Raw genomic sequence first — 72,089 nt, forward strand, 5'->3', positions numbered from 1 at the left:
TGTAGGTGGTGATTCAGACGCAGTACTGTGCAGCGTGGCACAGTAAATCACGACTAAAATTGCCAGGAACTCTAGAGAGCTAAGTGGTTCATTTGCAGGCCATGGTAGCTCGATTGAGAAGTTTATTAAGATGAATCCTCCAGCTTTCTCAGAAGGAACTGATCTTGTTATCGTTGAAAACTGGATGCAGGAGATTGAGAAAGTGTTTGCAGTGCTATAGTGTACTGACCAGCAGAGGGTGCTATTCGCTACGTATAAACTGACTGGAGAGGCTGAGAGATGGTGGACGGCAGTGAAACTCTAAAGCAGTAGAGGACAGTGCCTACAGAGATGACATAGGAGCGATTTAAGGAGATATTTTTCGACATGTATTTTCCAGTCTCGTACAGGGAAGTCAAGATTGAGGAATTCCTGAATTTGAAACAGGGACAGCAGATAGTGCAGCGGCATACGGCGAGGTTCATTGAACTATCTCGCTTCACCCCATACATTTTTCCAGATGAGAAGAAGAAGGTAAGACAGTTTGAAAGAGGTATGAGGAGAGAAATATATGAGCAGGTGTCGATACTGAAATTGCAAGATTTTGCTGAACTGGTAGATAGGGCAACTATAGCAGAAGCTGGAGAGCAATTGGAGGCTGAGGAGCAGAGACAGAAGAAGAGATCCACACCTTCTAGTTCCCAGCAGGGGGTTGGTCGTGGTTCATGGAAGAGAGGTGGCTACTACAGGGACCGTAGGTAGGAGACAGGGAATCGTGGTTTTCAAGGTATGCAGCCACTTCCAGTTTGCCAGACTTGTGGGAAGAGACACTGAGGTGAGTGTCATGTCGGGCGAGGTGTTTACTATCGATGTGGGGAGCCAGGATATGTGATGAGAGATTGTCAGGCTCAAGTTGGTGCTGCTCCCGCTCCTAGACCTGCTCAGGGAGGTTATCAGGCGCCACGTGGAGGCCAGCAGAGGAATATGGCTCCAGCTAGGGTTTTTGCTTTGATGCCAGATGATGTTGAGACAGCTGCCAATGTGGTGACAGGTATGGTTAGCATGTTTTCGTTTAAAGTTATTGTCTTATTTGATTCATGTGCCACACACTCGTTCGTGTCTATGGGATGTATTAAATTGTGTGGGGTAGAAACATAGTTATTAGACATCAAACTATTAGTGACTACACTGATCGGGTCAGCAGTGAGGTGTAGTAGGGTGCTCTGTGGCTGTCTAGTTGATATTCAGGGGAAAGTTTTATCTACTGATTTGATAGTGCTGGACATGCATGGGTTTGATGTCATATTCAGCATGGATTGGCTAGCAGTTAACTTTGCTAGTATAGATTGACGTTCAAGAGAAGTGATATTCAGACCCCTAGGAAGACCAGAATTCGTATTTATAGGGTCGCAAGTGCAATCTCTACCTCAGTTGGTTTCAGCTATTCTCGCAAGGAGACTCCTCCTGAGTTGTTGTTAGGGATTCATGGCCTTTGTGAAGGAAATGACAGGGAATGAATTGAAGCTCATTAATACACCAGTAGTAAAAGAATTCACGGATGTGTTTCCTGGTGAATTACCAAGTTTGCTAGCTGATCGTGAGGTGGATTTTCCTATTGATTTGCTTCCAGGTACAGTGCCGATTTCTAAAGCAACTTACCGAATGGCGCCAACAGAATTGGTAGAATTAAAAGATCAGTTAGAAGATTTGCTTGATAAGGGTTTTATACGACCTAGTGTATCTCCGTAGGGAGCTCCAGTATTATTTGTGAAGAAGAAAGACTGGACTATGAGGATGTGTATAGATTATAAGGAAATTAATAAGGTGACAATCAAGAACAAATATCTTCTACCCCGTATAGATGATTTATTTGAACAGCTCCAGGGTACACGAGTATATTCTAAAATTGACCTCAAATCAGGTTATCATCAAGTAAAGGTAAGAGCAGAAGATGTATCAAAGACGGCCTTCAAGACCAGATATGAGCATTATGAATTTCTTGTTATGCCTTTTGGTCTGACAAATTCTCTTGCGATATTCATGGATTTGATGAATAGGATCTTCCACCAATATTTAGAATAGTTTGTTGTTATTTTTATTGATGATGTACTAGTCTATTTAAGGAGCTGTGAGGAGCATGAGATGCACTTGAGGTAGGTTTTACAGACGCTCAGGGAAAAGACGTTGTACGCTAAGTTCAGTAAATGTGAATTCTGGCTCGAGAAGGTTGTGTTTTTGGGACATGTCATATGAAGGGATGGAATTTCTCTAGATCATAGTAAGATTGATGCGGTAGTGAATTGGGCTAGATCGAGGAACGTCCAGGAGATTAGGAGTTTTTTGGGGTTAGTTGGTTATTATTGTTGTTTTTTTTTTAGGGATTCTCAGCGTTATCAGGGCCTCTGACACGACTGACTAGAAAAAACATCATATTTGCATGGGATGACAGCTATGAGCAGAGTTTTCAGGAATTGAAGAAAAGGCTTGTCACGACACCAATGCTGATCATCCCGTCAGGAGGTAAAGGTTATGTTATATATAGTAATGCATCCTTGAAGGGACTTGGTTATGTATTGATGCAGCGTATGCTCCGAGGCAGTTGAAAGAATATGAAGAGAACTACCCTACCCATGATCTTGAATTGGTTGCAGTAGTACATGCATTGAAGATTTTGAGGCATTACGTGTATGGCGAGTGATGTGAAATCTTCTCCGACCATAAGAGTATAAAGTGCTTCTTCACCCAGAAGGAATTGAACATGAAATAGAGAAGGTGGTTGGAGTTTATTAAAGATTTTGACTGTACTATCAGTTACCACCTAGGAAAAGCAAACATGGTAGCTAATGCGTTGAGCAGGAAGTCTGTGGGACCAATATTAGCAACTATGGAGATCCAGTATCCAATCATGATGGACCTGGAGAGGCTCGGCATAAAGTTGATCGAGAGTGATCCTCAGGCATGTATTTCCAGTTTAGTGGGGTAGCCTACTCTTCAGGAAAGCATTAAAGCTGCTCAAAAGGAAGATCCAAAATTGGCAGAGGTAATGGTCAGAGTACAGAATAGTTAGGGAAAGGAATTATGTATTACAGATGATGGAGCTTTACGATTCCATTCTAGATTGTGTGTTCCTGCTGATGCTAACATCAGAAAGACCATTATAAAGGAAGCTTATAGATCTTTATACACAGTTTATCCTGGCAATACGAAAATGTATAGGGATCTGCGAGAGTCATATTGGTGGAGTGGTATGAAGAAGGAGATTGCCGAGTATGTAGCACAGTGTTTGACATGCCAGTGGGTAAAAACTGAGCACCAGAGGTCGGCAGGTCAGTTGCAGCCACTTTTTATCCAAGAGTGGAAATGGGATCACATATCTGTGGATTTTGTTTTAGGGCTGCCGACAGCATTGTATGGCCAGAATGCGATTTAGGTGATCATAGACCATTTGACTAAGACCGCCCATTTCCTTCCTATTAAGATCAGCTATTCCCTTAACCATTTGGTATGAATTTATATTTAGGAGATAGTCCATTCTCATGGAGTGCCAGTGTCAATAGTGTCGAATTAAGACCCGCATTTCACATCACGATTTTGGAGGAGCTTGTAGGAGGCTCTAGGATCTCAATTATCTTTTAGCACGACATCCATCCTCAGTCAGACGGGCAGACCGAGAGGACGATACAGATATTAGAAGATATGCTTCAAGCATGCGTGCTAGATTTTGGGGGTAATTGGACCCAATTTATGCCGCAGGTAGAGTTTGCGTATAATAACAATTATCAGGCCAACATTGGCATGGTACTGTTTTAGGCACTTTATGGTAGGAGATGTCGTTATCCTTTATATTGGGATGAGATGGGTGAGCGACGAGTTGTGGGACCAGAACTAGTACAGCAAGCGTATGATAAGGTTCGACTCATCAGAGATAGAATCAGTGCAGCTCAGAGCCGACAGAAGAGTTATGCTGATAACCATCGCAGGAAGTTGGAGTTTGATATTGGTAATCATGTGTTTTTGAAAATATCTCTGTTAAAAGGAGTTATGAGATTTGGAAAGAAGGGTAAACTTAGCCCTAGGTTTATTAGCCTGTTTGAGGTTCTAGAGAAAGTGGGGCCAGTTGCCTACAGGTTAGCTTTACCACCTGTGTTGTCCAGGATACACAATGTATTCCACGTTTCCATGTTGAGGAAATACATTTCAAATCCTTCTCATATAATCAGTTATGGTGAATTAGAGCTCAGTGATTCACTAGTTTATGAGGAGGTACCAGTGCAGATTCTGGATAGAAAAGAGCAGGAATTACGTAATAAGAAAATTTCTCTAGTAAAGGATCTGTGGAGAAATCATGCAATAGAAGAAGCTTCTTGGGAGCTCGGGGAACAGATAAAGCAGAAATACCCACAATTGTTCCAAGAAGTTCAGTTATAACCAGGGAAAGTGTAAGTGATTGTGTAATGTTTCTTTTGCAGGTACATGTAGTAGTTTAGTTAGTAAGTAGTCTTTTAGTTTTGGGGGAATTTTAATTTATATATGTAGTCTCCCAGAACTTGGAATGTAACCCTTTTATACTTTTAACTCCCATCTAAGATGTTGTATAAGGTTAGTGATAAATGCTTCAAATTCTACCAGTTGTTGGTTGCTTTAAAGTTGAGCTTCAATATGCATCTCGCTTCTACTCTATTAGGGGAGGTTACATCATTGCCTACTCCACTCTTTAGGCATTTGAAAAATGTCAACAAACATGATCCATTCCTCATGCACCTCTTGTTCACCTATTAGTTCGGCTCTAAAATCTAATAAGACTTGTGCTTTCAAAAGCTTGGGCTTGTATTAGATGTCAAAATTGCTCAATTCTATTGACCACTTTATAAGTTTACTCAATACCTCAGGCTCATACAAAAATTTCCTTAAAAGCTAATTAGCGTGTGAATGACAACCCTATGTGCTTGGACATAAGGGCACATAATGATCAGTGCGATGACCATTTTATTTGATAAAGGATAATTTTGCTTGACCAATGTTAAGCTCTTGCTAGTATAGTAGACAAGCTTTTGGTGACTTGAAACTTCCCTTATTAATATTAAGTTGATGACTACTCTTATGTGACCAAATACAACAAGAACTGTTCCCCTCACATAGGTTTCGACCAAAGGAGTGATTGAAAAAATATTCCTTGAGATCTCATACTCTGTTATCCTAAGACCCTTAAGCAAACTACCCTGCACTACACAATTTTTTTAAAAGGAAATGAATCTTTGTAAACCTTGACACAAATTGGTTCAAGGTGACTATCCTTCTCCCCATAAGTCGTTGCACATCCTTTTTGCTTTTGGGAGCATGCGTACTGACCAATTCTTCAATCTTCTTCAAGGTATTCCTCGCTAGGCGTCCATAAAGTCCATAATTTATCTGAGGATACTTCAAAGACACACTGGGTAGGATAGAGCTTCATTTGATATCTCCTCAAATTTTAAAAGTTTCGTTTAAGTTAACTACATGGTCACTAGTTAGCTTGCTCTTTCTACCACCATGTCATCTACATAAGCTTTCATTATTCTGCATGGTTGCTTATTGAGCATTATGTTAACCTGTGATGCCCCAATTTTCGTACCATTTTTTTCCAATAGAGAAAAGATATTAATCAAACATCGACCACATCAAATACTCTGATACCACTTCAACACAACTCGGCCCGAAGTGGGTATCGGGTAAATCGTAAATATCATATACACAAACCTAACAGCGAAAGTCAATATATACAAACCATCTAGAATACAAATAACCAAAGTTTTAACCATCTATATATATACATATCTAAACACATTCCCAAAAACCCACAATATACACTAGGAATCATATATCCCTAAAATAAACACTCACCCTGTCTATCAGGGTACCAGCTCCCCTCTGTCACGGAGCTCTATCACCTAGTCTATCACGGTTTCCTGAAATATTAGATATTTGGGTCAAACACCTCTCAGTAAGTGAGAATAAATTATTATCAGTGTGGCAGTGAGTTTCAGTGTATCATATCATGTTTATAAAAATATTAATTTAACTGAGGTATCATAGGAATCTGTACTCATATCTATAACATATATGTATATTTGTAACAATATATTTTTTTTTTGAAAATATAATCATGCTCAATAAATATTTTAGTATACAAAGTATCATATATGTCGAAGTACTATCATATGAGTGTATCGCATCTGTAGTGAGGAGACCCATTCATATCATGGTCATGTAATAACCCCACATGACTGGGTTGTACAGCCAGAAGGCAAGACTTAATCCTGGTTGGCCTACCAATATAAGTCAAAATACCTCGTCTATAGTACAATTGACCCACCACAACCTGGTCCGGACCCAAGGGTAGTCAAAATGTGACACCCAGATTTTTCATACCATTTTTTTTTACATCATATTTATCGGATTTGTCAACACCCCGATACCATACATATCACCTGACCTGCATTAGGCACCGGTATACCGGTCACATTATATTTCAAATACTTATCATCGAAAGACAATATATACATACATACGCCACAGCAAATATGCATACCAGAGTATAGTCCATCCAAAAATACATACATCAACAAACAAGAAAAATTAACAAAACTCTAGGGAAAATATCCATCCCTAGAACAAACACTCACCCTATATATCAGGGTCCCTGCTCCACTTTATTTGGGAGCTCTTTTACCAACTCGATCTCGGTTTCCTGAAATATTTAATACTTGGGTGAGACACATCTCAATAAGACGGAACAAGTCATTGACAGTGTGTGGCAATATGAGTGCGATTACATCAATATATATATATATATATATATATATATATAATATATATGTATGTATGTATGTATATATTCGGTCAAAACATTATCCAACTGATATGATATCTGATATGTGCAAATAGCTATATAAATATAAAACACAACTATTATAAACTTTATATCCCATTTCCTAGTTTCATTTATTTTTCTCATCTTTCTTTCATTTCAGTTTATTTTCATTATATCATTCTTTTCTCAGTTATTTAGCCCATGAGTATCCTCAGTAACCTTTCCTTATCGTGTCTGTAACTCATGGCCATTTCCAGTTTGCTATCCAGCCCATGGGTATTCTCTGCAACCATAACATGTCGTGTCTGTAACCTATGGTTGCTTGAGGATTTTTCTTCACTCCATGCTTCCCCCCATGATCAAGGTTAGGCAACCCGAAGGCAGGATTTAACGGTGGTTTGCTGACCCGGTTATATCAAATAATACCATATACATGTCTGTAGTAACGAATGGCCTACCACATACCCTGGTCCGGAATCCAGGGGCAATAAATAACTCTACTCTAGCCCATTCGCACTGCCACGCCACACACTCCACGAATCCGTGTGGTTGCCCTTTTCAACTGCTATTATCAGTACCGTGCTCAATATCATAACCCATCGTCGGGGTTTACATATCCATCCATCAGGGTTTTCATTTCCACTATTTCGCTTTTCTCATGTCAACGTTTCCCATATCAATACATATAATCATTGCAGTTGTTACGCTGCAATGTTCACAATTCCAGTATTCACATTTCATTTCCAATATTCACATTTCATTTCCAGTATTCATACTTCATCATTCACAAATCAATTCCCATATTTCATTATTCATATTGCAGAATTTCACATTGCAATATTTCCATATTCATATATTAAAATTCACATATCCAGTATTTTCATTCAATATTCATAAAACAATATTTCCAGTAGATTTCTAATTTTCTACTGTTTCATTCTCAGCATTTCAATTTCATAATTCATCTCATAATAATATATAAGCAAATATGGGAGTATATCACTTTTCATATATTTCATCATTTGCAGTATGCACATATCAATATCTTTTTTTTTTTTTTTCCCATTTCATAGAAAATCATTTCCATATTTCCCATATTCTACATTTCTCAATATTCACATATATCAGTGTTTCATATTTCCATTATTCCCATAAAATCATTTCCGTATATACATTTATCCCTTTTCAATATTTTGCAGAAAAGCATATAACATCTCCACATTTAATTTCATTTTCTCATGATATATTCATCATCATATCACTTTCTCATATTTCCCATTTCAAATCACATTTTACACAATACATTTCATAATTTTCATGAAATCATATGCCACACAATTTCTCATCTATTATTTATATCATCATAATAATAATTTCAGGGACAATACCATAATTCATTTCACATATATTTTAACCAGTATTTCATAAAAATATCTGCTATAACTTATTCTCCTTACCTGTCTTACTAAGATACCCAACAGTTCAATCTTGAGCCCATGGCATTTCCAGCACAAAACCCTACAATTTCCATTTTCCCAGAACATTCAACAGAATTTCAACATAATTTCCATAAAACATTTCCTAGGCTCCCAATAACCTAAATAAATTGTTAAACCCCAAGATAATCAACTTACCTAGGTTTTCCTAAACTATGCCCACAGGGTTCCGAAATTACACCCGCGGCGCTTACTCAAGCCCTAAATTCAATAACCCTAATTCAACCTCAGAATGCCCAATATTTAACATTTCCAAATCTACAATAATTAAATAATAATTATCCCCTTAATAACCCCTTTAGCCTAATTTTGGGGTTATGTCTACGACGACCCCACGCCACGAGAAATCCGCTCTACTAGACTTGTAGAGAATCATCCCTAGATTCTTATGGTAGTATTTGATCGTCAATTGGACTTAAGATTTACAAGAAATTGAGGTAAAAGTGAGAATTGAGCTTACCCCAAGAGATATGCCTACGCCGCTCCCATGACAAATCCGCTCCAGTAAGAATGCCAATGGCGGAGATAGGAACCCAACGGTACTTTTTGTTTTCCAATCGACCGAATATCCGCCAAGAAAATGAGAAGAGAGAGGAGAGAGACGAAGGAGTGAGAGAGAATGGGAAGCGTGAACTGAAGGGGGGGGCGCAACAACTGAATTGAAATTCAGTTCAATCCTTCCTAAAGAATCGAGAAGGATTGATTACTTATATATATATATATATATATATATAATATTATATTATATTATTATATTAATATAATATATTATATTATTTAATTAATAGTAATAATTTAATTAATTAATTATTTAAATTTATATATATAATATAATATTATATTATATTATTATATTAATATAATATATTATATTATTTAATTAATAGTAATAATTTAATTAATTATTTATTAAAATTTTTAATTTTAATTATTATTATTTTATTTTATTTTTAAATCACTGCCTCTAAATATTTTTGGAGTTGTTACATTCTCCCCTCCTTACAAAAATTTGGTCCTTGAAATTTGTTGAATACAACCCTACGTAAAATTCATTATTAACCTAACAAGTTCTAAGTTAATCTTGTAAACAACTCTATTAGGACTAGTAACTAACATAAATCGTTGGATCATACATCTTGTCCTAATACACCTCACTTCAGTACCAACACTCAACAACTTCAATTTTCATCTCCAGTCTTCCAAAGATCTAAAACCAATATAACCTTAGAATAATCAATAGATAACTATCCTTTGATTATGATATGACCCAAAATTTCCGTATTAGTTGTCCAGAAAGCACATTTCCTATTTAGCATGTAACTAATGCTCTCATGGTGTTTGTAAAATTAATCACAAATGTTGTTCATGCTCTTCTTGAGTCTTTGAATACCCCAAAAATCATCCATAAAAATTACAATGCACTTATCCAAGTATGGTTGAATGACTTGATTCATTATATCTATGAAAATGTAAGGTGCCTTGATAACCCTCAATTGGCAACACTAGAAACTTATAGTGATCTTACTGTGAACTCAATTCTTTCTTTGGGGTATATAATTTCCAATTCTTAATTAGTGATAATTTAATTACAAATCGATATTCAAAAATTTTGGGATTTATCAATTATTCCAATATTCTCCCAATCCCTTGAAGTCGATACCGATTCCTACTATAACCTGATTCAACTTCCAATGATTAATGCATAACCTCAAAGCCCCATTATGTCTCTTAGTGAATAACACAGGTGCAACCTATAATGATATACTAGGTCAAACAGATTCCTTATTAAGGAAATCTTCTAGTTGCACCTTAAGTTGTCTTAGTTTAGTTGATGTCATTCTATAGGAAGCAATAGACATAGGCTCCGCTCCTAGCACCAAATCAATATTAAATTCAATCTCCTCTTGAAAGTAGCCCCGATAAGTTATCTAGAAAGAATATCTAAAAACTCATCACCTATGGGTAAAGAAGTTTGGGATTCGTTAACTCATATGTTTCTTCCATCACTACTATAACCCCAAACATATGCCCAAATTCTATCTTTTCCCAAGCACTCAAGATGTCAAGTATGAGAGCTTATTAGTTAGAAAGAAAACCCTCACTCTATTTGGATCTCTGAATACTATTTTCTTTTAAAAACAATCAACTAGGTGTATAATAAATAGTTAACCCTCAATGGTTAGCCTCATCTTTAAACAAAAAACTTACAATGATGATTCACACTCATCAAGGACCATACCTGTTGAGATATCTTAGATCAAGATTTATAATCATTTGTTTGTCAAATCAAATGTATAAAAGCACTTCAAAACTCTCATCATAACTTTATAATTCATTTGAGTAAAAATTATATAAACTTACAAACATTCCCTGGAATTTTAATCACTCAATTCCTTTTCAATGCCAATCTAATGCACAGGCTTACACTTTTAAATCAAGATAAAGTATCATTTTCATACCAAATTGGTTCTTAGATTTTTTTTTTTTTTTTTCCTTGCTTTAAACAATTTTTAAGACTCAACTTCTAACTTATGGTGACACACATTGAATATCAAAATATAGTTTGAAAATATCCTCAATAAAAAACAAGGATTGCAATTATGGCAAGTCTAAGTTCTGGTATACTGACTCAAGCCAACCCTGATCTTGCTCCAGTAACTGGCTAAATATGTAATAAACACATGTCTTAGTTTTTGATACAAAATACAATACTAATGAAGTTGTTTAGTTAGCTATGATCAGTCATTGAATATTTTCTGGCAGCACAAATCTTGTGTGGAATGGACCAAGAAGGAAAGGATGACATTTATTTGTACTAGAGAGTTGCTAATGGTAAGAAAATCAGATTCTGAGGATGGCTTCAAAAGTCACAATCAATTATAGACAATAACAGAAGACTCCACATAAGGCTGTATACAAATCAAATCCCAATTGAGCCAATGCCTAAGCTATTAAATTGGTATCCCATTGCCAAGTAAGATTCGCATAGGATAGAATGAAAAGATAAAGCTCCTGGTCCTAGCATGTATGGTTTCTTTCTGGATAGCAAATTGCTAAAGGTCCAAGTATCATTATGATTTTTCTTCTAAGCAAGTTGATAAAGATGATTCTGTTAGGTGTTATTTAATTCACAGAATCCTTCAGGATACTTGGCAATGTGATGCCTATGACATCTTATTCTCAGGTTTTTTTTTAGGTTATGGTGACAGAACACTTCCTAGAGAATAAAGAATTTCCACAGAACATAGAAGTCAAATTGTTGTTCACTTTAGTATCTTACATTTTTATAGGCATCTTAATTTTAGGATTACACGGACCCTATTATTTTGGCCAACTTATGGAAATATGAAAATATTTAGTCAATACACACTCTCATCGACCCATCTTCCTTCCTCATAAACAATACTAGCGCTCCCTAGGGCGACACATTGGGCCCGATAAACCCCTTATTTAACAGTTTCTGCAACTTTTCTTTCATTTTTTTTCCAGCTCTGCCGGTTTCATTTTGTACTTAATTTTACCTCACATTTAGGAGGTAGTCCCTAAAAATCCTCGGGAAATATATTAGGAAAATCCCTCACTACCAAAATATCCTCAACCCTCAACTCCCTTTCTAATACTTTCTTCACACAGGCCAAAAATCCCTGACAATCTTCCAAAAACAACCCCCTCTCCTGAATGGCGAATAACAATTGTGGTGGGGCGTGCAAACATGGCCCCATAAATCTATACTCCTGTCTTATTGGAGGCCCAAACACTACCTCTTTCTGATAATAGTTAATACTGGCCTAACTGACAGCTAACTAGTCCATTGTCAAGATCAAAGTAAAACAGTGCCTATAAAGCACTACAAGACCAGCAGACAATATCCTTCCTTGAATATCCGCTGGACAATCCTTAAAAACCCTTCTTTATTTTACCATTGTCTCTATTGGTGTGGCTACAAATAATTTGATGCCTGACAATTAAGTTTCCATCTTATACAATATGATATATTCCCAAGAAATAAACGAACACATTGCTTCTAAATCACATAAAACAATAACTTTAACTGAAATTATAACTTTACTACCTGTCACCATGTCTCCTCTCGCTTCAGTATCTCCCGGCGTCAATGCATAAACTTGCGTTGGAGCAGTATTCATCTGTTGTCCATCTCGAGGTGCCTCATAGCCTCCTCTATATAGTTAAGGAGCAGCCACTATAGCTGGAGGTGCCTAACAGTTTCTCAAAATATGTCCAGGCTGATAGCACCAGTAACAGACAACCTCCCTCATTTGGCACTCTCCCGGGTGTCTCCTGTAACATTTGGGACAAGGAAGAGGCATTTTTCTACCCTGTACTACTCATTCTCCTCCTCCTTGTCATCGTCCCCCTCTGTTATCATATCTCCTCAACGGCCCTCAACTGGACCCTGCCTGAAAATTGGGAGGCACATGCCTCTTTCCTTGGCTCTGTCCTACACTGCCACCATGTCTTCTCCAAGTCCCCTGACTAGTACCTACTTGAAATTCAGGAGGCATAGATCTCTTCCTCTAGTCAGGTTCATTAACTCTTCTTCCTAGGAATTTCTAGTAGAAGAGTAAATGTACTGATCATAGAAAATTTCTTTAAAACAGTTCCATGTCAGGGTTGCTGGTTTTAGCCTTTGTTCTTCAAGTAGCTTTACCAACATCCACCAATACTTGGCCTCCCCAGTCATTTTCAAAACAACATACAAAACTTTCTACTCATCTGCACAGTGGAAACTTGATAATATATCTTCCATCTCTTGGATTCATTCCTTTGCAATGATTTGATCGACTCTCTCCGTAAAAGTCAGTGGATTCGTGTCGATAAATTGATCGACAGTGCAGCCCGAGTTAGCTGGTAGGCAGTTCTGTCCCCCATAGTTCCACACAATCCCAGCCATGACCTGTTGGTTTGCACTACATAGCACCTATTCAAGGTCACTGCCACCTATGCTAGAAGCCCTCTCGTTACCACTACTTTCAATGTTTACGTTGTTATTCTCGGGGTCTATCCAGAAAAGGGAACAATTAGTCTCAGTATACAATTACTATCACACAACCAATACACTGCTATAACTCATAAATTACTCTTCTATGACCCTTTATCTCCACATCCTCAATCCCTATTTAATATTCAGTCCTACTACTCAGAAACAAGACCCAGCGATAGTATCCATGGTTTTCCTAAAATCGTCACCCCAAGAAAAACACAGAAACAACCCTGGTACTCTTGTCTTTAAGCCGCAAGACAGAACCCTAAATTCTCACCTCATCCTTCACAATAACTGACTCACATTTCAATCTACCCATCTCCTATTTTCCTGAAAATCCATTCCTATACTCTGGTATTGTATTCCACTGTTTACTAAAGTCTGCAAAACTTAACAACCAAAGCTCTGATACCAAATTGTGACGCCCTGATTTTTCATACCATTTTTTTTTACATCATATTTATCTAATACGTCAACACCCCGATACCATACATATCACTTGACCCGCATTGGGCACCGGTATACCGATCACATTATATTTTAAATACTTATCAGTGGAAGATAATATATACATACACCACAGTGAAAATACATACCAGAGTATAATCCATCCAAAAATACATACATCAACAAACACCCCAAAATAACAAAACTCTAGGGGAAATATACATCCCTAGATTAAACACTCACCCTGTATATCAAGGTCCCTACTCCACTCTATCTGGGAACCTTTTACCAACTTGATCTTGGTTTCCTGAAATATTTAATATTTGGGTGAGACACATCTCCGTAAGAAGAAATAAGTTATTGACAGTGTGTGGCAATATGAGTGTGATTACATCAATATATATATATACCCTACTCCACTCTATCTGGGAGCTCTTTTACCAACTCGATCTTGGTTTCCTGAAATATTTAATATTTGGGTGAGACACATCTCCGTAAGAAGAAATAAGTTATTGACAGTGTGTGGCAATATGAGTGTGATTACATCAATATATATATATATATATGGTCAAAACATTATTCAACTGATATGATATTTGATATGTGCAAATAGCTATATAAATATAAAACACAAATGTTATAAACTTTATATCCCATTTCCTAGTTTCATTAATTTTTCTCATATTTCTTTCATTTCAGTTTATTTCCATTATATCATTCTTTTCTCATTTATTCGGCCCATGAGTATCCTCAGTAACCTTTCCATATCATGTTTGTAACTCATGGTCATTTCCAGTCTGCTATCCAGCCCATGGGTATCCTTTGTAACCATAACATCTGTGTCTGTAACCCATGGCTGCCTTGAGGATTTTTCTTCACGTCATGCTTCCCCCCATGGTCAAGGTTAGGCGACCTGAAGGCTAGATCTAATCGCGATTAACCGACCCGGTTAGATCAAATAATACCATATACCTGTCTATAGTAATGAATGGCCTACCACATACCCTGGTCAAGAACCCAGGGGGCAATAAACAACTCTACTCTGACCCATTCGCACTGCCACGCCACATGCTCCATGAGTCCGTGTGGTTGCCCTTTTCAATCGCTAGCATCGGTACCGTGCTCGATATCATTATCCATCGCTTGGGTTTACATATCCATCCATCAGGGTTTTCATTTCCACTATTTCACTTTTCTCATATCAATGTTTGCCATATCAATACATATAATCGTTGCAGTTGTTACGCTGCAATGTTCACAATTCTAGTATTCACATTTCATTTCCAATATTCACACTTCATCATTCACTAATCAATTCCCATATTTCATTATTCATATTGCAGAATTTCACGTTGCAATATTTCCATATTCATATATTAAAATTCACATATCCAGTATTTTCATTCAATATTCATAAAAAAATATTCCCAGTAGATTTCTAATTTTCTACTGTTTCATTCTCAACATTTCAATTTCACAATTCATCTCATAATAATATATAAGCAAATATGGGAATATATCACTTTTCTAATATTTCATCATTTGCAGTATGCACATATCAGTATCTCATTTTTTTCCATTTCATAGAAAATCATTTCCATATTTCCTATATTATACATTTCTCAATATTCACATATATCCGTGTTTCATATTTCCACTATTCCCATAACATCATTTCTGTATATACATTTATCCCTTTTCAATATTTTCCAGAAAAGTGTATAACATCTCCACATTTAATTTCATTTTCTTAGAGATATTCATCATCATATCAATTTCCCAGATTTCCCATTTCAAATCACATTTTACACAATACATGTCATAATTTTCATAAAATCATATGCCACACAATTTCTCATCTATTATTTATATCATCATAATAATAATTTCAGGGAAAATACCATAATTCATTTCACATATATTTCAACCAGTATTTCATAAAAATACCTACTATAATTTATTCCCCTTACCTATCTTACTGAGACGCCCACATAGTTCAATCCTGAGCCCGTGTCATTTCTAGCACAAAAACCTACAATTTCCATTTCCCCAAAACATTCAATAGAATTCCAACATAATTTCCATAAAACATTTCCTAGGCTCCCAATAACCTAATAAATTGTTAAACTCCAAGATAATCAACTTACCTTGGTTTTCCTAAACTATGCCCGTAGGGTTCCGAAATTACACCCGCGGTGCTTACCCATGCCCTAAATTCAATAGCCCTAATTCAACCTCAAAATGTCCAATATTTAACATTTCCCAATCTACGATAATTAAATAATAATTAGCCCCTTAATAACCCCCTTAACCTAATTTTGGGGTTATGCTTACGACGACCCCATGAGAAATTCGCTCCGCTAAACTTGTAGAGAATCATTCCTAGATTCTCGTGGTGGTGTCTTATCATCAATTGGGTTTAAGATTTACGAGAAATTAAGGTAAAAGTGAGAATTGAGCTTACCCCAAGAGATATACCTACACTGCTCCCACGACAAATCCGCTCCAATAGGAATGTCGATGGCGGAGATAGGAACCCAACGGTACTTTTCGTTTTCCAATCGACCGAATATCCGCCGAGAAAATTAGAAGAGAGAGGAGAGAGATGGAGGAGTGAGAGAATGGGAAACGTGAAATGAAGGGGGCGCAGCAACTGAATTGAAATTCAGTTCAATCCTTCCTGATTGATTACTTATATATATATATATATATATATATATATATGTATTATAATATTATATTATATTATTATATTAATATAATATAATATAATATATTATTTAATTATTAGTTATTATTTAATTATTTAAATTTTTAATTTAATAATAATAATAATAATTATTATTATTATTATTATTATTTTTAAATCACTACCTCTAAATATTTTTGGGGTTGTTACACAACATCTCTTTGAAGGTCCAAACGACTTCCAATACCTACACGCTCCCCGAGCTGTGTGGTTGCACTAATTTAATCACTAGCAACAGTATCGTGCTCTCATATCATTAACCAACCGAGTCCTCATTTCCATCACTCATTATACATAAAAATCTATTTCCCAAAAACTTTCAATTCTCATAAACATGTTCATGCTCATAAGTATCCATGTGTAACACATCTTATATGTAACTCATGGCGCTCAAGCTCATAAGTATCCATGTGTAGGTAACACATCTTATCTGTAACTTATGGTTATTCATCATATTAGTAATTATAAAACTATCGCATCTGTGTATATCTCAAATCATCATATTCTATCTGATAAAAATCATGTTTGTTTAAATCCCATATCAACATAGCTTTTTAAAACATATTTGTTCATATCTCATCATAAACCTCATTCATCATATAAAATATTCACAGATTCATTTTTCAGTAATCACAATCATTTCTCATACCATACAGAGTTTCAATAATATTTAACCATATCATAATTTATCCAGTAATACGTTGGATATTTCCAAAACTATCATTTCATATATATATTTATACCTGATAAGTCAGAAAATTCATATATATATATATATATATATATATATTATATTCATATCATACTTTAATTTAATCAATTAATTTATAGAAATACCTAACATAATTTAAATTCCCCTTACTTGACTTACTGAGAGACCTGCTAAAATACCCAATCCCATGCCCGTGGCGTTCGAAACTCAAAACCCTGAAATTCACATTTGCCCCAAACCAATCAATTCAATTATCTAGAATAATAATTATTTTAATATTTTCTAGGCCCACACACTCCCAATATTAATTAAACTTCAAAAATAATTAATGGATATATTTCCACTATCCTCACCCTAGCCTAAGAGTGATGCTTAGGAAATCCAAATTAAAAATTTGCTCTAGCCAACATGATGAGGATCGAACCTAAGACCTTGTGGTGGTGTCTGATCGTCAATTTGGCTGGAGATTTAAGGAGAAATTAAGAATAGAGAGAGAGAGAGAGGGTATACCTTACCCCAGGAGTGGTGCCTACATCGCTCCTACGACAAATCCACTCTTGTAAAAATATCAGTGATGGAGATAGGATCCTAGTGTTATTTTCTATTTTTTGATTGGCCAAGTATTGGAGAAGAAATTGAGGAGAGAGGGAAGGAGGAACAGAGGAGAGAGAGAACGTTGGTGAGAGAGAGAGAGAGAGAGAGAGAGAGAGAGGAGACTGGCGAGTCTGGGAAGCTCTCAACTTCTCATATGGAAATTTTGATTTTGATCCTGAAGCTTCTAAGGATCTTTATACTTATATGTATAAACCCTTATCTAATAATTCTTGTAACTATTTCTTTAACTTTAAAAAAAAAAATTGTTGGTGCCATTCTGTTCAGCGCTTTAGAAATTGGCGTTGTCCCCTAAACTAGATCAATAGCAAATGCTACCTCATGATCAAGAGGCAGTCCCGACAAATTCTTCGAAAACACATCAAAAAAGTCTCTCACTATCGAGTATCCCCTCACTTTAACTCCCCTTCTGTTACTTCCTTCACATAGGCTAAATATTCCTGGCGACCCTCTAACAACAACCTCCTCATCTGAATAGTGGATAACAACTGTGGTGGGGGCATGCACACATGACCCCACAAATTTGTACTTCTATCCTCCTAGAGGACTAAATATTACCTCTCTCTGATAACAGTCTATATTGGCGTAGTTAGCAGCTAACTAGTCCATCCCCAAAATTACTTCAAACCCATGCATATCTAAAATTACTAAGTCAACTGGTAAAGACTTCCCCTAAATACAAGCTGGACAGTTCTTAGTACCTTTCTACACGACACTACAGCCCAGTTGGCGTAGAAACTGACAAACTATTGTCTAGCGGCTGAGTTTCTATCCCACAAAATTTAACAAATTTTCGGGCGATAAAAGAATGTGTCGCCCCTAAATCAAACAAGACAGTAGCTTTATATGACAATATTGAAACAATACCTGTCACGACATCTCCTGCTACCCCACCATCTCCTAGCGTCAAAGCATAGACTCGTGCTGGGGCAGTATTCCTCTTCTGACCACCTCGGGGTGCCTTGTGACCTCCTCTATATGGTCTAGGAGCAGGCGCAATTGCTGGGGGTGTTCGACAATCTCTCACCATGTGGCCAGGCTGATAGCACCGGTAACATATCACCTCCCTGACCCGACACTCTCCTGGGTGTCTTCTGTAGCATTTGGAACAGAGAGGGGGCATCGGTCTGTCCTGTACCACTCAACCTCCCATCCCCTATCTCTGGCCTCCTCTAAGGCCCTCGACTGGACCCTGCTAGAAAATCTGGAGGCACGGCCCTCTTCCTCTAAGTCTATGCCACAGCGCCTCTCTATAGGCCACTCTCAATCATGGTGGCTTTATCAACTATCTCTAAAAAAATTCTAGGCACAAAAGCTTACAACCTGCTCAAACAAACTCTGTCTCAAGCCCTTCTTTAATTTTCTTGCCTTCTTTTCTTCATCCAGCACCAAATACAAGGAAAATCAGGATGGCTCGATAAATCTTGCTACATACTGTTGTACCGTCATATGTCCCTGCGACAAGTGTAAAAACTCTGCTACCTCCGCGCTTCTAACAGTAGCGGGGAAGTACTGCTCAAAGAAAAACTCCCTGAAGCGGCTCCAGGTCACCGCTACAGGCTTAGGTCTCTGCTCCTAAAATAATCTCGCTGATCTCCATCAGCGTTTTGCCTCTCCAGTCAACTTGAATGCAGTAAAGGACACTTTCTACTCCTCAATACAAGGGAGCACCACCAACATGTCCTCAATATATCTTGAACCCAATTCTCAGCCACTAATGGGTTAACCCCTCCAGAAAACAACAGGGCTTCATACGCGTGAACTACTCAATAGTGCAACTCCGCTCCCCTGAACTCCTAGTCATCTTTACCATCACTTGTAGGGTGACGCTACATAATACCACCAATACACTTAACAAACTAGGATCCATAAAATAATCTTTTATTACCTTTCATTTTATCATCCTCAATTCCAATTTTGGATTCAGTCCTACTACACAGAAAGAAGACCCAATGAAAGTTCAATATGGTTTTCCTGAAATCGTCACCCTAAGAAAATCACAGAAACAACCACAGAACTCTTGCCTCCAGGCTACAAGTTAGAATCCTAAATTCTCAATCTCATCCTCTAACAATAACTGACTCATATCTCAATATACCCATCTCTTATTCTCCTAACAACCCATTCCAATACTTTGGTATTGTATTCCGTTGTTTACTAAAGTCTACAAAACCTAGCAACCTAGGCTCTAATACCAAATTGTGACGCCCCGATTTTCGTATCATTTTTTTTCCAATAAATAAAAGATATTAATCAAACATTGGCCATGTCAAATAATCTGATACCACTTCAACATAACCTGACCTGAAGTACGTACTGGGTCATTAGTAAATCTCATATACACAAACCTAACAGCGGAAGTCAATATATACAAACCATCCATAATACAAATAACCAAAGTTTTAACCATCTATATATATATACATACATACACATTCCCAAAAACCCACAATATACACTAGGAATCATATATCCCTAAACAAAACACTCACCCTGTCTATTAGGGTGCCAGCTCCCCTTTATCACCTAGTCTATCACGGTTTCTTGAAATATTAGACATTTGGGTCAGACACCTCTCAGTAAGTAAGAATAAATTATTATCAATGTGTGGCAATGAGTTTCAATGTATCATATCATGTTTATAAAAATATTAATTTAACTGAGGTATCATAGGAATCTGTACTCGTATCCATAACATATATGTATATTTGTAACCATATATTTTTTCGAAAATATAATCATGCTCAATAAATATTTCAGTTTATAAAGTATTATATATGTCAAAGTACTGTCATATGAGTGTATCGCCTCTATAGTGAGGAGACCCATTCATATCATCGTCATGTAATAACCCCACATGACTGGGTTGTGCGGCCCGAAGGCGGGACTTAACCCTGGTTGGCTTACAGGCTAAGTCAAAATACCTCATATGTAGTAGAATTGGCCTACCACAGTCTGGTCTGACCCCAGGAGCAGTCAACATCTCTCCAAAGGCCCAATCGACTTCCAATACCTACACACTCCCCGACCTGTGTGGTTGCACTAATTTAATCACTAACAACGGTACCGTGCTTTCATATCATTAACCAACTAGGTTCTCATTTCCATCACTCATTATACATAAAAATCTATTTCCCAAAAACTTTCAATTCTCATAAACATGTTCATGCTCATAAGTATCTATGTGTAACACATCTCATCTATAACTCATGGTGCCCAAGCTCATGAGTATCCATGTGTAGGTAACACATCTCGTCTGTAACTCATGACTGTTCATCATATCAATAATTATAAAACTATCACATCTGTGTATATCTCAAATCATCATATCATATCTGATAAAAATCATGTTTGTTTAAATCTCATATCAACATAACTTTTTAAAACATATCTATTCATATCTCATCATAAACCTAATTCATCATATAAAATATTCATAGATTCATTTTTCAATAACCAAAATTTCTCATGTCACACAAATTTTCAATAATATACCATATAATAATTTATCCAGTAATACATTGGATATTTCCAAAACTACCATTTCATATATATTTATACCTAATAAACCATAAAATTCACACACACACACACACACACACACACACACACACATATATATATATATATATATATATTATATTCATATCATACTTTAATTTAATCAATTAATTTCTTAAAATTTCTAACATAATTTAATCCCCCTTACTTGACTTACTGAGAGGCCTGCTAAAATATCCAATCCCACGCCCGCGGCGTTCGAAACTCAAAATCTTGAAATTCACATTACCCCCAAACCAATCAATTCAACTCTCCAAAATAATAATTATTTTGATATTTCCTAGGCCCACACACTCCCAATACTAATTAAACTTTAAAAATAATTAACGAATATATTTCCACTATCCTCACCCTAGTCTAAGAGTGGTGCCTAAAAAATCCAAATTAAAAATCTGCTCCAGCCAACATGATGAGGATCGAACCTAGGACCCTGTGGTGGTGTCCGATTGCCAATTTGGTTAGAGATTTAAGGAGAAAGAGAGAGTATACCTTACCCCAGGAGTGGTGCCTACATCACTCCTACGATAAATCCAATCTGGTAAAAATGGTAGTGATGGAGATAGGATCCCAGTTGTATTTTCTATTTTTCGATCGGTTGAGTATTAGAGAAGAAATTGAGGAGAGAGGGAAGGAGGAATGGAGGAGATAGAGAACGTTGGCGAGAGAGAGAGAGAGAGAGAGAGAGAGAGAGAGAGGAGGCTGGCGAGTCTAGGAAGCTCTCAGCTTCTTAGATTGAAAATTTGATTAAGCTTTAGGATCTTTATACTTATATATATATATATATATATATATATATATATATATATATAATATCATATTACATTATATTATATTAATATATTAATATATTATTTTATTAAATTAATTATAATTATTATTTAATCAATTAATTATTTTTAATTTTTTAATTTTTAATTTTTAATTTTTTTAAATTTCCACGCATACAATTTTTTTTGGGATCATTACATAACCAACCTTTGATATACATTATTCCAACATCCATTAACCCAAAGGGCACATCTCAATAACAATAAAGCCCTCTTTTGGTTATGAAGGTACATAGAGATCTAGTTATAGCCTAAGAAGACATAGATGAAATCAAGTAATTTGTACCATGAGGTAGAGACCATGAGCCTATCAATTCTTGGTAGAGGAAAGTTGTGGTTAGGGAAAGCTCAGTTTATACTAATGCAATTAATACAAGTATGCCACTTCCATGAGTTTTTCTAACCCAAACAAAATAGTATCGTAATGAAACTGCCTCATCTTTTTTTTTTTTCTTTTTTCATTCGAATAGGATTTATGTTGGCTTCATTGCAAGGATCAACATAGTTTGTTATGCCAACTCCAAAAGGATAAGTTGCATTATAATCAAGAAAGTTCTTTGCTATAGATACAACTATGTATAACAAGAGGTAACTATGCCCACTAGGGGTGTACTCAGTTATGATTAGTCTATTTAACAAAAATTGACAATCAAACCGAGCTCTACAGTTTGTAGGTTTGCAATTGACCAAAATGCAAACTGATGGTTTGGCTAATAAACAAACCCTAATTTATCGATTCAATTCGACTTATTAATTGAATTTTAAACTTCTTAACTATTTACTTTAGCGTACTATTCATTTGAACCATCATTGTTTATGAAATAGTACACAGAAGGCCTATTAAGACCAAGCCCAAGTTCAAGATGCAAGCTTGACTTTAGCCCATGAGTGAGATGGAAGTGTGTAAATTGGTCTAGTGAGTTTTTATAAAGGACAAAGGACACCCAATCTTTTATGCAACCAATGTGAGATAAATCCACAACTTATAGATGCTGGACTATTGTAACAGTTTGAAATCCTTCCTACTTTCCCTCAACATTTAGGAGAAGTTGGTGCATCAATCTTCCCTCTGCATAGAAGGCTTCCATCACGATGTAAAAATTATGTTTACTCCTTCTAAGTCGTGACACTATTTATTTATTTATGCGAACACTTTAATTTAAAAAAAATAAAATTTTTAAATGATTTAACAAAGAAATGTAGGCGTAATATCAATAATTTAGATAAAAGGAACATATTCATTAAGTCAATTTTATCAGCTTGGTATATTTCTAAAACTAAAATCGAAAATTGAAAACCAATATTGAATTATATGACAAACCGAAACCGAAAACCACGACTGAAAAATCCAAATTTAAACATGAAATAGTTTGACTTTGATCCAATTTTCAATTTTTTGGTAATTTTGTACATCCCTAAATTGCCCATTGTGGAAAAGGCTCCGTGAAGATCATCCAATACTTAGTATCCAATTTGGGTACCTAACCGCCCTAACAAACCTTATTTAGAATCAATTTTTGCACTTCACATCAATGGCTTGGTTGAGAAGATCCCATTTTTTTGGTGCACCTATTTGCTCATTGTTTCCATATTGAGCTAATGTTGATCACCTCTGAGTGTATGCACAACATGTTTGTTGTTGTCCACGTGAGCACATCAAGGTGCTTATGAAGTCCTTCGAGGGTGCAATTACCCCCAACTCCTCCACAGAGAAATCTCCTAAGAGTACTTAGGTGGTCTCGAACATTCAAATCTTCTACCATTAATGCTTTTATTGCCATGATTTTTTTTCATTTCAACACTAACATATAACATTGGCTAGTCATGATTTCTCCCCTAATCTAGATCACTCCTTGGTTGGCTAGAAACTTTTCTAGATGACGATAGGTCAAGATGATCAACAAGATTGCATTTAAAATGTGTTGGCCAATGATGGCACTATATCCTAAAGGCTTGTGCACTCGAAAAAAGAAAAAAGAAAAAAGGGGGGTCTATCATCATGATCACTTGCTGAGGCTTCACTTCGATCATCATTGGCAAGTAGATTGTACCTTGTGGTTGAATTGCCTCTCCCTTAAAACCATCCAACAAAGACCTTGTTGGTCAATCAATCTTTTTCTATGCTCATTCCCTCCAACACTGACAAAAAAGGGAAAAAATGTCAATTGAACTACCATTGTCTACTAAGACCCATAAACTTTGAAGTTTGTAATGACCATATTGATTACCAAGGTCTAATCGTGTGGTACGCAAACCCCCTTTAGGTATACTTTGTGATGATAGTCTCTTGTTCCCCTTACCTCTCTTAGGTGGCGCTTCCCTTTCCTTCTACACTTGGAGTACTTGTCACACATACCTCTTTATCCCAATATTACTTTCTTCCCCACTAAGTCATCAAAGATGATGACTATCTTTCCTACTAATGGCTCATCTCCCTACGGTTTTGGTGTTGGCCTATCAAGCCTCTAACATGTACTTCCCAAGGTGGCCCCATTGGATCAAACTTTCTATCTTGTTTTTGGGTGAATACACTCCTCCGTATCATAACCATGGTCGCTATGGAATCAACAATAATTTGATCGATCTCTTTGGTGAAAGAGCAATCTCAAAGAAACAGACTATTGTAGGTAGTTCTTATCTTGGCTTTGTGCTAGTATCTGAGCTTGGGCCATGTTCAGGGGGGGTTACTATGCATGCAACCCTCTTGACATTGTCCTTTGTTCAGCATTTTGTTTCACAATTCTCCTCCCCATATTTTTTTGTTGCTGGTTCCTGCCTCTTGGTTATCACCCTTTCTCTTGGGTCCTCTCTTCCTCCAAGCTACCATCATTGCCCTCAAGATTAATGTACTTCTAGGCCTTTGCCATTAGCTCTCCCATATTAGCTCAAGCTTGCTTACCAAGGACTATAGAAAGCAACTTGATTTAAGCACATTCTTTTAAGGCGATAAGAGTCATCCCAAAGCGTAGATTTCGTAACTTCAATGTCGTATATGTGAACCTCTTCATGAACCCATTCAAAGACTCCACACACTCCTAAACCCAACTCACAAGGCCAAACAAGGTCATGAGCATCCTCTTGCTACTAATAAAGCCCCCAACTAGTAAGCAACTGAGCTAAGCTGAACTCCCCACTGAGTTGGGCCTTAGAGTGTCATATTAAGACCAAGAAACCCCTTTAACATTGTCATGAAAGCCCCACATCTTATCTCATTATGACATCTTTGCACCAAAATCAACAACTTGAAAGTATCCAAGAGGTCAATCACCTTCAAATTGAAGGGTGAATCAAAATAGCAAACCTAGTAACCACTTCTTACTTCCTTGTACTTCTTTCAACACATGTTCAAACTTAATGCGATCATCCTAAACTTTTCTTGAATTATGGAAGACTAACCTACAACTACGCCCGCCTCCACGAGCTCTTAATCCATAGGATCATCTCAAAGGAGCTGGTGGTCTACTGGTTGATGCGACATCTAACTTTGTCATAGGTAAGGTGGTATGGATCACTTCTATGTAAAGATTCAAGGATGGATCTCCCATTGCTAGCTTCCTAAGGAATCCACTTCGGTGGAGGCCAACATAGGTTTTTCCTCCTAAGAAGTAGCATATTGGACTATAGGAGCAGTGGTGAATGCCCATCCTCCACAGTGAAGTTGTGAATTATATTTTCTCATAGTTTACTTCAATGCCTAGGGTGGTTCAAATCTATAACGAAAGGAGGAGAAAAGTGACTTGGAAAGTCTCTGAAATTTGAGAAATTATCCGATGCTTAAGTTAGCAAGAAGTTTTTTCAAGATGGAATATGAAAGAATGAACTGACATCCTTGTGAAGTGTAGGCTCCCCTTTATACTTTGTCCTAGGTGCTCACGTAACACATAGTGGGCATTAGTTGGTTGTCTCTTAATCACCTCTAGTTTGGAAGGATAAACCATGCAGCAAATGTTCCGTATCTACACCCCAATCGCTTTAATTCTATGTTTTCCAAGTAAAAACCTCAAGTCACACAATAGGCATGCAACCCACTAATATGCCTCATTAAGTGCACCTCCAAGTCGCGTGGTAAGTGGTATGTGGGGCGAACCTAACCTCCTTGGGTGCGCCTCTAGGTTATGTGACAATCACGTGACAAATCCAACCTTGGATATGGCTCAACCTCATAATATGCGCATACAACTTGACCTGACATAATATCACAATTCCATATTGAATGTGTACTAAAAACTCTAGAGCTTATGAGAATGATTTGACCTCCATGTAAGACACCTTTTATAGGACAACCCTATGAGACCAACAAGCCAAAAAACAATATCTCATTGGAGTTGGGCCAAGACTGACATTTAGTATCAAAGTCATCCTAGGGTACTATCATATACCCTACAGAGAAGTATTCTAATGAAAATGTGAGAGACTGGATGGGAAAGAATGTCAATCTCACATCATGTGTGCGCTAGAAAATACTTAAATTTACAAGGTTACTTTGAAATCCAACTATGTTAATCTTCTCTTATGAGAGAAACCTGTGAAACCTATGAATCAAAACAGACAATACGACACCAAAATTAAGCCTAGAGTATGGCGCAACCACCCACCCAATTTTGGTTATTTTCCTTCTTAAAAAATAACTTGTGTCTTCTGCCTCTACAACACCAGAAAGAGAAAACGAAGTCAACAACCGCTAGAACGCAGTGCATCAGCCAAACCCATTTGACGTTAGGCTCCTTTTGCTGGTTTAGAGGGCCTTTTTCGCTAGTTCACCCCAACAATTGTGTCTTGCCATTTAATTCATAGAACTATGGAGAAGAATTTTGTACAAAGGAGATAAATAATGCAAGGGGCAATCATAAGCTAATCCAACCATCCTCCAGTCAAAGAACTGCCAAAATTGCATTCATGCTCAGGCTTTGTGAATGATCCCAATTTGCATTAGTTGGCTAACGTTTTGCATTTAATTATAAAGCATGAACCTTCTACACTATCAGCTCATGGTTTTTGTATGTTCTCTTTAGGTCTAGGGTTGATTACAATGCACAAAACCGAAGTCACTAATCACACAAGACATCAAATAGATCAGATCATATCCAACTGATGTATCATTCGAATTGAAAGTTTAAAAAAAAAAAAAAATCAAATGAGGAAATGAAATAACAAAAAGGGAGCAACCATAACCTTGAAAACCAATAGTTATTAAGAGTACAACCACTGAGAGTTGACAAGGATAACCACCCTGCAGATGAATCTGCACTAAAACATTTAAACACCTCCCATCTCAGAGGTCAAAACAAATGGGTCACACCTGCCCATATAAGCACATTAAACCCCTACAAGAACATCCCAGAATTTTCCTCAATACATACCCCCCAAAGGCTCATCACCTGATTGCATCAAAATCATTTACCAAAATCAGTTTCGTTGAGGGGAAGGATCCTACCATCAAAACAAGATGCAGCTCACAACCCCCATCGACAATTTATTTCACAATTGCAGTAGACCTGGATCCTGCACCATGGAAATATGTCTGCTTTAGTAGGCAGCAGCAAAGAGACTAAAAAGGGTATTGGGCAAAATACACATGACATGCCAAAAATATGCCAATAAGAACTACTTGGATAAAACAACAATGAAATTGGGAAAGCGAAATACTCCTCTAAGCGCAGCGCAGTGCATAAAGGTGCACACGATTAAGGAAAATCACTTGTACCTCAATTTATTTTACTTGTTTGCTTTGTAGTGTTTTGTTTTATTGCATCTTATTTTTAACATACAACATAAAACCTACACCTTGGTAGAAGGCAAGAAGCCAATTAAATCAACAATGAAGACCCTCTACGATGTCATGAAGTGATACCACACACATACCCCTTTCTCCCTCCTTGGCTTATAACACTACTACAAGGGTAGCACACAAGTGGCCCATGCAGTCACGACACTTATCTTTTGCTTGATAGCACAAATTAAAAACACGGTTCATTGTACAAAAGGTTTGAAATACCAAACATTTTTATTATCAAATCACTACCCAATATTTTTTAATTCAAAAATTACTATTTTGCCCTTGAATGTGAATTCACAGCGAGCACAACAAACAGGGAACTTCTGGCTGAAAGAAGCAGTACAAATGAAGGGGGAAAGCTTCCACTTCTAGAATGCAAGTGACTGTTTGAACACTCAGAATATGTAATTACCAGGAATATACGATTCCACCATTTGGTTTAGAAAACAATTATTGCTAGATTCTCAGAATTTTTCCTGGGAATAATGACAATGTTTTTTTTTCCCAGAACATCCTTAAGTTGGACATATCACCAAATAAGATACATCACAAAACGAGATGCTGATACAAAACAATTAAATTGGCTAAACACTTCTCCCAACAAGATAGTAACGAGGGAAATCATTGCTTTTTTTTCCCCCCTTATTCACTAGCACGGAACAATATAATCTCCAGCAAACCAGAAAGATCAAGGGATTAAGACTTCACGTTTTTTCCAAAAAAAATAACCAAAAGAATTTTTTTTCAAGGTAGGGAACAAACTCACGTGTTCTCCAAATGGAGTTCTCACTGGGTAATGGATGAAGATGAATGGATGCCAAAGACAAGTGGAGGGCGCAGGGGAGACAGCAAGTGTGAAGTATGTATTATTATCATTCTTTAAATTAAGGATACTTTTGGGTTACTGAAATTATGGTGAAGGCACCCTTACATTACATGCTTCATTGGTGGTTCCCTCGTGCTAGGAATTAGCATACTCTCCTATCTAAACGGGAATGGAATGCCAATGCTCTAATAGCATTGTATGAATATTGGAATATGTATTATCCTTGAAAAGGGATTCCTGGTTCTAATATGTGAACCAAATGTTAGAATGCTTAGGGGCTGTTTGGTACCTCTGTTAAAAACTATAAAGGAAAATTAAAATCCAAAAACAAAAACTAAAAATCAAAAACTATACTATTTGGTTAATATTTGTAAAACAAAAACAAATTAAAAACTTGATTTGAACACATCAGGATCATTTTGAATAAAATAAAATAAAATATTATAACAAAAATTGAAATTACTAGAATAATTTTAATTATTATATTTCAGAACTCACTTTTTAGCACTACAACAATCTTATTGTGTATGACAATTTAAAAAATAAATAATTTTTTGTAAAAAATAGAAATTTATGGATAATTTTATTTTTTTACATTTTAAATTCATGTGTTCGTTTTATTTCAATTTTAAAATTATGCATAAAATAAATAATTTAATCCAAAAAAATTAATTTTGGATATAAAGCATTGTATTGCCCAAAAAAATGAAAACCATAAAATCTTATTTTCGGTTTTTTTCAAAACCAAAAATCAACAATAGAAACAAAAAACTAGCAATGAAAATAAATGCATTATCATAATCTATTTCATCACCATAAAGCAACGAAAACAAAAAACAGAAACAATACCAAACAGCCCCTTTTGAATCAAAAAAGATTCCCATGAATTTCCCAATAGATGCAGCAAACCAAACACTTAAAAGTATTTCATTCCAAAATGAGGCCTTTTTTCTTTCTACTGGTTCAGCTCTTCAATATTGCGTACCTACTGATTTTTCATACCTATTTATTTTCAGCTTCATTGTTGGGGCTTCTCATTCAGAACTCTAACCTTAAAATTCAGGTTAGGCAAATTACTAGTGAAAACAAAGTTTACATATATTCACATGGCCCCAAAACAGATCAGATTCAATTTAACCAAGACTGAAACCTTATATTTTTGGCTTACATGTGTCTAAGACCACAATATCTTTGAAGGCAAAGGCCCAAATGGATTCCTGATTAACAAAGACAGGATATCTCATTTTGATAATTAGGTGTTCACCTTACTATTGTAATTAGTTCAAATTTATAAAAGCTCAAATTCCAACAGTAACCCCATTATGGGTTATTCAAAAATGTTACAGGTAGAAAACACAAATATCATTCGATATTTAATAAGACTTGCTTTCACTTTCTTTTTTCTGTTTGTATTTTAAGATATCTCTATGATTCCACCTTATGCACATTCATACGAATTCATCAATCATCACCAAATGTTTGTTATAAGATGGTGGGACAAGTTTATTGCAGAAGATTTAACGACATACAACTGATCAAAATTATGTCTCTAAATATTGCTTATATATCTATAGCTTCTCAATTATGTACTTTAAAAAAAAAAAAAGTTGGAGCTCCATTCCTGTTGACTGCCATTATTTGGAACATATAGAAAGCTAGTAAAAATGCATGGCACATTTACAAGAAAGAAACAAGAAAATTTCTGTAATTGCCATTTGCCCAAAAAAAAAAACACACACACAAACACACATATCTATATATAAATAAATTGTTTGCCTCAAAATAAAGAAGACTGGAGTAGATTACTTACTATTTGTACGATTCATGCTCCGACAAAACTTACTACCGCATAGGCAGCGAAATGCCTTGATAGGATGGTCATGGTCATCAAAGTCAACACCATAGTCCTGTAGACACATCATGCATGGATACTTAATAATCAATAAATAAAGATATCAGAAGTTCATTCCAAATTTAGATTAAGTTCTCATGTTCAGTGCTAATTAATTGTTTTATAACAAAATCATTTAACCTGCTAAACACTGCTACTGTAGAACTAATGTAATGCTGGGGTGTTGAGGCAGCGATGAGACAGAAGGAAGAAATGCAATTAGTTGAAAGCAAAATGGGAAAAAGTCAGACCATAATGCATGTTGATATGCATGCATTCAAATTGAAGAAACTTGCAGACTACAAAAATTGGCAACATGGAAAATGCTACTCATGATGCAACAATCTTTAACTCCACAATTACATGCATCATTGATTTCTTGTGCACACTTTATAAAAGCATAAACTCCTGCGCTTATGACCAAAGGTACCTAGTGTCCATACCCCACTCAAACTTGTTCACCCTAAAATATTTAAGGAGGCATTACGTTTAACATTATATCTCACAAAAGTTTACCTAAATGTTATCAACCAGGCCAAATGGTAAGTGCACTTCCACAAGCTTCCACCTGCATGTTCAGGTGGAAACTCCTTTTTATAGGGCTCAAGCATCATATATGATTTCTACAGAGGCAGTCATGGTCTGCCTGATGGTACCAAGATTATATATTTATATCCAAGCAGGAAGTAGGCAAAAAAAAAATGATAGTGACAATCTTTTTAGCAGGTGCTTTTAAATACATAGTGGTGCTGAACCTTCCAAACTCAATCTAATCAATCACTCCCCAAATTCATTGAATTTAAGTATGTATTTCCATAACAGATACCAATGACCAATAACTGTTGAATATGCCAAGTGTGCATGCACATATTAAGAAAAATTATTAAAAATTAATTTTCCTTGAAAAATAAAAGCCTCAATCTAATATAAAGTTATTGTCCCACCAATAAAAAATATTTGATATACTGTTCTGACATCTCTAATTTATTTGACACTATTAACCAAGGGAAAATCTTACATTAGAAAAACTCTGGTTTACTAAGAGTACTTTACCTAAAATTTCAGACTACAAAGATGATAATGATGGGTAGGTGTACCCCAAGCATTTGGGCATCAGTTCTGCATTCAAGTGAAAGTATGCTCTTTTGAACATAAATTGTTGCAAACTTACCAGACACCAACCAAGTTTTGTTCCATTAGTAACCCATTCCAGTTTCCCTAAAGTCTTAAGAGCATAATTTAATTTCAATACTTATCCTAATTTGAAATGAGCAACAAAGACAGCATTGAACCACAGCAAACATGCAAAGAAGTTCAAAACAGAATATGATAGAACCAGATCAACCCACCCAAGTTAGCTCCTCCAAGGCATTAACTTTTCTAGCCGTGAAGAAGGCAAGCTGCTTGAGAGAAACACAAAGAAACAATTAGGTTCACTACTTGTCCAGAACCACCCATAGAAGACCAAAGGAAATGATGCAAATGAAGTATATGAGATTCCATACACGATAGTAGTGATGATCGGGGGTCTCCACTTCAACAGGGATCTGTATCAAATTTGCATCTAAACATCTAACAGAACAAAAAGCAAAATTAATAGGTTTCAAAACCCAAACGAAATTAAATTAAAAAAAAAAAAAAAAACAGAAATGACAAAGATGCTACCCTCACAAAACACTACAATGTAAAAAATGAGGGCACATGTTTGTGTGTGTGAGAGAGAGAGAGAGAGAGAAAATGGACCATTAACCAGTACATGTCACACCAGCAAAAGTGAGGGATAGAACAATAATATAACAACTATGCTAAATTAAAAATAAAAAAATAAAAAATAATCTAAGCATGTCATGATAACCTCAAAATTTTGATAACTGCAATTAAAAAATAATAACATTAATAGACAATCGTGCTACTAGCCAATTATTGTTCGAAATTCATCTTTTTTCCCCTCTTACCATCTCTTCTCTTTTTTTGGCCCTCAGACAGGAGGGACATGGAGCATTAAAAAGGGGATTGTGTCAAGTTGCTCAGGCGTACGATAAAAAGCTCAAGCTTGGTCGTCACCTTTGATAAAAAAAAGAATTCAATCTCAAAATTCAACCTACAATGGTGTGTTTGGGAGCATGTTTGTTTAGTTCTTTTAACACTTTGACTTTTTACAATTTGACCACACAAAACAAGATCAGCAACATTTGTTGATTCTAAAATATCTATTAAAAAAATATTCTTAAAATGTTTTCCAAATTGTGGAAGCTATCAAACATGTGTCATGTCATCAAATTTTTAAAAAGTCAAAATGGAGACAAAAACAACACAAAATCAACACATTTTCAAATGATAGTAAACAATATTTCAAAAGGTGAAGGAATAAGGCAAGGCATTTTAACCCTTAAGAGGCAAGGCATAAGCCTTAAGGCATTGGAGCATAAACCTTTTGGAAATTTTATTTTTAGATTAAAAAATGTAAAATAAATTGCATATATTTTTAAAGTAAAGAAAAAATAAGAAAATAAAAAAATATATAATGAAAAAAATAAATAAATATACCCTGAGAACTACTTGTTGGCCATTCAAAAATTGCTAACTTCAATTTTCATGACGTAAATCATGACAAGAGATAGCTATATTATTACGTGGTTCAAATTATTTCCATGATCTAAGATATAACTCTCAATTAATTTTGGAAAGGTTGAGGTTCAAGAGTTTTAGAAATCAACTCATATTATAAAAGGAATGATAGTAAGGATTAAGCCTTTTAAAACATTGAGAGTAAGGATTGTTTGCAGATATCAGACACTATGGAAGAAAAAACACAGCCAAGTGAATTCGAACAACTGTAAGGTAGGGTTTAGGAGCACAGATTTCAAGTCTTGGGTCTGGATTTGTGTGAATTTAGAAGAAATTCAAAACTATTTTAAATTATATTTTGTCCAAATCCACACAACCAAATCCAAGGCTTCAAATCCATCCTCCCAAACACAGGGAAAAGAAATTTGGATTAGATCCATTGTTGTAGGTTTTCCTTGTCATGATTAGCTTCTTGTTCCTTTTCTTTCCTTAAATTTCTTCTTGAAGGCTGTCTTGTTTACATGCTGTATTCCTTTCTCTTTCTTTAAACATAAAATTTAGATTTTACAAGAAACTAAATAAGCACATAAAATAAAAGCAGCGGAAGAATTCTTTAGGAAATGAGATTAAAAAGAAATTAACAAAAAAATAAACACAATGCAATGCATGTGTGAAACAATGTTAAAATTATTGAGATTAATTCCATTAGCTAGGGTCATTTTTATGTAAAAAGAAGCAAGAATTAGAGGTTGTCATACTACTTGCCAGGCTTTGCACTTGACCATAGTTTTGAAAGCTGGACCAGACCGGACTGGTTCGGTCCACTTGGACCGGAATCAGTCAACCCACTGGTATGGATAAGAGGGCAAAATCGTCAATCCAGCCAAACAAGTGTGTCAGTCCAACCCGGCTAGACCTAGTGAGCCAGCCAAGTTGACCAACCACTCATTGCAAAATAAAATGCTGCAACTTAGCTGCCGCAACCTCAGATGCATAAATGAAGAACATTCCAAGGTGCCCACCATTGTTGCGTTTACAAACTAAATACAACACACACATAGGCGCACAAATATATGTTTGTATGAAATGCATCTAAGATTTATAGATGTGTGTATATAGAATTTATCAAATTATGAACTCTTTTAGTTTAAGGCCTTGTTCGAGACTTGAAAAACATTGGAAAGGAAAGGAAAACATGAACGAATTCAAATTTTCCGTACTTAGTTATCAAGGAAACAAAGAAAGAAAAGAAAACATATAGCAAATCAATAAACAAAATTTTGATTTTTTCAAATCATTAAGATTTAATTTTCTCAATCTTGAATCAAAATATGAACAATTTTTCAATATAATTTGACCTAGGAAGAAAATATATTAGAAAATGAATTTTCTTCTTATTTTCCTTTACTGGACCAAAATCCTTGATTCAATAATCGTAAATAATTTTAACAAAATAAAAAGTCGATCTTATAATTATTAATATTTATTTTAACTTTTAATGATAATAACGCTCTTCGTAACACACAAAAACAACAAACAAACAAACAAACAAACAAAGTCTTATGTCCTATTAGGTGGAGTCAAGTACATGAATCCTTTTCCGTCAATTTGCATGATCATTGGCAATTTTCTACCACAATTTTAGGGCTATTAAATCCTTATTCACTATCTCATTCCAAGTGATTTTAAGTCTACTCCCTCCCCTTCTACTACCCTGCAAAGTAACTAGCTTACTCCTCACTAGTGTACTACTTGGCCTATATTGAAAATACTCAAACCATCTAAGTTGTCTTACCCTTATCATCTACAAGAGCTATGCCCAACTTACTGCAAATATGTTCATTCTTTTTTTTTTTATAGAAAAACAAATTTCATTAATGTACAAAAGAGATAATTACAAATAGAGGACACAGAATCTTCTTAATGCAAAAATAATGCAAAAATAAATAGAATAAAACAATTGCATCAAAGCCCCTTTCCAATCCCTTTGAAGATTTGATAGCAACATTCGTGAAAGAATACTAAAGAAAGAGCCCAAAAAGAAGCCCTGAGAGTAACTCTATTCCAAAGAAAATGCACAAAATTTATTTTGCCGTTGAATATCCTTGCATTCCTTTCAATCTCGCAAAGTCCAAAAAACGCCAAAAACTACACGTCTCCATTAAATTTTCCCCCTCTTACTCCTCCCAAAACCTTTTACCATATCATAAAGAAATTATAACCAATCTTGGGAAGCACTAGAGCCCCCCAAGAATGGAGGAAAGAGAACTCAAAGCTGTCTAGCCACCTTATAGGGTAGAAACAAATGGTCTCTTGTCTCGCTAGCTTCCAAACACATCACATAAATACTAGGACTTACGGCCTTGTAAGGTCTCTTCAGTTGCAGCAACACATTAGTATTAAGCCTATTAAAAGTCAAAGTCCACATAAAATCCTTGATCTTACAAGGAACCTTGGCCTTCCAATAAAATGATTCCAGGAAAAACAAGACAGATTTGGCCTTTTCAATAACTAGGCAAGAAAAGATTTTGTGGAAAACAAACCAAAAGAATCCCACAGCCAAATCCTTGAATCGCCACCCATTCAAGGAGCAAAAGAATCCAGCTTGAGCAATGACAAAGTCTTATCCACAACCTCTCTCTCATTGAGATTGCTGAAGAAATGAAAATCCCAAGAAAGAGATCCCCATTGAAGGAACCAAAAACATTTATCAGAGCATTATGTAAGATGGACAATCTACACAGACAAGGGAATAAATATTTCAAAGATACCTAATCCACCCAAATATCTTCCCAAAAACAAATAAGATTCCCATTCCCTACACAAAAACAAGTACAAGGGGAAAAAACTGAACTACCAGAGAAATAAATTTCCAAGGGCCAGCATAGGAAACTGTACCTCTATCCCTAGTATCCCATCCATTCCTATGCAAACCATACTTGCTTTTATAAGCCATGTGGAATAAAGAGTCAACCACCTAGGGAAACCTCTAGAGCCATTTACCCACTATGGAGATAACTTTAGGCACCAGATTCCCAAGGTCCACCCTCCCCCCCCCCCAAAAAAACCCGCTAAGACTTAGGTCTTTTCACCTTCTCCCAAGTAATAAGATGATCTCTCTTCTTATCCCAACCCCAAACCACAAAAATCTCTCATAATTCTCTCCAAAGCCATAGCCACCCCAATTGGAACTCTAAAGAAGGAAGAAAACAAATGGGAATGTTGAAGAGATCAGCACTAATAAGAGTAATACGATTTCCTAAAGACAAGTAGGTTCTCTTCCACCCTTCCAATCTTCTACCCACTCTCTCCACTAACGGTTCCCTAAAAAAAAGAGTTAGGATTGCCATCTCGAGATAGACCCAAGGAAGTTAAAGGCCAATCCAAAGCACTAAATAAATCTTGCTAAATTAGTAAAAGTCTCTAAAATGCCCTCACTCAAATTAATACCCCCAACCCCACTCTTGGACATATTGATATTTAATCCTAACATTTTCTCAAAAATTTTAACCAAAGTTAAAATCTTTCGAAATTTCACAACATTGTCCTCCAGAAATAAAAGGGTATCACCCATAAAATTGAAAATGAGAAACGACAATCTACTCCTTAACAACCTTAAGCCCCTAAATCACATCAAGACCTCAAGCATGTCTTAGCATACAACTCAGAACATCTAAAATAAGAGTAAGATGGTCGTGGATATATACGTTAATTAATTTATATTTTAATGTTTTATGACTCATCCACTTTAGCATTCTCATTCAGAAACTTTTACCTTTTTGAATATGTTGTTTCTTGGTTGCTCAACATTGTCATCTATAAAGCATAGCTGATCTTATAGTCATACTAGAAAACTTTCCCTTTAATTTTAAGAACATTTTACAATCACATGACACCCTCGAAACACTTCTCCCTTTTATCAATTTCTCCTTTAGCTTGCATGATAGATCCAAGGTATCAAAATCTACCAATGTTATTAGTTTCTTGACCATCAAGTTTAATCTTTCTCCAATATTCCTCCTATTATGACTGAAATTACATTTCATATATTCTTTTTTATTTTTACTTATCCTAAAGCCTCTAGATTCTAAAGTTTATCTCCATCATTCTAAATCAGACTCTACTCCACTCTAGTTTCATCAATCAATAAAATATCATCAACAAACAACATACACCATGGAACTTCATTTGGATACTCCCTACTAAGTTCATCCATCACTACTGCAAAAAAAAAAATGAAAAAGAAAAAGAGGCTCAAAGCAGATCCTTGATATAAACCAATTATGATTGGAAATTCCCTAGACTCTCATCTTATAGTCCTAACGCTCTTTACTCCATCATACATATCCTTAATGATATTGGTATAACTACTGCATACTCCCTTCTGCTAAAAAATCCACCATAGAACTTACCTAGGTATCCTGTCAAGCTTTCTCTAAGTCAAGAAAAAATAGTATACAAGGCCCTCTTTTTTTTCCTAAGCTTTTTCATTAATCTTCATAAAAGTATATAGCTTTTGTAGTAAATTTCCTATGCATAAAACCAATTGACTTTCTAAAACCCTCATTTCTAACCTCAAAATACTAGTTCAATTACCCTTTCCCACAGTTTCATTGTATGACTCGTAGAAGTTTAATTCTGCGATAGTTATTACAATTTTGGATATCTCCTTTATTAGTGTATATAGGTATTTTTTAACAGAAATAATTCAGGCAATTAGGCTGTAAATAATGTTGATTAGGCTGTAAATAATGCTGAAAATCTGGCAGCATTTAAGTGCTGAAAATTAGGCAATTAGGCTGTAAATAATGCTGAAAATCTGACAGCATTTAAGTGCTGAAAATCAGGCAACAACTATGTAAATCTCTTCTATATAATGAAAGCAAACCTGATGGAAAGGGCATTCAGACCAAAATTAACATGGTATCAGAGCTGGTTAACAAGAAGCCTTGGGTTATAGTCTCGTCACCCACGTTTATTCTATGATGTTTAGAAACAAATTGGATTCCCTATCATGGGTGTTAGTTATCACGTTTTTATATCTCCACGTGTAGTTGGATTGTACGTGCGGGGGAGCGTTAAAGCTTGATATACATTGTTGGTCCACAACCCAACAGCTTAAGCTTTTAGGTAGCTATTCAAATCGCCACTAATCCTGTCTTCCATGAGTGTACGAAACATATCAAAGTCGATTGCCATTCCATAGTGAATCCTTTAACAAACGAGTGATTACTCTTCCTCACATTTCCACCGAACAACTGCAGACATATTCACTAAAGCTCTTTCTCGGCACCGGAATCAATTCTTGGTTGACAAATTGATGCTTCTTAATTTACCAGCATCAATTTGAGGAGGCATGTTAACGGAGATAATTCATCCAATTAGGCAGTAAATAATGCTGATTAGGCTGTAAATAATGCTGAAAATCTGGCAGCATTTAAGTGCTGAAAATCAGGCAACAACTATGTAAATCTCTTCTATATAATGAAAGCAAACCTGATGGAAAGGGCATTCAGACCAAAATTAACAGTACAAAGGTGATTATCCTTCATTCATCTAGCATTTTCTTAGTTTTTATACTTAGTCTTAAATAAATTATTTAACCATATAAATCTATTATCACACAGGCATTTCCAAACTTCAATTGGGATGTCATTTGATCATATTTACTTTTTTTTTTTTTCATTTTTCATCTTTTTTAAAGAAAAATTAACTTCATTAATTTGCCAATAAATCTCATATTTTTAGCCTTTTCCTCATTAGTCAATTCTAAATTTAAGTTTAATACTTTTTTTTCATTAAACATCTTATTAAAGTAACTTCGTCATCTTTCTTTTATGTCTTCTTCCTTCACTAAGACAATATCATCCTCATTTTTATACATTTTACATGACCTAAATCCTTGCTCCTTATTTCTCTAACTCTAGCAAGTTTAAAGGTGTCTCTTTCCTCATCTTTTGTATCTAATCTAGCATAGAAATTACTATATAATTTCAATTTAACTTCAACTTTTTTTTTTTTTGGCATCTTTTCTTGCTTTTAAAAGTTTTCCAAATTCTACATTTTTGTCATGTTTTATACCAATTTTTTTGTCTTTACAGCTATTACATCATCCTGATCCCACCACCAACTTTCTTTATTATCTGAGAATCTCATCCTAGATTCACTTAAAATCTCTTTTGATATCTTTTTAAAAGATCTAGCTATCCTAATTCAGAGAGTGTTTGTGTCTACACTATCCCCTATTGTTCAATCGCCATATTTTATTATTTTATCTTTAAATTTTCTTATATTTATCCCTTTAGGTTCCATCACCTAGTTCTCTTGCACCAATTGATATTTCCCTTTCTTTTCCATTTTCCAATACATATATCTAACATTAGAACTCTATGTTGTGTAGTTAATCTTTCACTTGGGATAACTTCACAGTCTTTACATGATAAACAATGTACCCTCCTAGTTAAGGAAAAATCAGGTTGACTTTTATTTTGTCCACTCTTTAAGCTTATTAAGTGCTCTTTCTCTTTTTTTTAAAGCAAGTATTGTATGTATGTGTGTATGTGTGTATCTGTGTGTGTATATATATAAAAATTATTATAATATCACGGTTTGGTCGAACCAAGTAGGACTGACCCAATGACTTCACAGGGTTGGTAACTGGTCTGGGTTTTAAAACCATGCGTTTTACAGCTTTGCAGGAAGAGATCAGTTCAAAACAACGAGAAGAATGAAAGTAAACTTGAAAAGAAGCACAGGATATTTGCATCATCATATTCGAGCAAAAGCCGCTCTAAAAATCAAGAGTAGACAGTTGAGACAAGATATCCAACAAAGCAAATTAAGTTACTAAAATGACCAACAAGATTACTAGCAGATTAATGCAAATAAAAGATCAAATATAAATGCAAAGAACAACAAACAAATATATAACTCAAACCGAAAATTTCATTAGCTTAGGTCAATTATTCTCAATTCTCAAATACCAAAAAAAAAAAAGTATATGTTGCTCAGTAATGAGACTAAATATATTTAATGACATAGGATTTGCAAGTCGAGTATCAACATGTCCAAAAATAAACCATACTTTGTAGTGCTAGTTAGTCAGACTACTTAAGACTGCTAAATTGGATAAAAGTAAGAACGCATGCATAATCAATTAAGAGATGCATGTTCAGATGACTGGTGACAGAACCAAGAAGGTATGCTTAAGCACAGATGGAAAAAACAAAGCTACCAAGAACCTGAAGAAAGATATGATGAACTAAAGACAATGTTGACCACATTTAGCACAAAATGTGCAGTGGCAAGGGTCTTTTGTTGATGAGAGCCTTAACGGCATATAGATGATGACTGCAACACAGAAGCAACCTTACTTTCAACTACAGATGTAACACACTTAAGCAGATTAGGTTTCAGCTAAATATCTAGTGACCTGGGTTCAAAGTTATAAACCTAAAACTTTCTAGCAAGTTCAAGAATAGGAAATACATCAATATTGCATAGTCCCAAGGGGAGAACAAGACAATGCCATAAAAGTGAAAGACACTAAGAATCAAAATAATAATTTATACAATTTCATGACCACATGTTACAATTGTAAACGTCCCTCGTAGATCAAAGCAATCTCATCAATTTTGTCACAGATCCTATTTCGCCCTGGTCAAATTCAGTCCAGTTCAAGCATATTCCAAATTTGATCAATTCTAGACCTGCTGATTTGTTATAGTTCATTCCACATGTGCACACACACAAGCATCACTTCAGATTGTTGATGGCAGTTGGCATAACAGTATCAGCCATGAACCTTAAATAATGGATAATGGATAATGGATACTTCATCCATGAATTCATTTTTTAGCTTATCAAACCCATCAAAAGAAATCTACATATTCACATGTTCTGACCCGAAACCTTAAATACTAATGTTGCAGCTCACATGCTCTGACCCCAAAACCTTAGATACTAATGATTGGTGAGAAAATACCTGCTTTTTTTTTTTTGCTACTTTTCACTTAGTTCACAAACATTGCACGCTTCTGAAGTTGTGAATAGAAAAAACCCAGCTTGAAATTTTTTAGCCTCTATCATTTTTCAACACAAAAGTGGGTATCAAGGCTAGAACAGTTGTTATAAAGCCTATCCAAGTGGAAATCAAAGATAAAAATGGACGGCCATACAAATATTACATGTTCCATAATACTAGTGTTTTAAACTCAGTCCTTCTTTTAGACTTCAAATCCTTCTGTTTCTACTTGAAATCTTAAATCTAGTGAACAAGTCTTAAAAATTGAGTTCCTAGGCTTTAGGAAATCAAAATGTAGAAGTAAAAAAAGAAAAAAAGGAAAAAAATACAATTAGTTTGATTCTCAATTTGACGACCTATAGAGTCCGACACCTGTAATGGGCATCATGGAGGTGTAATGGTCCATATCAACAATTATGGGAGCATAGAAGACCGGAACAGCTGTTATGGTTATGAATGGGAAGTTGAGGACCAGAAATCACTCCATTACATGCCCCCTCCAATGGCAAGCTTTTAATACTATACTTTAACTCTTCAAGTAGCCTTTCTGTCAACCATATAGATGTGTTACACGAAGCCCATTTCTCTAGGGAAAGGAAGGGGTTGAATGTTGTCAAGGAATCAAGGTCTCTTTAAGGTGGCCAGATCCCCCCAATATCCTGAGGTGCTAGGCACTTAGGCACTAGTGAAGTGCTAGTTTTTTAGAGGAAATGATATTATCAAACATGATATCTAAAATGAATGGTGTCAACTAAACCTTAGCAGTTCCCTCGTCCCTCATTCAATCAATACAGGCTATTGGATGAAATATAAAAATATGATGAAAGCATGTAGTAATTGTTTTTGAAATTCACACTTTACCCCTTAATTAATATTAATGTTTGTTTTGCTAAATCTACACAGAAAAACTAAAAAGAAAGCAATTAAAAGGAAGTGCTGGACTGATGCCTGCTGTTAAATCTCATAGGAATGATGCAATGGACGTGCAAATGTTGTCACAACTACAAAGAATTTCCTTGAATTTTATACTAACCATAAGCCAACTATTATTTAGGCTATTGGTAACATGAGCTCAACCACTTTGTCAATAGCTTATCAATGCAACTCCAAACCCTCCATCAGTCTATCTCCTCTCTCAAAGGTCCCACCTAAGCCTCCCATCTCTCTCTCTCTCTCTCTCTCTCTCTCTCTCACAGAGCACAAACAAGCATGCATGCAAGCTTGGACACATGCACAATCCCACCATAGATCAAGGCTTTTATTTGGAAGGTCAAAGTTCCCTCAAAGATCAAAGGCTTTTATTTGGTGGGTTGTTCTTAATAGAGTTAAAACCAACAATCTGTTGCAGAGTAGGAGACCTTCAAAGGCACTTCCTCATTTTGGTCTTTTGGGAGAAAGTTGGTTTGTCCAATGTCAGTGGAGGATTTGCTGGCCACTTCTTTTGCTGGTTTTGGTAAAAGGAAGGATTCTCATGCTTCATGGAAGTGCATAGTTTTTGCAGTTCTGTGGGGTTTATGGATTGAAAGAAATGCTCATACATTTATGGAAAAAATGCTGACCGAATCTTTGTTATGGGAGAAGATTCATTATTAGGCCTCACTTTGGTGTGCTTCTGCTGGTTGTTTTAAAGGAGTGAGGTTTTTGGATATCGACGGGATTGGTTGGCTTTGTTAGTCTGATTGTTTGAGTTTTGTTTTATTTTATTTTCTCTTTAATCTTTCTCCTGTTTTGGAGGATTTCTTGTTCTCCTTTTTGTAAATCTTCTTTGTCTAATAAAATCATCTTCTTTTGCTATCAAAACTAAATAAATAAATAACACCACTAAATTTGAGGGTAACCCACAAAAATTCCATAAGGGAATGGCTCTCTCTGATTTTTGTAATTTAAGTCCTCTTCCAAGAGCTTAATACCCACTATTTCTTTAATTTGCTGAGAATTTTACGAACTGATATCAGAATTTGATTCCCTTGATAGGAATGTCCTGCAAGTGGCATAAACAAAAGAGATGGCAACAAACAACAATCACACATTAGGATACGAAATGGCAATGGGGCCTGATTTCACGTTTTGAAGGTAGAGGATGTGGCAACAGAAATCACTGTACCAGATGTGAAAATTTAAATTGGTAGCTGTGTAGATTTTTGTTGAAGATGAAGATGACAGCCACAAAGATGTTGCAGCCATGTGGCTGAAATGGCGATCATGCTGATGGGGAGAGGACCAACTATGGAAGGTGGTAAGGTAGTGATCGTGGTGGTGGGCTGTACTGCAATATTTTGTGGTGGTTAAGATTAGGGCATCTTACAAGGTCAGCTGGGGTGGCTATGGTGAGGAAGGATAATAGTTTTTTATTTTTCTTTTATTCACTTTTTATCTGAGAATATATATATATATATCTAACATAAATCTGAGAACATATATCCAGCCTAAACAAGGAATTTTGGCACTACCAAGTCTTCTATAGAGACAATGCCAACAACTTTTTACAAGGGGCGTAAATCTTCAAAAGAGGAAGATACCTTTAATTATGACTAACCTCAGGGGGTAAGTAAAAGAACTATCATTAAAAAGCATCAAAATAGGAGTGTAACCTGTGTGCATAAACAGTATGCCTCAAGCTATACATAAGTTCCCCAAAAATAAATCTAAACCAATGTTTCTATCCTCCATTAGACAATAGCCACAAGAACAATAGTCTCATTGATTTTTTTATGAACTATGAGAAAAACAGCCATCATAAAAAGGCACCAAAGTCAAAAATTGACAGCATAGGGATGGAATATTACCTACTCCGTTGGAGGAAATTCCCAAGGAGGATTTAGAAGCTCGAGATCTTTCAGATAAGTTTGCTTTAAAGTAGAGTGATATTGGAGGAAATGAGGTTCTCTTGGATGGTGGCAAAAGTCATAAATTGAAGGATGAAAGAGAATTAACGAATTTGAAGAGTTCTGTAAATTATGACGGAAAATATCTGAAAAGGGATTTTCTTGGTTAATTTTATCTAGTTTCATGATGTGATCCTTGGTTTTTTTTCTTTTTTCCTTTTTTTTCTGTTTTTTTGGTGGACTCCTTGTCCCCACACTTTGAACCTTCTTTCTCCCAAACTAATATACTTTTTTATTATCAAAAAAAAAAGGCACCAAAGCGTGGGGACGTGACCCATGTAAACAAACAGTATGCATCAAAAAGAAAAAAGATGAGGCTATAGAAAAATTTCCCATAAAATCAACCAAAATAATATATATATCAATGCTAGTGTCTCCCCATCACATTCAAAACAGAAGACTCAAAATCAGTTTCTTCAATGATCCTACAGTACTGCCATCTCTATTTCTTCTCATCAAGGATTCATTAATTCCTACTTCTCAAGGCTCCCGAAAAACAAGGGGCAAGCCTCCCAGTCTCCTTAGCACTGTGCTCACTTCCCCTATACCAGCAATAAAACAGTTCAATAATCTTCTCTGATATGACACACCACATCCCTAACAGGGAAAAACACATAGCACACTCCTTCCCTGCCACTTTAAAAAAAATAAAAAATAAATAAATTCACATGTCTCTTCTTCCTGTTTGCACACACAGCACATGCCAATCTGACACCTCTCTTCCTTTAATTATAATGTGTTAAGATTGTACTCCCACCTGCCAAGCTAAAAATGGCCTCTCTTCAGGAAGTGCCTAATTTTCCAAATGCCTTCCGATGGGAACTTCCACCAGAACAAACGGGAAAAGAATAGTATTAGGAGCATACAGAAGAAATTCCTCTCTCCTACCCCTCACAAATCACCAACAACAACCTTTTGCTCAACTCTAACCTCTCTAGGACAACTGAAAAAATATACACCTTTTCAACCTCTCTGTCTTGTAAATGTTGCCTAAAACTGGGATCCTGAACCCCCTATTTATCTCCATATAATATTCCTATCAAAGCCTCCAGATCAGGTAAAAAAGTAAAAAATATTAAGCAAATCAAACAAGGTTCAGAAAACAGACACTGAGAATAACTATTCATCCTAAAGAACATGCAACCCAGAAAAAAACAAGAAAGAAACAGCAGAATCCTTACTATACTTAATCAATGGAGTATAGGGAACAACGGAACTCTCAAACAAAATCATTGCAAAGTGACACAACCATCAGATAAACCTGAAAATAATGCAGAAGTGTCCAAAGATTTACCTGTGATTAATAAACCTAGCGACATTTCCATAAGCTCCAGCATCTAAGCATAGAGCTTCTTCATCCTTTATTACACCTGATTGCCATCCCGCATCAAGGACTACTGCATATCTGTGTTTTTCATTGTTGCTGCTTCTATTTCTCTCATGCAACTCAGTATTGGTTAATATTTCCCCAACATATTCACAGACGAAAGCTCCTTTGGGCAGGTCCTCCAGTGTTCGCAAACCCCATCCCTTTCCATCAGGTGTAAAAAACACCTGCAAATAGAAGGCATAGAGCGGATTGGTAAAAGAAAATAAATATACACTAGCCAGAAAAATTACATTAGCACTCCAATGCAAACTCCACATCCACCAATATGGTAAGAAGCAAGGACAAACTCTAACCTGCAAATCGCAAGTAATGCCACGCTGCACCAGCCGATTGCCGCACTGTTTACGGCAACCACATTTGCTCCAACATTCTTTAATGAACTTCCTCATAAGATGACCTTTGCATGGTTCTGCAATATCATCACTTTTGAATTTTTCTAGTGGGCAGTCTTTACAATAAAACAGGCAGTGTTGTTGAGGGTCGATGTTCACAGATACAGATTCCTCTAAAAATTCTTCCTTAACAAGGCCTCCTAATGTGTATGCAAATTCACCCCCAAATTTACAGGCACATGCACAAGGTGCATTTGATGATAAACAATCACCAAAACAAGTCGAACAACATTCCCCATCCCCAATCCGAACAAGACAGATATTCAAATAAGCATTTTGAAAAACTAAGTTCTGGGGTATATAGTGAAAGTAAGGCAGAGGCTCATTGTTGATTTCATTTACCCATGAAACTTTGACTCTTTCCTCTCCTTTGGTTATGTCATTGACATCATGAAGAGACCTTATATCATCAGGATTTAGCTGATGGTGCTGAACAACCACCAAAGTACGTGAACTTGCAGATTCGATGTTGGTATGTTCCTTTTCCTTACTCTTTGCACCACAACCATTGTCAGTAATTTTCTTACCAAGCTGCATTGCATCAGCAGTCCCATTCAAAGGTGGTGCAAGTCTTAGAACTTGAGGTACAGCAATTACAGCAGGGGATATATTGACTGATCCATTTACTGGACAAAATGGCATGCTAAAGTTTTCTTTATCACATCTGGTACTACGAGCGTCCCGTGCAGCAGATTTTTTCAATAAATCAACACTTGGTGCTATGTTTACTGATCTTTCCTGTGATTCATCAATCGAGTCAGTTACTAGTTCCAAAAAGCAATCACACACATCTTTCATCAGTTTCCTCAAAGAAAAGCTTGGTTCAATGTCTTTGAATGGTCTGAGACATTTATCCTCTACCATTTTTACAACTGCATCAAGACTGGGCATATGAAATTTAGGCCTTCCAAGGGCATTGCAACTTAGAGAAATTTTTACCTCTCCCAAGGATGAAGAAGCAATCTCTAAGTTAGTAGGAGATCCTTCTGAGGCATCTGCAATTTTACTACTGGTTCTCATCTCATCGGATGAAGCTGGAATACCATCACCTCTATCTTGTCCATCCACACATTCTGTTTCCTGGGGTTCTGGACCATCTTCTCTTTCATTAGAATCATTTCCAATGGGTGCACCATTGCTTAATGGTTCTGTAACAATTGAGCAAGAGAGAACGGAACCATCAAAAAAGCATTGAGTACAGTTAATATTTAAATACCCTATCAGCCAAAGGCAACATGGATTAGTTAAGCTCCCTGCTATTTTCTAGTAGAAAATAAATAAAGAAATATATGACAAAGGATGGTTAGAACTGGATCCATATTGTTAAATTTAAATGAAATGAACCACAACTGTTGTTTTTACCCAAAAGGAATTCAAGTGACACAAATCTCCAACACATCCATGCATTTGAACAGACTGCACAAAGCCACAAACACATACATCCGAATCTGGTTGTACATGCACAAACATGAATCAAATTGATACATACATAATCTCAAGCATTCTAAAAGTGTCATGTAACATGCATACAGTTACAACCATTTCTGTGACCCAGTAGCTAAATCCACAACCTAATGAGAAAGGACCCAGCCCGAAGAAAATATTCACTATGATGAACTCTAGACCAACTCATATAAATTTGGGTGTATTCTGTTCCTTACTGCAGTGCAAAAAGGATACAGGAAAATACAAAGAACTAGCACAAAACCTTGATGATATACCAGTTCATAACTTAATTCATAGTCAAAAATAAATGATGAATAGTTATAACACCCATCAGAATGGCAACTAGGGTTGCCACTGACCTGCTACACCTCAGTCATTGCAACAAAAAGAACCTAAAAATGAACTTAGTACGAGAGAAACAACTATGAACCTGGATGGATCACCGCAATAGGAACCTCATATTGTGCCATTTCATCGGTGAATGGCTCATCTTTTGGCTTGATCAGTGCACAAATATCAGGCATCTTCTGTTTGGGCAAAAGAACAATGCCAGGCTCATGTTTTGGCTCTTTAAACTGCAGTGCATGATGTGATCTCTCAGATGTCAATCTTTTCTCTCTGGGAGAAATTTGAGATGAGACTGGTTCCTTTCCTTTGTCTTTGAGACGTGTCTGGGAAGAAAGCAAATCAGGTTCAGTTCTCTTTGAAGCACATGACTGAGTTCCACCACCAGCACACTGCTGAGATGTATCAGAATCCTGCTGTACTGCCAAAAGCTTAGGCGAAACAGGTTGCTTTCCTTTGTTTCTAAGGTGTGGCTGCGGAGAAACCGGCTGTGGTTGAACTCCAATGTTTCTGACATTTGGCTCAGGTGATTCTCTCCTGCCCTGTAACTGCTGTCGGGAACTAGTATCAGGCTGTTCAGCCTCCTCTGCTTTAGGTTTTCTGAATGAAGTTTCAGCCAAGCTGGGGCCAGAATTACCAATGGGGGATGAAACCTGACCATCTTGGTATCTTAAGCGCAACCTTTTCAAAGGGCGTTCTGGCTCATCATGCATCTGAGCTTCTTCCTCTAAATTTTCCTCTTGCTAATAATATGAATTCAAAATGCAAATCAGTGAGGAAAAGTGTGTGGAAGCATGGGAAACATAAAGAGGGCAAGCATGAGAGGTCACACTTACATCAGTTTTCTTAGAATTCTTCAGTGCTGCTGCCTGACAGATTAGATCAATTAGATTAAAGTTCATAAGAGGAAATAAAAAATGGAAGGGGCAAGAAATGAAAACAGAAAACACTACTGAGTTTGAGCAACAACAGAATAAAAAAAGCACCTTTGTTTCCTCATACTCAAAAATGGCATCTGCAAGGACCCTATAACTTTCTTCTTCAATAAGCTCCCAATTTTTGTCATACAATTTTAGAAGATTTTTTAAAACTGGCTTCACAGTTTCTTCAGCAATGCCAAGATCCTTCATTGCACGAAAGGCTGACACAACTCGAGGATTTGGAGCCATTCATAAAAAACACCTGTTTTTTCAAAACCAGAGTCCAAAAATGTAAAATATGGCTACATTATTATCAGATATCAATAAATGTAAAAGAAGCCACATCTCCGCATTTTTTTACAAAAATGAAAATTTGAGATACAAAAGCCAGCTGTAAAGGGGTGAGGAACTGAAATTTGAACAAAACAAAATTTTATGCATTCCACAAATTTCGATTGAAATTGTCCCAGTGATCAAAAGATGTAGGCTGTCAGACAGTTCTCAGCTTTCATCACATATTCAAGCCTTAATTGATCTATTTCATTTCCCATGAATTAGTGTACCCCATTTTGTTTCTGAGACGTAGCATACTAGCATGGCTAAAATATTAATGATGAAAAAAATGCTAAAATATAAAAATGTAGAAATGATAACAATATCTCTATCAAACAAACCAAAATGAGGAATTTATATATATATGTTGAGGAAACAAATGGCAAGGCAGACCTCGGAGCTCACTGGTACTCACTTGCCAGCTTCAGATAGGTGATGAGGCCTTGAGTCCCTCCAAGGGATGGAATAAAGGCGGAGGTGATTTAAGGAGCAAACACACACTGTGGGGACCACCAGAGAGAGAGAGAATAAATGGCATTTAGTTTAAAATGTTCATGAAAATTCTGTGAGAAGTTTAAATACACCTTAATTGATATTAAGCTGTCAGTGAATAAAAATAGTGTCTATGGCTACTCAAGACAAATTTATGAACAAGAAGCATATATTGCATCAACATCAGGGAAAAAAAAGTGACATTTTTTATATCCAAAAACAATAAAACAATCAAAAAATGATATTTTTATAAAAGAATTATTAAATAAAGAAAAGAAAATTACAAGCAGAAAGATAACGGCATAAGTCATCTTCTAGAATAATAAAGAGAGAGAAACAACAAGGGGGAAAAAACGGACAAATGGCAAACAATGTAAAATAGCCATGCAATCATACTGGAGCAGTTGACCACACTCCCATGAAAGCTCCAAATAATGAACAACATAAAGAAGCCACAAAAATATTTATCCCCTAATAAATGCAAAGAGAGATACTAATCCTTAGAGATTCTTGCATCACTCACCAACCAGGTGCACCACACTGCACCAGATAACACTTCATTTCTTGGTTAAAAAGGAACTCAAAACATTGGAGAGGGTGAGTCAAACACATGAATTGGGAGGAATAGGAAGGCCTGCATGGGGTGTGCTTATAACTAAGCTAAACCTAGCACTTCAGCAGACAGAATTTTATTTCTTCTTCTCATGCCTTCCAAAACCCAAATCAATGTGCAAAATTACCCTTTCCTCTAGATTGTTGAACTTATCAATGTCAAACTCACATGCGCATAATGGTTAAATTAATTATTAATCCTTACATTTGCATTCTTGCAGAAGGTCAAGATTGGTGGGTCCTCACTGGGATTGGATATAGAGACACATGCAGTGGCAAGGTCTCTTCCAATCCCAATCTTGGGATGTTCTAGAGAGTTTTGGCTCGGTGGGCTCAAATTAAGGTTCACTAAAGGGAATCCCTATCCTTAGCCTTTTCTTAAATTGCTCAAGTGTCTGCATGTCATTCACAATATGTGTTCCCTTATATTTTCTCTCATCCTAACCATATGTCATGATAGGATTCCTTCAAAAGTCCATCTTTTTCATAATTAAGATATGACATATCAGTCTATTATTGGAGGATGACATCTTACATTTCGCCTCTATAACCCCCCCCTTGATTATTCTTTGAGGGGATCTTTCCAACACGTGAACATTTAAGCCCTGCCCTAATCCATGCTTGAGCTTCTTTGGAATTGCTTGGACCTCCTCTCTGGGCCCTCTCAAGAACATCCATTACTTGTGTGCATAGTTTTAAAAATTAGTGCATAACAGCCTTTACAGACATGCCATTACGAGGCAATATCTTGGAGGTACTTCGATTCACAATCGTAACAGCCATTACAGACCATTACGGGCCATTAAAATCTGCCCTTTAAATGACTAAAACAAGTTTTTGAGCCTTTTCTTTGCATTTTCCCTCTCTTTTCCCTTGATTGAAGTTTCAAACTCACTTTTAAGTTGGTTTACTTAGTTAATAAATATTTTATTATAAAAAAATCATTTTTGGGTTTATTTTCCATGATATCTAGTATGCATTTTTTAAATAACTACCATTCAAATAAACCTAACTTTTTCAATAACAACAACAATTAGAGTTAGCTACATGAATCCTTTTCCACCAATTTACACAATCAAGGGAATTTTCGTCGGCTAGCTTAAGAGTGCTATTAAATCCTTCTTCATTAACTCATTCCATATTATTTTAGGTCTACCTTACCCCTTCTAATACCAGCAACAATAATTGGCTCACTCCTCACTAGTAAACTACTTGGCAAGCGTTTCAAATGCCAAAACCATCTAAGCCCCCCCCCCCCAAAAAAAAAATCTTATCTTCTACCGATGCTACGCCTAATTTATTGCAAATATGTTTGTTCCTTAAATTAACCTTTAATGTTATACCTTTGTTCCTTAAATTATCCTTTAATGTTATACCTTTGTCCCTTAAATTATCTTTTAATGTTATACCATTCATCCACCTTGGTATTCGCATTTCAACAACTTTTACTTTTTGTATATGTTGTTTCTTAGTTGCCCAACGTTTTGATCCTTAGAACATGGTTGGTCTTATAATCATCCTATAGAAATTTCCTTTTAATTTTAAGAGTATTCTACAATCACACAACACACCTAAAGCACTCTTCTATTTTTTACCCAACATGCTTTAACTCTATGCATTACGTCCTCTTCAATTTTTCCTCTAGCTTGCATAATGAATCCAAGGTATCAAGATCTACTAGTTCTTGTTAATTTCTTGATTATCAAGTTTAATCTTATCTCCAATATTCCTCACATTTTCTCTTCTTTCTACTTATCCTAAAACCTCTAGACTCTAAAGTTGTTCTCCATAGTTCTACCTTATGGTTATGGTATAGCTACCTGAAGGGGTGACTCCTATTCTTCAGAGAATTCAACTAAGCTTTAAGGTGTTGCATCTCTACTTCCTTCTTTTTGAAGGCGAGTGAGGATGCTGACATGTGTTGGATCATCTACATCAGCTCTTCATGAAGTCTTTGGATGTGATTCTGGCATTTGTCAATAGGGATGGTTGTGAAGTCAAATTTTTTCTCAACTTTGTTGGCAAGCTCCCTTTGGTTGTCAACAATTTGTTGTAACATTCTGTTCTCTGCAAGGGCAATTTCTGATTGTCAGTTGAGAGTTGCTTCCGATGGAGAGACTTGTTTAGTAGATACACCTAGGTTGACTACAATTGGATCTCTGATTGTCCAAGAGTGTTTTGTTCGTGACCTTGCATCTTCATACTCTGATGGTGCGAAATCACCATCATAGCTTGAGGATCTTAACATGTTTATTTGGGGAAGATCATCATCATCATGTACCTTCTTTTCTCCATAGTTGACATAATAGTCAAATTTTCCTAATAGATTATGCATTTATACACCACTCCTACATTCATCAAACATAACAATGTGTCATTTGCAAACAACATGCACCATGGGATCTCGTTTTGTATATTCCTAATGAGTTCATCAACCACTAAAGCGAAAAGATAAAAGCTCAAAATAGAACGTTAATGTACACCTATTGTGATTGGAAATTCTTTAGACACTCCTACAGTCCTAACACTAGTCTTTATCATGCTTGCTTATGCTTAATACCATTAGTTACCTATTGCACACTCCCTTCTTTTCTAAAATCCGCCATAGAACTTCCCTAGGTACTCATGGGCTTTCTTTGAGTCAATAAAAACCATATGCATCTCCCTTTTTTTCCCTAAACTTTTCCATTAATTTGTTAAAAATTAAATAGCTTCTAGAGTCGACCTCCCAGGCAGAAAACCAAATTGATTCTCTAATACCCTCATTTCTAATCTTGTCCTTTGTTTAATTACCCCTTCCTGTAGTTTCATCGTATGACTCATAAGTTTAATTCAACGATGGTTACTAAATTTGAATATCTTCTTCATTTTTGTGTATAGGTAACATGTTTTTCCTCCATTCCTTCGACCTTGGTTTTTATAATAGTGTTGATTAGACTAGTTAACCATATACTTCCATTATCTGCAAGACATTTCCAAACTTGAATTAGGATGTTATCTAATCCTATAGGTTTCCCACTTTTCATCTTTTTTTAAAGTCATCTCAATTTTAGAGACACTAATTTTGCGAATAAATCTAATATTTTTAGCCTTTTGCTCATTTGTCACTTCTAAGTTTAAGCTTTCAATTTGATTGTCATTAAACAACTTATTAAAAGTATCTTCACCACCTCTCTTTTATGTCTTCTTCTATAACCAAGACACTATTATTCTTATCCTTAATACATTTGACATTACCTAAATCTTTGCACTTTCTTTCACTAGCTCTAGAAAGTTTATATGTCTCTTTCCCCTTCTTTTGTATCTAGTCTAGCATATAAATTATCATAAGCACCATGTTTAGCTTCACTAGTGGCCTTTTTTCGCATCTTTCTTGCCACCTTATACTTTTCAAGGTCTTTTATGTTTCTACAATTTTGCCATGCTTTATACCAAATTCTTTTTATCTTTATAGTTTTTTGGACATCTTGATCCTACGACCAACTTTCTTTACTGCCCAAGAATCTTCCCCTAGATTCACTTAAAATCTCTTTTTCTATCCTTTAATCCTTTCAATAAAGCTAGTCATCCTATTCCACAAAGCACTTGCATCTACCTTATTTCCTATTGTCCAATCACCCTCTTTTATCATTTTATCTTTCAATTTCACTATATTTTCTCACTTCAAACTCCACCACCTAGTCATCTTACATTGATTTATGTTGCTCTTTTAAGTTCATTTTTCAGTATGTATATATAATACTAGAACTCTCAAAACGATGCTCAAAGCTCTCTCTCATCCGAGACTATGTAAACCTCGAGCTAACTTCCCTTTACACTGGCTCTCCTCAAAGTCCTTAAATGCCTCGTGGCCTTGCCCTATTTAAGCCCCACTTCTCAGCCTTATGGAACAAAGTCATCATAGCCCTAAAGCCACTAACGACTCCTCCCTCCTCCTCGAAGCTTTTTCCTGTCAATCCTTGGAAGCATCGCAGCCTTTCGTCCATGCCCTAGAATGCCTCGTGATCCCTTCCTAACCACCGCTTGAAAGGCACAAGTGGGGAACTGAAGAAACTGGAATGCTCGGTAAACTATGACAAGCTGGGAGAGTACTCTATTCCAGGAGAGGTTGGAAGCTTCCAAGTTGGTGAACTGATCCCATGTTGAGCAAGTTAATCTCATGGAATGTGAGGGGACTTGATGACAAAAAGATCTGTAATCGAATCATTTCTCAATGACTAGAAAGGCGATGTTATTTGTTTTCAGGAAACAAAGGTGAATTGCATGGATAGCAGGTTGGTTTAACAATTTATGGTCATTAAGAAATGTAAATGGATCACGTTGAATGCAATAGATAATGCAGGAGGTATTCTCATTATTTGGAATAATTTGGTCGTGGAATTGCTGGAACAATCCATCAATGCCTTCTCAGTCACTTGTTTGTTTAAGAGTTTTAAAGATAATTTCATTTGGAACTTTACCACAGGTCTATGGCCTAGAGGAAAGGACTTCCAGGCACTCCACCATCACTGCAGCTACAATGGAAGATGAGTCGTGGGCTTGGAAAGAGATCCCTCCTCCCCCCAGCTATTTTTTGGGCAATGTGGAGAGAAAGGAACAGAAGAGCCTTCGAAGGAACTACTTCTCCTATTCAATCATAATGGACTAGTGGATGGCTATGATCTCTAGCTAGCACTACTTCTCCCCTTTGTAATCCTTGATTTTCTTGACATTTTTCAGTAGGGGATGTTTTTCTCTTGTTGTTTTCCTTTGTATTTGGGAGGCAACCCCTTGATGCCTCTTTTAATATAATTTCTCTTTATTGATCAAACAAAACTATAACTCTATGTTGTGTAGTCAAACTTTCACTTGGGATAACTTTACAATTTGACTTTTATTTTGTCTACTCTTGAAAATTATTAAGTGCTCCTCTTTTCTTAAATAAGCTATTGATTATAACAAGACCTTATGACATAACAAAATCTAAAATCATATCACCTAATTCATTTTTATATCCATATCCATGGCCACCATGTATGCTCTCATAACCTCCATTGTCCTTCAATCTGTCCATTCAAATCAACTCCTATGAATGTTTTAGACCTGCTATCCTTTTCACCCCAAGTACTGAGGCTGAGGACAATGTGCAGTGGACTGTGACATTAAATGGGCAATTCTCTTTTGGTTCAGCATGGGAAGCGACGAGAAAATGGAAGGATTCTGTAAGTTGGGCAAAAGTGCAATGGTCCAAAAATCACTTTCCAAAGCATTCTTTTATTGCAAGGTTAGTCATTTTAAATAGGCTTTCCAAAATAGAAAAAGTAGCAAAATGGGGCAGATTGAAGATACTATATGCATGTTGTGTGGTTTAAATGTTGAAACCAGAGATCATTTGTTCTTCAATTGCTCAACTTCTGGTTGAATGTACACCAAAGTAATTTCTGAACTCAACATTAAGGAAGCCTCAAAGTATTGGGAGGAAAATTTAAAGTGGTTATCAAGCCTAGGGAATTCAAATTGGATTGAAATATGTAAAATAGCATGGGCAGCCAAGATTTATTGCTGCTGGAAAGCTAGAAACAAGCTGGTTTTTAAAGAAAATCAAATCAGTATTGATCTGACAGCAAGGCACATTGTCACAGACATCAAACTGAGATGCTCAGGAATTAAAAAGTTCAGATTTCCTCAAGTAGGCTGGATTTAGATTGAAGATCTTGCCAAGAAATTCTTTGAAGTTTTCTGCTTTGTAGCGGGCATTGGGATTTGTTTTTCTGCTTTGTAGTGGGTTTTGTGGTTCGTTTTTTGACAGCATGTTGTGCTGGCAGATTCTGCCTTTTTCCTGCTAGTAATATATTGGAGCTAAATTCTTCCTAAAAAGCCCCAGCAAATATAGAAAATATATGGTCAAAATACTCTAACTTCATTAGCAACTGGCCAAGTGGCTCAGAATCACATACCTTACAATTTATGAGCCATAGCTACCTTTCCTAACAAAACTAAATGCAAAATTTTAAATTGATTAGACATTAGGGCCCAAAGATTCTTAAACTTTAATGATAAAAATATGCGAATTGAGGCTTACACATTCAGAGGGCTGCTCAGCCGCTCCACATAACCAGAACTCATTTACATCCTTTTCAAGATTCATTTGAAATACACAATACAGGAAGAATCAGACTAAAACATTAGGACTCGAATGTAGGTATCCATGAAATTTAAGGGAACAAGCACAAGAACCTCCAAACCCAGTGCAAGACTTGTCTTTATTAAGAAATTTTAAAATGCCCATTCATCATGACCAATTAATAACTTATCAAAATGTTACTTATATTGAATGAATGAAGACATCATGAGCACAAAACAGTAACATAAAAGAACCAATAAAAATAGAATAAAATATTTAAGCTATGACTTCCATCACATCTCATGGTTCTATCCTACTACATAAAACTTACAGTTAGGAAAAAAAGCAGCAAATTGACCATGCATTATAAATGGGGCCAGCTGCAGCAGCTGCATTTTCTGCTCCCACAAACAATTACAGAGATGCAAAGTTCTCTCCAAATCCATAAATAAATTTGCATTTGTTCAATAAATACTTTAAAAGCACATTTATGAGCATACTGCTTGCACATGCAGCACCAAAGAAATGAATAAACAAATTAGGGGAATGAAGTAAATTTATAGATAGATATACGACCTGGAAAAAGATATCAGAATCAATCAATAGATTGATGACCAAAAAGAAAAATGATATCAAGCTCAAACAATCAACAAGATAACATGACAATTAACTACACATCAAGAGAAAATCAATAACGCACAAAAAAAACAGGAAAATCATGAATAATGTAATGAACTGATTCTGCTTTTAAAAGCTCCAATTCATGCCCAAGTTTGTTGGTCTTTCCAATACACCTTAGATCCAGGTTACCAAGTTTTTTATTCAGGAAATTGACAGCATCAATGTTTTTGCCTCCTTTCAAAGATAAGAGATTTTTGTCCAAAATCTGGTGGATATGTGAATGTCAAGTCCTTGTATTTTTTCGAAATTACCTCTCTGCTTAACTCTTTCTTAAAAGACGTCTTCAGTGCATTTAACCTGCAACATAATGAAGCACATGTAAGCTCACACTTTCATGACCAATCCTGCCAGCTAACACATTGGGACGCAAATATATTCATATATTACCATTTAAGAAAAATGTATACCAATAACTAGAGAATATATTATAACATAATTCTTTTTCTTTGTGAAAAAAGACACATGGGCAATTCAATGAACTATTTGAAGCTTCAAACATGTCTAAATCAATTTAGTTCATGACCTAGTGGCATCTATGTCCCACCAAGATTTTATCACCAAAGAATGAGGTTGAAATGGTGTCATGCAACAAGAGAGAGAGAGAGACAAGAAGAGGTTAAAGTTATAATTAGATCAGCAAAGGGGATGACAATCAAAGGAGCTCCAATGAATCAACAGGGAAATAATTTGATAAACTAAAGAATTGAACAAAGGGGATGAGAATCAAAGGAGCTTCAATTAATCAGCAGGAAAATAATTTGATAAACTAAAGAATTGAACAAAGTGAAAACATGGAAAGAGGGTTCAGAGTATCTAGATCAAACTTTTTTTCTTTTTCTTTTTTTCCTTTTTTCTTTTTTTTTTTTTTTTTTTTTTTTTGTGGGTTGGGGTGGGGAGCAGGAATGCAAGAGCATGCATTGAAAGCATTTTTTTTATGACTGCCAAAATAGAATAAAAACTATATGAGGAATACGACATATATTAGAGAACTCCCATATATCTTGTATTTTTCCCATATTATCTAATTCTCCTATGTATTTCCGGTTAATGATCTCAATAATTTTTGTCATTGTTTTATGCCCTAAAATACAAGTGTGAATTTCTTAGTATCATAAACTGCTTTCAAATGAAGATTTAAGTAGAACTTCCTATTTCTGCCAGTATATTTACTTAGCATCCGATGGAAGCTGATACTGTTCTTTCAAGCATGGCAATATAGTCTTGTCCATTGTTAAATCCTAAGTTATAAGAACTGAGCAAACAAAGATAACAATAGAGGAAATTCCCCGACCTCCTTCATCTTGAAAACTTAATCGCTCAATAAGATGGGGGTCGACCAGGAAACTATATGCAACAAACGTGACATAGAAATCATTTTTTACCAATAGACACAGCAAATTTGAGTGGATACAACCAAACAATATGCATTTGGTGTCGACCTTCAGCACTTCTAAAAAACTTAAATGGATAAATAATTCTTTTTATAGTTGATTGATTTGCATCATTTATTAAGTCAACTCATTTAAAAGATACGCAATTCTCAAATTTGAGTACAGTAAACATGAAATCCCCTTCCTGACCAAAGACAGACAGACACACACACACATAAAATTCCAACAAAATTCCAACTTACACGACCTAAATGATTTTCTCTCCAATAGACCCTTAGAATTCCTTGATCTAATCAGAAACAGATAAAAAATCTGTAATGAACAGCACTTGCACCTTTTAGGATTAGAAACAATAGTCCATCACAACACACACTCCATCATAAATCGTCCACAAAAATGGGTAACATAATCTTTTATAAAAGGGCGTATTTCAAATCCAACAACCATTCACCACCACCAAGCTAAATAGATCTCTCAACTATCCATCCCCTGTGTCTGCATGTTGCTTTCTAACCCAGATCCTTTCAACTTCATGACCAAATAAGCCTGTAACCAAGGAGGCAAGAACCCCTTCACTTTGTATATTTTGTACTTGTTGACTTTCAATTTTCATTAATAATTACTTAGGACCTTTAACATTTGAATCAATTAATTCACAACACAAAGTCATCAAGGGTCCAATACTAGGGTATGAGGCAAGGTTCAGTACTACAAGATACTTCTAAAAAGAACAAAACAACTCTGAACAAAAAAAAGGGTCTGAAAAAATGACCTCAAGGAATAAGTCTGGTGTGTATTGGGCAAGCATGCCCAACACTAATACTCAAAATCCATCCAACAAAGCATTTGACAACACAAGGTTAACCTTTTAGAGTGATAAACAACATGCATGAATAGTTTCCTTTTACTAATTGATGAACAACCTAGCTTTAAAATGCAAGCAATATCAAAGCTCAATGTACCATGTTGTATTCGCACGCGCTTGTTTGCTAAAGTTCTGTTCACCCTCAGTATTTCTCACCCCATTTAGTTGATCTCGCATCATTTTGTGGTATTAGTTTTACTATGTCCTGAGAAATAGTGCACTAAAATTCCCAACCAATCTGCAAAGTCCTCATGAAAAAATTCTCAAAAGCCCAAATTTAGTAAAAATTGAGCAATATGCAGTATCTCACAACAACAACAAAAAATAAAAATAAAAATAAAAAAAGGAAGGTAATAAGTAAGCAATTTAATTTATCCAAACTGTACAGTAAACTATACTGCTAAAGAAGGCAGTGAAGTTAATAATGGCCAACACTAAGAAATCAATTGCAAATAAAATACTCAATCTGAGGGATAACCATTGTAATACAGCTCCGACAGCTCAGAAGTGCATTTAAAACTTGAACGCAAATAAAAGAATAAAATAAATTTATGCTTCAAATGAGAAAGTGGTGAACAGTTGCCGTTAAACTTACCAATTCATAGAAAATGGAATCGAGCCATTTGTACCTGAGAATTACCCAAAACACATGACACAAAAGTTGAGTCAGTGAAAGCTTGCTGCTGACGAAATGCAGGAAAATAAAAGAAAATGAAATTTCGATTCCAAAAAGCTCCATTTTGTAGGGCACAACAAAACAAGGCTCCATTCAACCAAGTCCAACACGATTACTTGATTTAGTTGAGTTCAGTTCTTCTTCCGCATTTTGGACAAACAAAGCACAAAACACAAGTCCCAAGGTTCCGTTTTACCAAACGAAGAGAAGCTGAAACATTACTCTAAAATGAGCTTCGATGGCGAAGCTTAAGAAGTAGCCAAAGAGAGTAAAGCTCGTAGTACCAAACAGCAAAAACACAGATTTTATTTCAGAAAACAGATTTCAGAAACATTCCAAAACAAAGTTGAATTGAAGAAAGCAAACGGAAAAACGAAGAAACAGAGGTCCAGCGACGGAACCGAATGTTCGAACTCACCAGCATTTGCGAGAGATTTTGTGGAAGAGTGATTCTCTGCGAGACAAGGGAGTGTAGGGCACAGCCAAGGACAAAATGATTTTTTGAAAGAGGGAAAACTCTTCAACAGAATCAACACTGAGGTGACGGAGAAAGCGCCTACTCTCCCGGTTGGGAAATTATTTGGTGTGTGCGTTTCATTGTTGTACCCGTGTCAGCGAGAAACATCCGCCATATTTTCCGTTTGGCAAATTTTTATTTAAATAATTTTTTAGATTTTTGTGGTAAAAATATATTTTTAAGACCCTTTTAAGTCGAGGTTACCTCCTAATTTTTTCAACTGCGGTCTATTAACTTGTGCAGTGCTACCGTTTAATAATGATTTAATGCATTATGAATAAAAAATGACTCTATTTTACTAAATGATTTTTAAAATTAAAAATTTTATTTTTTCAAAAAAATTAGATTGCACCTATTAGAGTGTCAATTACTTACAAATTCATGACTATTATGATAGGTCCATACCTAATTAAAGCAGGAATTAAGGTGGGATTATTCAAGTGGCAGTTGAATTTCCATTACTCGCTTGGGGGGAAATTAAGTGTGACTGTGGCAATTTTTCTTGAGTATTTAATTCTCTTCTTTGTATAAATAGGTGTGTGTTGTGAATGTAAAGATCATCAAAAATAACAGAGTTATGGAAAGTGAGTGGGAAGGCAGAGAGAGCTGTGAGAGTTAAGAGAGTTTTGAGTGAGAATTTTTATCTCCTCCTCCTCCTCTGTATTTTTTCAGAAAATACATTCTTAACTATCTCTCCCGTAGACGCAGGCTAAAATTAACCGAACCACGTATATCTCGGTGTTCTTTTGTGTGTGTTTTTATCTCTATTTTTGTCCAGGTTTCCCAACAAGTGGTATCAAAGCCATGTTGGAAGGTGTCCAACAAGTTTTTTCCGCAATCTCAATTCGGTCGTATCACCGTGTAGTTCTCGGCGAGATGATCACATCAGTGAAAACGACATAAAAAACAGACTCCAAATGAAGTCACATCAGCCATTGCAAGATTAAGGTTCTTACTCTGTTTTTCAATTTAAACATATTTCCTACAACTCTATTTTGGTTGGAGGTTGAAGAAGGAGCATGCCACATCATCCACTGCCACATCATCACTTTTTGTAGTGATGTATTGTGCTAATTACGTGTTTAAGGAAAATTCTGTTTAGGAAAATGTGACTTAAGTGGTCCATTGTGACCCCTCACTTCCCTGAGAATTTACTTGGTGTAATCTAGCACAATCATCACTGGCTCCACTGCCACATCATCATCAGCGTCATTATTGGGCCCCACTGCCATGTCATCACTAGGCCCCACTGCCACGTCATCATCGGGTCCCACTACTATGCCATCACTAGGTCCCACTACCACGTCATCACTTGACCCTACTACCACGTCATCACTGGGCCCTACTACCACGTCATCAGTGTCATCTCAGCAAACGGCGTCATAACGGTCAGGGAATATTCTGTCAATTAGGAAAATATTCTAGTAGTTAGTCAACTCACACCAGAACGGGGTTTTTTGGCAAAGTTAGCCTATTTCAAGTCTGTTTTTGACAAGACCAGACTTGTTTCTAAGGTTTTGGGTCATTCTGGACACAACAGTGCAATTGGTTTTGTGTGATTTTGCTCTAATTATATCATTTGAGCAAGTAAGAATCAAAAACTCCAGTCCATTCTATGGAGGATTCAGGATCTAGAGTCATGGTCAAATTGACGACATCAAATTATACTTTATGGAGACCGAGGATGGAGGATTTCTTAAATTGCAAGGATCTAGAAGATCCATTGGAAAATGAAGGTAAGAGACCTAAATCAATTTATGTTCAAAATTAGAATAAAATGAATAGGAAAACTGTTGGTTTTATTAGACAATGGATAGACTACAGTGTATTCCATCATGTTGCCCAGGAGATTAAAGCCTATACCCTCTGAAAAAAGTTGGAGGATATGTATCAGGCTAAGACGGCTAGAATAAAGCCTTCCTTATGAGACGACTAACGAGCATAAAACTGAAAAGTGAAACCTCCATAGTCGAGCACACCAGTGAGTTTCAAAACCTAGTGAACCAACTCATCAACGTAGAGTTGAAGCTTGATGATGAAGTTCGAGCCTTATTACTGCTTAGTTCTCTACCATACAATTGGGAGACGTTGGTAGTATCCCTAGGAACTTCAGCTCCTAAAGGCAAACTTACCAGGTGATTGGTCAAGGATGCTTTACTCAGTGAAGAAGCCAGACAAAAGGAAGCAGGCATGGATCAAATACATGCCCTTGTCACCGAAAACAGAGGAAGACCTCAAGCAAATACAAGAGGTAGGAGCAGAGGCAGAAGTAGAGGATGATCTCAGACATATGATGGGAAAAATAAGCAATGTATGTTTGTTTTTATTGTGGCATTGCAGGACAAGTTAAAAAAGGAATTGTTGCAAATTTCAAAGAGATTAAGGTCAAAGCAGCAGGCAGCCGAAGAAGGAAGGGGATGAATCTTTGGTCACCCATAAAGGGGATGTATCACTTCTCTCAGCTCATAAAGAGATGTGCCTTCACGTAGCAAGTCAAGATGTTATGTACCTGCCTATTTTACCATATATATATTTTTCCACATAATAACAATATTAATAATTCTAACATCCTATTAAATTGTCATAATCATGATCAACCTGGACTCATGAGTACCAGGGATATACCTGTCATACAACTCTGATACCTAAGCAGTGGAAAACATAGAATTAAATACATGTCATACAACACTAGAAACCATACTAGAGTTCTACTAAATCTGTCATATATATGCAGTCATCCACAAAAAAAAAACCCAAAAAGTATCCTAGGGTCATAATCACAAAAACCCATCTGACCCTATCTCACCTATTTACCCTTCTGACAAGGTAGTTTGGTCAACTCCTACCGCTACGGAGTTTTATTCGTCCTTCTACCTGGATTTCCTAAAATATTTGTATGGCTGGTAGGACTGTACACGGTTCGATGCGGTTCGATTTTGGCCAGAACCGAAAATCAAACCGAAATTTTCGGTTTTGGGATTTTCGAACCGAAACTGAAACCAAATCGAAATTATGCTTTAATTGAAAACCAAAAATGTGGCGGCTCGGTTGCGGTTTTTCAGTTTTAAACCGATTTTTTTTACAAAAGAATTTAAAAAAAAAAAAACCTTTATTTTTCATAAAGTTGTTGAAAATTTATTGAGCATTTTAATTTTTTATAGGGACTCATAATTTTAACAAAATAAAATTTGTTGGGTACTTTTAACGAAAATAACCTTTATTTTCATAAAGTTCTTAAAAATTTATTGAACATTTTTATTTTCTATAATGGCTATATGGCTATATTACATGCTATATTTTTACTAGCCATATATATATATCTTATATAAATCGATTTTTTGATTTTTTTTCGATTCAGTTTCAACATAAAACCAAAACCAAAACCGAAACCGAACATTTTTATTTTTGGAAACTTCAATCGAAACCAAAAATCGAAAAACTGAACTGTTTATGGTTTCGGTTCGGTTTCGGTCCGATTTTCGGTAATTTTTGTACACCCCTAATGGCTGGGGTAAGACACCACTCAATAAGAGAGATAAACTAATATCAGTGTGTGGCAACATGAGTATTTTGTGTTATACATATAAACAGTACATAATACATATCTGGTAAAAACAGTTCGTATCATATCTGAATAAACATGATTTGTCATAACTTAGGTTATCATACTAAATTTCTGTACAGGAAATCATCTCATTGAACTATACCATACTGAAATATTACTCAGGATAGATAGCTAGTTGTTGTCATGTCTTACCCTCCACATAACAGGATTGTTTGGCCCGTAGGCAGGACCTAGCAATGGCTGGCTGACCATGCTAAGTCAACATAGGTGTGTAAGTACGATGGGCCTGTTCCACCTGTGCCGGACTACCAGGGGAACTACAACACTCCTATAAAGCCACATCGACTGCCATCTCCCACACTCTATTTGAGATGTGTGGTAGCACTAACATAAACATATTCATAAACATATAGTTACGGTACCATGCTTCGTAAAACTAAACTAAGTCATCCCGGTTCTGATAACATATAGTACATTTTCATGATATTAAAACATATAAGTTTTATATTTCAGAGTAAAACATGACATGATAATATTTTCTTGAATCTTGACATAACATACATAATTATGGCGTTTGCATTGTCATATCATAACGTAAAAATTACAACATTTACGCCGGCATATTTCATAACGTAAAAATCACGGCATTTACGCCGGCATATTTCATAATGTAAAAATCACGACATTTACGCCGACATATTTCATAACATAAAAATTACAACATTTACGCCGGCATATTTCATAATATTTAATATAACATAATTTTCATGAAAATATTATACTCATGCCACACAAATGTAAGTAGCCTTATAAACTCATAATTTGGTCTGAAATCATACTTTCTTATAAAATGTATTAAAACCATTTCCCCGTTCAACAGTAGTATTTCCAAACATAATTCTACATCATACGTATTTTTTCTAAAAATAAAAGATGTGTGACAATAAATAATTTCATGGAAATACTAACTTAATTTATCCCCCTAGCTAACTTACTGAGAACTCACAATTAAACTTAAATCTACACTCGTGGTGTTCCCAGCTCAATATCCTGAAATTTACATTTTTCCGAACAAAATTTTGGTATTATTTCATCTACTACACTTCCCTCGGTCTAGAAATACCAAATACCTTATAAAACTTAAAATAACCAACTTATCCAGATTTTGGAATGGTGCCCAAGTTGGCCTAACTAACGAACTACTCCAGCAGACTTGAAGAGAATCTTTTCACGAGTAGTGTGGCGGCTTCCGATCGTCGAACCAGCGAAGAATGAAGCCAAAAATCTAGAGAGAAGGTGAGGGAGTCGATTTCTATAGAGAGAGAGGAAGTTTGCACGAGATTTCTCGCTGAAACCCCGAGTTTATCATATTTATAAGGTGCGAATTCATCGACGAGACACGTCACCTCGTTGACGAGTCCATGAAGAGAGTTCATCGATGAACTCGTAACCCTCATTGACAAAATTCAGACTCTGCTAAACCCCTCTCGGTAAATTCTCGTCGACGAGACATGAGTCTACGTCGATGATCCCAAGAGGGCTGCTCGTCGACGAGCGTTTTGCGTTCGTCAACGAGATCCTATTGATTCCCTTTTTAAAAATCTTTTTCTCTCCTTTGTTTTATTTACTTAATTCTTAGGATCTCTACATTCTCCCCTCCTTATAAAATTTTGTCCTCGAAATTTACTATTTGTATTGAACACCATCCTTTGAGGAAAATGGACTACTTATTTTATTACTTACCCTCACTAGCGGCAGAGGAGTACCGTAATTACATTCAGGGTTCTGGGAGATTAGAAATACATAAAATAAAATTCTCCCAAAACCAAATTACTACCTTCTAACCAAAAATTATTACATGTATTAACTAACCTCCACAAAAGAAACTTAACATACTTACCTGCATCTTTTCCTGATTACTGTTGGTCCCCATTAAATAAGTGCGGGTATTTCTGTCATATTTCTTCCTTAAGCTCGTAAGAAGCTTCTTCCATTGCGTGATTTCTCCACAAGACTTTTACTAATGGAGTTTTCTTACTGTGCAATTCCTACTCTTTCTTGTCTAAGATCTGCACTGTTATCTCCTTATAAACTGGTGGTAAAGCTAGTCGGTAGGCAACTGACCCCACTCTCTTAAGTATCTCGAAAGGACCAATAAACCTAGGGCTCAACTTACCATTCCTCCCAAACCTCATAGTACCTTTCAGTGGTGCTATTTTTAGAAATACATGGTCTCCCACTTCGAATTCCAATTTCCAGCGGCGATTATCTGCCTAGCTTTTATGCGGACTCTAAGTTACACTAATTCTTTCTCTAATAAGCCAAACTTTATCGTATGCCTATTGCACTATTTCTGGTCCCAAAACTCGTCTCTCACCTATCTCATCTCAGTATAGAGGAGAACGACATCTCCTACCATATAACACCTCGTAAGGTGATATACCAATGTTGGTCTGATAACTGTTATTGTATGCAAACTCTACCAACAACATATACTCCAACTACCCCCAAAACCCAGCACACATGCCCGTAGCATATCTTCTAATATTTGGATCGTCCTCTTTGACTGTCTGTCCGGCTGAGGATGAAACGTCGTGCTGAATGATAACTAAGACCCTAGAGTCTCCTCTAAGCTCCTCTAAAATCGTGACGTGAAGCGTGGGTTTCGATCTGATACGGCACACCAGGCGATTGTACTATCTCTTGAATATATATTTCTACCAATTGGTCCATGAAGTAGTTGACTTTAATAGGAATAAAGTGATCGGTCTTCGTCAATCGATCTACGACCACCTAAATAGCATTATGTCCCTACCGTACCAGTGGTAAACCTATCACAAAATCCATAGAAATGTGATCTCATTTCCACTCCGGGATGTAAAGTGGCTGTAGTTGGCCCACCGACCTTTGGTGCTCAACTTTTACCTGCTGGCACGTCAAACACTGCTACACGAACTCGGTAATCTCCCTCTTCAAGCCACTCCACCAAAAAAACTTTTACAGATCCCTATACATTTTAGTACTGCCTGGATGAACCGTGAATGAGGATTTCCTCTAGAATCGTCCTTCTAATATCCACATTTGCAGGCACGCACAATCTGGTACGGAACCTCAGAGCTCCATCATCAAAAATATTGAACTCCTCTCCTTATCCATCCTACACCTTCTCTATTAATTCCATCAACTCTGCATCATTCTTTTGGATTGCTTTAATCTTTTCCCGTAGGGTAGGCTATACGACTAGGTTAGCAATAAATGTCTGGTGATCACTTTCTACTAACTCCACACCAAGCCTTTCCATGTTCATTTGGATCGGACGCTGAATTTCTGCTACTAACTATGTTGTTTCCCCTGATTTTTGGCTCAGAGCATCAGCCCCCATATTAACTTTACTTGGGTGGCAGCTGATAGTACAATTATAATCATTAATGAGCTCTAACCATCTTCTTTGCTACATATTCAAATCCTTTTGCGTGAAGAATTACTTTAAACTTTTATGGTATGAAAATATTTTACATCTCTCTCCGTACAGGTAATGCCTCCAAATTTTCAATGCATGAACCACTGCAATCAATTCTAGATCATGGGCGGGATAATTCTTTTCATATTCTTTCAATTTTCTAAAGGCATATGCTACTACTCTGCCCTGCTACATCAATACACATTCGAGCCCCCTCAAAGATGCGTCACAATATATCACATAACCATCACCTCCCGATGGAATAGTCAATACTAATGCAGTGATGAGCCTTTGTTTCAATTCTTGGAAGCTCTGCTCACAACTGTCGTCCCATTCAAATCTGGCATTCTTTCTAGTTAGTCGTGTTAGAGACCCTGATAATGTTGAGAATCCTTGTACAAATCGACGGTAATATCCCGCCAGTTCCAAGAAACTCCTGGTTTCCTGAACGTTCCTTGGCCTGACCCAATTCACCATTGCCTCTATTTTGCTGGGATCTACCGAAATTCCATCTCCTGATATAACATGCCCCAAAACGCAACTTTCTCTAACCAAAATTTATATTTACTAAACTTGACATACAATTTCTTTTCCCTAAGCATCTAAAGTACTAGCCTTAGATGCGTCTCATGCTCCTCAAAACTCTTCGAGTAGACCAATATGTCATTAATGAAAACTACAACGAACTAGTCTAAATACTAGCAAAAGATTTTATTCATCAAATCCATGATTACAACAAGAGCATTTGTTAGACCAAATGACATAACTAGAAATTCATAATGCCCATACTTGGTCCTGAAAGTTGTCTTTGAAATGTCTTCTACTTTAACCTCCACCTGGTGATAATCTAACCTGAGGTCGATCTTAGAGTAGACCTGGGTCCCCTGGAGTTGATTAAATAAATCATTTATATGGGGTAGGGGATACATGTTCTTAATTGTTACTTTGTTTATTTCTTTATAATCTATGCACATCCTCATAGAGCAGTCCTTATTTTTCATAATAACACTGTAGCTCCCTTGGGTGATACACTAGGTTTGATAAACCCTTTATTTAATAAATCCTGCAACTGATCCTTCAACTCTTCCAACTTATCTGGGGTCATTCTGTAGGGCACTTTAGATATTGGTGCTAGGTAATTTCTCTAAAAACATTTGAAAATTCTCTGATTATCAGAATATCAGCTTGTTTCAATTCTTCCTTAGACGTCTACTGGATATATGCAACATACCCCTAGCAACTAGTATGTATCGACCTTTCCACTTGAATAACCTATACTAACTGTGGTAGGGCACACACACGTGATCCTACAAATCTAAATTCCTACTCCTTCAAGGGTCTAAAGATTACTTCTCTTTAATAGCAACAATGCTAACATAATTAGCTGCCCTCAATCCATGCCCCAATATATCGAACCCCCTCCCCATAAGCCTAACACCACAAGGTCGGCTAGTGATACTTTCTCCTAAATGCCCACTAGATAATAATAAGTACCCTTCTACAACCCATTGCTAATCCAGTTGACGTAATTACTAACAACTCTACATCTAACAACTGTGTCTCAATCCCAAACAATTAAACATATTTCAATAATATGAACGAATAAGTGGTATCTGAGTCAAATTAAAAACAATATCTTATATGGTAAAACAATAAGAGTAACTGACACAATGTCTCTAACCGCCTCAGCATCTCTCGATGCCGATGGGTAAACCCACGCCTACATAGTATTTCGCTGCTGACCTACACGGGGCGCCTGGGTATTACCCCGAAGTTGTCTAGGAGCGGATACTATAATATGTTGTGCACAACAGACTTGTGCTACATGACCCGGTCTACCACATTGGTAGCAGACCTTCTTCCCTGCTCGGCATTCTCCCCTATGTCTTTTCCAACATGTCAGGCAAACAAGATAGGTCTTGTAGAGACCCAAAAAATTATCATAATTTAATAATAGGAGGAGGAGAAAAAGGAATTAATTTGGAATTTAAACCTTGACGAACACAGGACATTCGTCGATGAACACGCTTGAGGGGATCATCGACGGGGACACGTATCTCATCGATGAGAAGATACCAAGAGGCTATTTCTCAGCTCTGAATTTCATCGATGAGGAAAAAGCGTTCATCGATAAACTTCTTGACCTCATTGACGAAGTGACGTGTCTTGTCAACAAAGGCCAGTGTATAAATAGTCTAAATTCGAATTTTCTGCAGAATTTTCATGAAAAAACCCTTCTCTCTTTCTCAAGTTCGTCCTTACCCCCTTCTTTCTAAGATTTCAGGTCGGATTCTCGCCGGTTCGATGATCCGAAGCCACCACGACACTCTTGGGAAAGTTCTCTTCAAGTCTGGTGGAGTGGATCGTTGGTGGGATTAACTTGGATTCCATCCCAAATCCAAGGTAAGACTTTTTATTCAATATTTGGCTTTCCTATAGTTGTAAGAAATGTAGTATTCGAAGAAATACTAAAGTTTTGCTAAAGGGGATATTGTTTTCAGGGTGTTGAACGGGGAACCCTGCGAGTGTAGGACTAGCACTGTAGGTGTTTTCCAGTTGTCAGGTAAGGGAGTAAACTAAAGCAGTTATTTTCCATGAAAATTATTATTACTTATTAACAAATTATTTTTCAGAAAGCTTGTATTATATATAAGCATATTTGTAAAAATGTAAATTTGGGATACACTGTTGTTATACATGAATATGTATTTTCAGTATGAAATGTCACGAAATATGATTCAGAATGGAATTTATGGTTTTATTCAGCATTGTGTGGCATGAATATTATTTTATGCAAATTGTATTATGTTAAATCAAGATTACAGAAAAAACATATTTGCAGTTATTTTAGGAATAATAGGATAATACAGTACACTATGATTTACATTTATTCAGATCAGTATGTATGATATGTTCGGCGCAAGGTCGTGATTAATAGCCAATGCAAGGCCGTGGATTATGCATGTTTTCTTCGACACAAGGCCACAGTTATGAATGTAATCGGCGCAAGGCCGTAATTATTTATGTTGTTACAGAACTCAGAAATGTTATCAATATATTTACGTTAAACAATATATTATCATGTACTATATGTTATCAGAACCCGGATGATAGTTCATATCAGTTTTAGGAGCATGGTACCATAGCTATACAGTTCAGTTCAGTTCAGACTTGTGCTAACTGCCCCTGCTAGTAGAGGGGGTGGGAGATGGATAGTCGATGTGGCTTTCAGTGTAAAGTCGTAGACGTACACCTAACAGTCCGAACCAGGGTGTGGCGGACCCATTGTACTTACAGACATTTTTGACTCGGCAGTGGTCGGCCAGCCATTGTCGGGTTCAGCCTTCGGGCTGCACAACTCGTCATGGATGGTAATATATGACATCAGCTAGTTATTCATCCTAGGTAAATTTCAGAATTATTAGTTATATCAAATGATTTTATAAATAGTAAAATACAGTATGATTTAGTAGAATTATGAAATTGTATGTTTAATCAGTTATGATATTAATAGTGTTTTCACGCATGCAATATGTACTTTATATTTATTATAACACGTAAATATTTATGTTGCCACACAACTATATTTAGTTTATTTCCCTTACTGATAGGTGTCTCACCCTAGCTTAAACTATTTCAGGGAACCTAGAAAGACCGGCGAACCAAGACATCCATTGAGGCAGTGTTTGCCACCCCGCTAGGAGGGTGAGTTCTTTGAACTAGGATCAGCTGGTTTTTGGTATTAGATTCTAGTTTCATTTTTTGATGATTTTGGGGATTTTATATTTAAACAATATATGATGGAATGTAGGGACTCTGGTATAATGTACTTTATGGTTTGGCGAATGAAATTTATATTTACTGCTGCTTAGGTTTCCGCTGTGTATGACAGGTGTGTCCTCGTTACCCATGAGTTCAGGTTGACTTTATTATGTTATTAGTTTATGGTATCAGAGTGTTTAACATGATTAATTATATAGTGAGATAAACAGGTCGTTTTAGTTTGGTATCAGAGCTTATGATGTTAGATTTTGTAGACTCTAGAATGCAGTAGTAACAATACTAGAGTATAGGATAAGGAAATTTGAGGTCTGATTTTGTAGTCTAGATGTCACGACCTACTCATTTTTCCATGTATTTTTTTTTCAATAATAATATCATCATAAAATCAATACTACATATCCCACAATCCAGCTCAGCAGGTCACCATCCACCTGGACCCGTGGGTACCAAGGATATAACAAAACATACAGCAGAAGCCTACGTAGCAGAAAGTATAAAATCATATACATCTCATCATAATGTGCATAACATATACTAGAGTACTACAACCACTAACTCTCAGTATATACAACCGAAAAATAAATCTAGGGACAATTCCCTCAAAATCTAACTGTCCCTACCAAAACTTACCCTTCGCAGAGGGCAGATAAACAACACTAATTCTATGGGGCTTTTCTCGCTCTCCTATCCGGGGCTCCTGAAAAGTTAATGAAATTTAGGGGTGAGACACCTCTCAGTAAGGGAAATAAACTAATACTAGTGTGTGACAACATGAGTAATTCGTGTTCAACATATATCATATATAACACATTTAGAACTGCTTCATCAAATCTGGGAAAACATATATATATATATATATATATAAATCAACATGGCAGAACATACTGCATTTTCATAACATATCTTAACTCATG

At 36.1% G+C, this 72,089-nt stretch overlaps 1 protein-coding gene across 4 annotated transcripts; it reads right to left on the reverse strand.

The window, feature by feature from the left end:
• Positions 1 to 27,383: 27,383 nt before the first annotated feature.
• Positions 27,384 to 60,481, reverse strand: LOC131155715 (probable inactive histone-lysine N-methyltransferase SUVR2). Of its 4 annotated transcripts, none has more exons than XM_058109064.1 (14): positions 60,269 to 60,481; positions 59,770 to 59,803; positions 57,170 to 57,215; positions 49,446 to 49,530; positions 48,764 to 48,959; positions 48,614 to 48,646; positions 47,863 to 48,520; positions 46,926 to 47,134; positions 45,888 to 46,724; positions 45,499 to 45,758; positions 32,234 to 32,300; positions 32,078 to 32,128; positions 30,648 to 30,744; positions 27,384 to 27,737 (listed from the first exon to the last, which is right to left on the reverse strand). In XM_058109064.1, exons 5-14 carry the CDS (start codon positions 48,944 to 48,946, stop codon positions 27,709 to 27,711), a joined length of 2,424 nt encoding a protein of 807 aa, XP_057965047.1. In that variant the 5' UTR covers positions 48,947 to 48,959; positions 49,446 to 49,530; positions 57,170 to 57,215; positions 59,770 to 59,803; positions 60,269 to 60,481; the 3' UTR covers positions 27,384 to 27,708. The 4 variants fall into 4 exon arrangements, with proteins under 4 accessions (XP_057965047.1, XP_057965045.1, XP_057965043.1 ...); XM_058109062.1 differs by having other exon boundaries at positions 49,424 to 49,530; positions 60,269 to 60,406; XM_058109060.1 differs by having other exon boundaries at positions 45,888 to 47,134.
• Positions 60,482 to 72,089: the final 11,608 nt, after the last annotated feature.

The sequence above is a fragment of the Malania oleifera genome, chromosome 5 (assembly GCF_029873635.1).
Source record: "Malania oleifera isolate guangnan ecotype guangnan chromosome 5, ASM2987363v1, whole genome shotgun sequence".
NCBI lineage: Eukaryota > Viridiplantae > Streptophyta > Magnoliopsida > Santalales > Ximeniaceae > Malania > Malania oleifera.

Coding starts and splice junctions, on each gene's coding strand:
- LOC131155715 (XM_058109060.1), bottom strand. CDS start 48,946: ATGGCTCCAAATCCTCGAGTTGTGTCAGCCTTTCGTGCAATGAAGGAT. Junction 48,521..48,613: donor AGAATTCTAAGAAAACTGAT/GTAAGTGTGACC, acceptor TCATATTATTAG/CAAGAGGAAAATTTAGAGGA. Junction 27,738..30,647: donor GAGCATGAATCGTACAAATA/GTAAGTAATCTA, acceptor TCCATGGTGCAG/GATCCAGGTCTACTGCAATT.